We start from the raw sequence: 52,017 nt of genomic DNA on the forward strand, positions 1-52,017 counted from the left end.
AAGGCGACAGTAATGCAATTAACCACACATTGTGGTATGCGAGCATCTCTGCACACACAATGCATCAAACCTCTAAGTGGATAGGCTACAGCAGCACTTAATACAGCAGACTTAATACGTCTAAAAAAGTAATAAATACCTAATAAGGGGCTCACTGAGTGTATATGTGTGTCTGCGCACTTGTGTGTGTATGTGTGTATGTGTGTGTGTTCCTGTGTGTGCCCTGAGTGTGTGTGTGTGTGTGTGTGTGTGTGAAATTATGGGAGAATATCTGCGTACACCAGTGTGAGTCTGAGGCCATTACTCAGGATCGGGGAATGACAGCAGCTGCAGGGAGGGGGAGAGGAGAGAGAATAAGAGCAAGGAGGACAGTTGTGAAAACAGAGAAGCCAAACAAATTATCTTACAAGATCGTAAAAATGGCAGCCGGAGCACCGGCTAAATTGCTTCCCCAAAAAAAGGGTAGGGGTAATCCTAAAGAAAACAACTCTGCAAGACGAGGAAGAAGGGGGGGAGGAATCGGAGGTAAAAAAGCAAACAGACGGATGATTGGCAGGGCCGCGCCTCAGCCCCCGACCCCAGGCCCACTTCTCTGGGGATTAGAGCGGAGGAATTACAGAGGGGTGTGCCGGGGTTAACCCCACACCTCACCCACCGCTGCGCTCCGAGCAGAGAGGGGCTGTCACCGCGCCACCGAGCCTGGGGAAAGGTGAGCAGCCTGGCTCTCAGAGCCCAGCAGCCAGCCAGTGCCCTGAACCTGCAGGGCCTCCCACTCTCAGAGAGTGCCTCAATAAACTGTCTTTCATTGTGTGTGTGTGTGTGTGTGTGTGTAAGAGAGAGAGAGAGTGTGTGTGTGTGTGTGTGTGTGTAAGAGAGAGAGAGAGAGTATGTGTGTGTGTGTGTGTGTGTGAGAGAGAGAGTGAGAGCGAGTGTGTGTGTTTGTGTGTGTACGAGAGAGAGAGTGTGTGTGTGTGTGTCTGTGTGTAAGAGGGAGAGAGTGTGTTTGTATATGTGTGTGTGAGAGAGAGAGAGAGAGAGAGAGAGAGAGAGAGAGAGAGTGTGCGTGTCAGTGTGTAAGAGGGAGAGAGAGAGAGAGTGTGTGTGTCTGTGTGTTTGTGTGTGTCTGTGTGTAAGAGAGAGTGAGTGTGTGTGTGTGGCTGTGTGTGTAAGAGAGAGCGAGTTTGTGTGGGTGTGAGAGCTACTTGCACTATACAGAAATATGTGGCTATTCATATTGAGTAAGCATGTTTAATTTGAGCAAATTACAAACAGGTTGGAGAGAGGTGTAAAATAGGTTTTCTGGGAACTGTAAAAAAAAGTGAATGAATTACATTTTCAACTGACTAAGGGGGTCTTTCAGTGACAAGTGTCTCAGGGAACTCAAGTGTGGCTTGATCTGTGCCAAGTTTAAGTTAATGAATGTGAGTGAGACTTCCTAGACGTTAATGTGCAGACCCATGTGTGAAGGCGACGGCGAGATGGCTGAGGACTGATCAGTGGTGTCACTCTGCCCTCTGCTGAGAAAATGTGGAATTACACATTTACACATATTAGCATTTCATTAACGCTATCGCCACTGCGTAGGACTCTAATTTACATATTTTAAATCCAGGCTTTAAACAACATCATAGCTGACTCATCTTAGAGTTCATTATTTAAATCAAAAGGTTGAAATGATGTATTTATCTGTTTGCAGCTATAAGAGCAGATGGTATTTCTGGGCTAAGAAGCAGACAGCCAACATTTTGAGCCAGTTTCGCAACACAGATTAAGACTAAATGTAATTTTGAATGGAGATTCTGCATACAAAACTTAGTTTAGTTTGTGTCCATGAAACTGGCCCACAGAGCCCTCAGGACAGGAAATGACAAGAATCCTGGACAGAGCAACAGAGAGGTCAAGGTGCAGTCTATGCAAGGAGACTGTGCTGTTTTATGGAGGACAGGACAGGCATTTTTATACAAGACAGGCCCTGGTCCTGGGATGTGTAAGGACCGTGTTAAGAGCTTTGAAAGTTACGGCTTTCTTTCTTCTCGGGATTATAACTCTTCATCCGAAGCAGCTGGGAAAGAGATGGGGTGCTGAAATTTGGGGAAAGGGGTGAGAGGTCAGGGCTAACACCAATCGCGGCGAGCCTTTGATCCTGACACGTTACAGATTGACTGCGCTGCTCCACGCTCGCTGGGGCGGGGAGTGTGTGGCCGAGAGAGGGACGACGTGAAAAGATAAAATCAAAGACAGAGATGTGAGGGAAGAGAAGATAGAGAAGAGAGGGCGAGGGTTTACAGAAGCAGGGCAGCCGAAAGGGCTCTCCGGGGCAGCCGTTTGTACATTTGTGTGATTTACAGGGCCTCCGAGACTATCTTTCCCGAGAAAACTCCACTACACGGTCTGTTTGAAAGGTGAAAGAAGCACTTAGCGTAAATCAAGTCCCCAGCTCCAGCAGCCTCTGAGTCTATCAGCTCTCCCATCTCCCAGTTGTCCCCCTCCCTGGTGGAGAGCGGAGTAGCCCCACGTGGCTGTGCTCCTGCAGTGAGACAGCAGGATCCTGCGGAGTTCGGGATTAACACTCACAGAAGTGGTAAAACAGTTTCTGAGCGAAGATCAACAGAGCCTCAGAAGTTAGACTTGCGTATATATCTGTTTCAGTGTTGGCCAAAAATGTTACATGGTTTCCACGGTCACCCAATTTTTTCAGTTACTTTTCAGACAGGTTTGCTTCAGGCTGTTTTCATAGTTAAGACATACCTGTGTCACTTAGATCATCTTGCTTAGCGTACCTTTTCAAAAGAGCAACTTTTACTTTAACACTCATTTATACTGTAGCACCAACTCACATTTTATGGATGTACCTTCACATGTCTCTGTGGATATTTAGATATGCTAAAAGAGTACTCCCAAAAATCATTGTCAATTAGAATAATCTAAATGGCTATTTCATTTCTACCAAGCACTGAATAAATAATATATGCACATAAGATTGCTATGGTTTAGAACTCTTATTACATAACTGGAGATGTTAATTTGTCAAATTCATATTGAATTGGAAGTGGAAGCTACCATTGTCAGATTTATCAAATAGGCCTTAGTCCTCATCCTTGTTGTTATTTTAGCCCTTGAAACTGTACTTCCCTCTCGGGTCTTTCAGTGCACTTGTTCCTGGTGGTGGGTATGCACTTTGCAGTACGTCGCTCTGGATAAGAGCACCTGCCAAATGTCAATAGTGTAATGTAATGTAGTGGAAGCATGATGTGCCTTTGATCCAAGATTATTTTCTCAGTGAAGAGATTTGATAGATTCTGTAATAGTTGTTTGATGCTGAAACTGGGCTAATTCCCTTAACCTATACCTCAATGGCCAGGCTATGTCTCTCAGCACCTTCATAATGCCCACTCATTTGTAAGACCAATGCTTCTGCTATTCTATTCAACTAATGTATCTGATGACCACACCACTGTAACTGTTGACCCATTCAACTAATGAAGCCAACTATCTTACTACCCCATGGTGACCCTATTCAGCTAATGAAGCTGGCAGCCATACCATTGTAACCACTACCCTATTCAGGTAATTAAGCTGATGACCACTGTGACCACTATGACATTTAGGTAATGAAGCTAATGATCATACCACAGTGACCACCACCCTATTCAACGGATCACATAATTACCCAGTCCCAGTCCCAGCCATGCAAATACTGGAAAGTGGACATAGCAAGCCATGTGGGGCCAAGACAATCACAGTGGGTGTACAGTACTACCACAAAAGGGAACCAGAAAGGGTAAGGAGGATGGGTGCAGTCAGAAGTGATGTTGACTTTCATTTAAGGGAACATACAGTATGCCGGATAAAATTACTCTGATTATGAGCTAGAGGTATGCACTCCACATTAATACCAAAATGAACAATGTAGAGGGCCAATTACGTATAAACCCCAAATGGTGTGTTCATGTTCAAGTTACAGATGTAACGTAAACGGGCGTATGACGGCTATATAGACCACAGGTGACAAGATCCAAACCGAAAAGGACGCACATGCAAATTATTATATAACCTAGACAGCAGGAGGCGCTGTTTCCCTTCTTTGCAAAGAGGATGACAAATTGGTTCAACTTGGTTGTAAGGTTTTGTCGACTCGTCGGGTTGTGCAGATGCGAGACGCTGTAGGCTAATCCTATAGGGAGAGTTAAATGAAGTTAAAATCTGACTAAACAAATGAGCGCAAATACAAGGTCGAGTGTAGCCTGTTATTCAAACGTCAAGCATTAGGCTATACACCGAGAGTCAAACTGTTTTAAGTAGTTGCTACTCTACAGCGCTGCTCTCTTTGCGTTGTTGAATAGGTTATATTTCTTATTCACCGCTATGCGTAATGTTTGATATGAATCTAATGTCACAATTTCCTACATTTTCGACTGCACGTTAAATGTATTTGTTTGGATTTTTTCAAGTGGGGGGAATGGGCTTGTTCAGATTATGTCCTTTCATTTTTCTTTCAATTCACTTTACCTGCATCTCAGCTGTCAAAGCCAAACAGCGCGGTGCACTTCGGGAATAGCAGTCCTGGAGTATTTTCTTACTAAGTTTACGAACAATCGTCAGTGCTAAGGAAACTACAATTTCCAAGATATACTTGATTTATATTTTCCACATAGTTCTTTTTTTACAGGTTATAGGAGCACTAAAGAGAATAGCACAACTGTTCGACGAAGAGGAAGTCTGCCAGAATCTTGGAAGCATGGAATTAATGCCAAACCTGAAAATAAAAGTGCATCGGTAGCTGGAAGTAATTATCTGCATTAGTTTCGCAACCGTGAATGCTTGTCATTGATTCTTCAAAACTTACTTCCCCCTTCACGAAACCTGCACTGTCCTTCCTCATTAGTTTCTCTCTGCGGAACGTGTGAACTTAAGTAGTGACTAGCGCTATTCGGCGGCTGTATGCGACGAACACTCAGATTACACGCGCTGGACCAAGAGAGCGTGTTGGGGGCTTTAGGATTAAATTCTACTTTGGCTCAGTCCGCAAGAATTTTCCCATTGTGTCACTGGAATACAATCACAAGAGGAAAAACGCCAGAAAGATTAATTGCATTTACTTGAGATTTTAATGTTTAGGTTTAAATATCTTAATAAACAGGAGTAGATTAGGCTATGTTCTGTTATCTAAATTTGTGATTATTCATACGATAGGAAGATAATATGAAATTCAACGGGTACCTGAAGCTCAGGATTGGGGAGGCGGTGGACCTTAAGCCAACATCCACTTCTCTCCGACACTCCGTTATGTTTAACAAAACGTCTACATCTCTGGATCCCTACATTTTGGTCAAAGTGGACGGATGCAAAATCGGACAGACGCACACCAAGCAGAAGACAAACACGCCGACTTACAACGAAGAGTTTAGTCTCAACGTCAACGATGGAAGGAAAATTGAACTTGCGGTGTTTCACGATACCCCGATTGGATATGACGATTTCGTTGCCAACTGTAACATTCACTTCGAGGACCTGATCAAAACGTCCAACACAGAGGAAACCTTCGAAGGATGGGTGAGTTTCGGCGTTGAAGTCGTACTTCGAGAAATACCAGTTGGAATGTTACCAAATTCCTAAGGGTCGATTCATCATAAACTATGTTGAGATGTGAGATGTCATTACGACTGATTCGTTTATCAACGGCGCAGTTGTGTAGGCTACACTGTATCCCTTTCACTCTTCAAACCCTAGGTTTTTAATTCGCAACGTTTTTTCAAGGTACGAGTGCTAACGTTAGCTGTCACAAAATCACAAGCAAGCCCTGGTGTAAAATCCAACTCCACAGGGTTTGAAAAGACCAGCTACCAGCTGTTTCAAAATACAGCTTGAGCTGGTCAGACGATGTTGAATATGGACCTGGTGTAAAATGGTCAACACACTGTCGACCAGCTGTTTCAATACCTAGCTTGAGCTCTTTTTTTTTCAGCAGGGAGCCTTTGTCAACTCCAGGCGGGGTTTGCGTGCAGGTGATATAGCGTATGCATTTTGCTTGGTTGCCTAAGGTATTAGGGAAACAATGGGAGAACATTGCTGATTAATCTACAGAAAATAGCCACTCGATAATAGTGGCACTGTGACGGGTGGTGCTCTTGAGTGAGTGTAGGCCTGGATGCCTGGCTTGACCATGAAGAATTTGAACCCTGAACATATTAGTTTAAACATAAAAGTAGTTTCTGAAAAAGCACTGCAACGTGGCCTTGTTCGGCTTCTGTGATGTTGTTTAGCTGTCCTTTCCAGGGCATTATTTATTTGGCCCTTGGTTCCAACAGAAGGTTTTTCATCTCTCTGCTGTGGATGCTCTGTACCTCCTCTTTGGGGCTTTGTGTAGTGTTGATGGTTGGATGGACTTTTCTAGAGTCCCAAATTAGAGAGTGCCATCAGTGCTCATTAACCACAGACTCATTATTCTGGTGTCCCGACCTCCACCTGCAGTATTTGAGTAGCAACACTTTATGTGCTACTAAAAACCACAGGCTGCAAGGACCATGCATCTGCAGGGCATATAGGTTTTATTATTGCATAAGAGACGTGTGCAAGGGCATATACGTTTATTATGCAAATTTAGCAGTCCATTTTCAAGTGATGAGATGGTCATTTAAGAATGTTGGTTGTGATCACATTTTTTTGCTTTCTGAAGGCTGTGGCTAGGCTTTCAGTTTCTGAAATACAAGGAGACAGAAACTCAAAAATACTGCCAGAGGCCTTTCTGATTTTAGGCAGTGTGTTTGCAACATTCTCTGTTGGCGCTCATCAACAGGTATTTTGTCCATTAAATTACTGGAAGGAAGAGTCTCTTGAGACGATCATTGGAGACTGTGTAGACCTGTGGAAGCTGCTACACCTGTCCATCTGCACATGTAGTTATGACAGGAATGATGGGCGTCTACAGCAGAGGACAGGGGCCAGCCCTACAAAAAAAAAAAAAAAAGTCTGTCGTAACAAGTGTTTTCATCTAAGACTTAGGCTTAAAATCTTGAGTGGAAAACATTTGCTTGTCTTAAGATACTGTTTGCTTAACAAGCACATTTTTTACATTTGCTGATTGAAAGGAGTCAGACTTTCCTGCCTCATTGGTAAGATTTATTTCGCAAAAGAGTAAAATAAAACTTACAAATAAATATAAGACTAAAATGCTTACTTCCTGCAGTTATGCACTCATTCCCGTCAGGGAGTCAAGGGGAAGGTTGTGTAATACAATCTGTCCTTTAATATATCATAGTATTAAAATTTTAATTTGCTAGTTTATTCACTCATTCCAAATATCGATAAAGAGAAAATCAGCGGCATGTGGTGCCAAAGTGCATTTGGTTGATACTGTCCCAGTCCTTCAGTGAAGAGAATTGGATCTCTGCATTTGGGAAACTGTCAAACAGTTATTTGTAAAATGCATTTTATTAAAACTCTTTCTGAAGATGTCACTTGTGCTGTTCTGTGCTATGGCGCCATTTTGTGTAAAACGTGTGGTTATTTGTGACATGTTTTGTGTCTCATGGGACTTAACACTCTGTGTCACCCCCGTGGTGTAGTATTTTGCATGTACCCAGAAGAGTACATGAATCTGTTTTTTTTTGGCTTGTGGATAACTGAATAAGGCATAACTTTCCAGCTGAAGTATCTGACTATCTTGCCATAAAGCTTAACATGAAAAGGTAACCTTGTAGCAAAGTAGGCCGTTATGAACGATAAAGGAATTTTGCTTTGAGAAGCTGAGCTCTTTTCAGTTCGGCCATACAGATCACGTGTGGCAAAAGTCTAAACTCTTTTTTTCATTCTCTCTTTAAATTCTTGCTTCCACTATAGCAAGTCCTAGCATGCAATCAAATGTGTTATTGAAGTATTCCCAGTGTAATGCCAGAGGGCTTTCTCTCAGAGTTCCCTCACTTAGGCATAGTTCTCCTGCGCATTCTCCTTGCAGTTCTCTCCTCTTGTGAGTGGGAAATATTATTCCCTCTGTACCCACTGGGGCCCCAGGCTCCACTGATTTGTTAATTCTTCATAATCTGGTAGGATAAATGCAGATTACAGTATTTACTATTTATCTTTCTTCCATGGCAGAGAGAATTTGCAGAATTGAAAAGAAAGATTTTGGTTTAGTGTTTGTTGAATTATTGCAGTGGTCATAAGGGCTGCATCAAAAACTAAAAGTGCTCCAGATGTAACAATAGAATTGTCAGTACATTCTGATTTCTGCTAATATTTGAAGTATTATTTGGATGATAGCATATGGTGAATTAGCATGAGCATTTTAGCATAAGCAGCTGAAGCAAGACTCATTAATATCCAATAGAATTTTGTGGTGGTGGGGGGGAGGGTCCTCTTCCTTTCTAAACCTCCCCCTACTTAACGGTCCCAGCCCTTATGTCCGTCTACTCCTCAGCTAACACATTCAGATCATTACTGTATCTACCGTGTCTCATTACTGTAAAGACCACAGTCCAAATCTTCCCTAAATGTTTGTCTTCCTTTTTCAGAATGCAACTATTTATATCTGAGATGTTGTTCCCAAAAGCAAAAGTTTAACACCCTACTTCAGTGCCCCACCTTGAGGGGACATCTTGGGTTAAAAACTGTAGTTGAATGTCTGCCTTTGGCGAGTACCTGTTTCTCATTTCTGCATTGAGCTCCCGCTCATTGCCGTATTTGCGGAGGTGAGTGAAGTTTTGAGGACAAGAATAGCTCGGACCAGAGGCACTGAGTCATAACAATGCTGTCACATCTCCCTGGGCTTCTGTTCCCCATGTGACGGCTGTAGTGCCTCCTGCCCACTCCTCTGTCTGCAGTGGGCTGAAGTTTCCACCCCACACTTTCCACTCTGAGCCCACTGTGTGAGCGTATGATACTGTGTGCACTGGAGCAGAAGTCACAGTTATAGCTTCAGTGTTTCGCTCAGGTTGGTGGTCCTGGTGCTCTTTGGTGCTCTTTGAAGCCTGTGGACTGTGGGCGTGTTTCCCCACATGTGGCATGGATTGAACGAGGATGTTCTGAAAACATTCCTTAGGGATTTTTGTCCACCCTGACCCGGTAGCATCACACAGTTCAGCTGCACATTCATGCTGAGAACCTCCAGATCCACCTCATTCCAAAGGTCATTGCCATTGTTTGTACATCCACCAGCATTTGGATCTGTGGATTCATGCTGTTTGTGCCAAGTTCTGACCATACCCTCTGTATGTCACAGCAGAAATAAAGATTCGTCAGATCAGGCAATGTTTTTCCGAATCCAGTCATCCAGTTTTGGTGATCACATGCCCCCTGTTGCCTCATCTTCCTGCTCTTAGCTGATGGCAGTTGAAACCGAGGTGGTCTTCTCCTGCTACTTTCAGAGATGCCCTACTGCACGCTATTTTTGTAAAACGCTATTATTTGAGCATTTATGGCCTTTCTGTTAGCTTGAACAAGCCTGCACATTCTCCTCTGACCTCATTAACAAAGTGTTAACAGAACTGCCACTCACGGGGTGTTCGCAACATTCTCCCTTATCTGTAAACTCTGATGTGCATGAAAATCCAGGAGGGAAGCAGTTTCTGTATGTCCACATTTATATATGTGTATATTCTGTATTTTGTATATTACATTACTGTACAAAGCAGATGCTTTTATCCAATGTGATGTAGAATAGATGTGTGCCAGAGGTCAAAGTAAGAACAACAGAACACTGGTCAGATAAGTTACAATTCGCATAAAGGACCAGTTGTCTACAGCCAGCCATGAACATCATATCTACTTCACAAGGTAAACATAGGCTAGCTCATTAGGCATGGTATGTGAGACTAGAAGCAAAGGCATGACACAAGAGATATCATAAAAAAATATATAGATACAAATTTGGCACAACAGTGCCATATGAACATCCAAAGTATAACAAAACAGGTCAGAAAGAGCAATGCACAAGTTGTTTATGAAGTCTAGATTAGGTAGTAGTCTAGGTATGTACACACACACACACACACACGCACACATGTACACACACACACAGAGTGCTGTGTTTAGAGCCTTTCAATGAAACGCACAATCAGGCACGCATAATTCTAATAAATATGGCACCCCATGGCCATGGCTTCCTGAATGCACATTTGTTCTTTTTTGACACTTCTTTTCGGCACGCTTCAGCAATTGGGGCTCCATAGCTTAGAGATGACATCTGGGTGTCACAGACCAGTAGTGCGAACACAATGAGTTTTTATTTTTTTATTTATTTTTTGTTCAAAATTACACTGATGGAGTGAGATAAAAAGGAAGGGGGCAGAGGCATCTGGTGATTTATTCACCTGCCCACAGGTTTCCATTGTGAGCAGAGATGTTCAAAGGTGTGAACGGGCACCTTTTTCTCTCTTTTTTTCTCTCTCAGCTTCTGCTTTCTCTGTGTTTTTTCTCTGGCTTTAAGCTGGTCACAAAGCTAAGACCTTTCTTCCAGAGTAGTCCTAGCCCAGCGGTGGCTGTAATGCTGAAAGCTTGCACAGACATGTTGTAGGTAGTGTAATCAGTTGTTGTTATTTTGCAGTGATCCACAGTTGGCAGTTTTGAATCGTTAATTAAAAGTGTTCAGCTCAATGGCCTTGTGGAGTACTTCCTATGCAAAACTCATGGCATTTATAACAGCTAGCTGAGCCAGACCAACCTGCTCTCCATTCTTCTTCTCTTGACATCACTGACATTCCACATGTATTACTACATTACTGCATGCATTCACACACACACACACACACACACACACACACACACAGACACACACAGACACACACGCACACACACGCACACACACACACACACGCACGCACACAGAGACACACACACACACACACACTCAGAAGTGGCAGGTTGGATGTAACAGACTTAAGCTTGAAATAACTACAGTATACACTCACTGAGCACTTTATTAGGAACATTTTTACTTTATTACACCTACTTATTCATCCGATTATCTAATCAGCCAATTGTGTGGCAGCAGTGCAATGCATACGGTCATGTAGATACAGCTCAGGTGCTTCAGTTAATGTTCACATCAACCATCAGAATGGGGAAAAGATACAATCTAAGTGACTTTGACCGTGGAATGATTGTTGGTGGCAGACAGGGTGGTTTGAGTATCTCAGAAACTGCTGATCGCCTGGGATTTTCATGCACACTAGAATGGTCCAAAAACAAAAGAAATTGCAGTGAGCAGCAGTTCTGCAGACAGAAACGTCTTGTTAATGAGACTTGTCAGAGGAGAATGGCCAGACTGTTCAAAGCTGACAGGAAGGTGACAGTAATACAAAAAACCGCACATAACTACTGTGGTATGCAGAAGAGCATCTCTGAGCACACAACGCATCGTAACTCTAAGTGGACAGGCTACAGCAGTAGAAGTAATAAATACCTAATAAAGTGCCTTGTGAGTGTATAGTGTATGGAGCTTTCCTCACCCCCTCCCCTCTCCTATCCACCCTCAAATTTTCCACAGTCCCTCTGTGAGAAGGAGGCTTAACAAGCATCATATAATAAGGCTTAAGATCTTTTTTTTTCTTTCTATCAAGTAGAAAATATTAGTTTGTTTTAAGTTACTGTTTGCTTCACATGAGAAAAAATGTCTCTGACTCCACTGCTTTAATGTTGTCTGATGAGACACTACCCTGAACGTCACTGTCAGCAGGTGGGCTTTGATAAGAGCCCCACTTCTCTCGCCCCTGGACAGTGAGAGCGACAGGTGATGCAGGTTCACAGACTCCGGGTGCTGTGTCTTCACCCTGCTCTCAGGCAGCCTCAGGGTTAACAGCATGTTTAACCCTTTGAGGAGTTGGCTTTTTGGAATGTTCTAGAACTCCATGGTCTTCAATTACCGGCTGTGATTGTGACATCAGCGTTGGAACATTCTCCTTGCATATTTGAACCGCCTTCTCATCACATAGTTTCCATCTTAAATGGTTAATTCAGTTCAGAAACGCAGCAAACAGCCACTGTACAGTGTAAAAGTATGCATGCCTGTGTGTCTTACATGCATGTGTACGTATGTGCTCCCATTGTTTTTCGAGTAACAAAGGAAAGGTCATTTCTCAGAATGTCACATCGCCTCGTCTCCCTCACGATACAATCTCCTCTCTATTCTGGATGAACTGGTTTAAGTTGCTTTTGGCGCTGTTTTCCTGTCTATCAGTGTGCGATAAGGACTGACCTGTGGTTTGCAGCATCACAGTGTTTACTACAGGGAGCCAAGGCTGGTTAATTGGACTGGTGTGTCTGTCTGAGATAGATACTGGACGGAGACCATTGGCATTTCCATTTAAAATGCCTTCCAGTAACTAGCTCCTGTGCTGTGAAGGCTCTCTTACCTTTTCCTCATACCTGGGTGAGCTTAAAAACCTCCCTTTGAATGCAGGTTTTCCCCTGCCCGTTGTGCGCTAACAGTGCTGTTTCCTGTTTGTTTCCTGTGTTTGTGTGCAGCTGGACTTGGAGCCTGAGGGCAAGGTGTACATTGTGATCTCTCTCACCGGCTCCTTCGTCGACGGTAAGACTCCTCACTCCCCTGCACCATCCTTATCGCCGCCCTCACACCCTGCCGAAGTGACCCCAATCCTGTACTGCATACTGACCTACCACGCTGCAAAACCGTGGTTGTGAGAGTGAGAGTGAGAGTGAGAGTGAGAGTGTGAGTGTGAGTGTGAGTGTGAGTGTGAGTGTGAGTGTGAGTGTGAGTGTGAGTGTGAGTGAGAGTGAGAGTGAGAGTGAGAGTGAGAGTGAGAGTGAGAGTGAGAGTGAGAGTGTGAGTGTGAGTGTGAGTGAGAGTGAGAGTGTGAGTGAGAGTGAGAGTGAGAGTGAGAGTGAGAGTGAGAGTGAGAGTGAGAGTGAGAGTGAGAGTGAGAGTGAGAGTGAGAGTGAGAGTGAGAGTGAGAGTGAGAGTGTCAATCGCCGTTGGTGTGTGAGTGTGTGTATGAATGGGTGAATGAGAAGCATCAATTGTACAGCGCTTTGGATAAAGGCGCTATATAAATGCCAACCATTTACCATTTACCAAAACCTGACTGTAGAAAATAGTAGAAAAAGTAGAAAATACAGATGGGTGCAAAAATTTGGCCACCTCTGGTTTAAGTGTCTGATACAATTAATCTTCAAAAAATGTATTTCTTTATTTTCATTTTTTACTGTTTATAAATTATTTAAAAAAATTAAAAGGGCAAAGGTTTGTAGAGAAGAACACCTTGCCAACTGTTAAGCATGGAGATGGATCCATTTGGAGTTGTGTGAAAGCTGGGGCCACAGGAAATATTGTGTCAGTGGAAGGAAGACTGCATTCCATCAAATATCAAGAAATTCTAGAGGCTAATATTCAAAGATCAGTCCAGTTGATTAGACTAAGCAGGAGACAATCCTCCCCTGGAGCAATGCAGGGTTAAGGGCCAAACGGCTGTGGGGATCTTATTGTGGCTACACCGGGATTAGAACCAGCGACCTTGCATGTCCCAGTCACCTTGACCACTATGCTACAGTCCCCAGACTTTAATATTATTGAAAATCTCTGGAGAGATCTCAAACATGCTGAAGAATATTTTGAAGTTAGAGGTGTTCTGCCTGGAAGAAAGGGGAAAAATTCCAAAGGCGGGAATTGAAAGACTTAGGTGGCTACTGGATACGTTGACAGGCTGTAATAGTTGCCCGAGAAGAATACTAAATGGCTGGGTTCCTAAACATTAGCACATTTTAAAACTGTGAAAAAATTACAATAAAAAGTAATCTTGCTTTAAAATCAGAAGAAATGTGTCATGTTTAACATTGTACTATTTAGAGGTCAGGATGGCTTCTGTTCACTTTGATATTAATTGTCAAGGCTTTTTGGCCAGGGGTGCCCAAATGTGTGCACACCGCTGTATTAGCCTGTTTTTAAGTTAATATTTGACATTGTTATTGGCAAATATTTGCTTATTCCATTGGCAAATCTTGAGATGGGCTTTGCTAGAAAAGTGCCTGACCTCATTGGCACACTTTCTTTTAATAAATAAGATTTTAAATCTCAATATAAGACCAAAATACTTATAATATAAGACTAAAGAACATACATGCTCACTTGTGAAACAGGTTTTGAGCTTTTTTTTTTGGGCCACTATCTCCAACTGCAGACTAGTAGGAAAAAGCCCAGAGCGACGTGCTGTATGAGACAGCACTCCTAAAAATTACAAATTACTCACGATTACATCGTTCGGGAGAACTTGTGCTGTATAAAATGAAAAGTATTTGTGGGCTACTTCACTCCTTGGGGTGCTCTTATCTTGGTAATTTCTAAATCAATCATTTTTCATTTATGTGGACACTTGTCCCCTGTCAGTTGAGTGTGCCGGCATGTCGATACAGTTTATTTAAACTTCATCTTGACTGTACTCGCCGCCCCCTCTCCACGTTTCCCTCGCCTGAAGCTCCCACAGTGCATTGCCAGCTCTCTGTGTCTGTCAGATGTTACTGTGACACTTCATGAGAAATATACACTCAGGCACTACAGATCCCATATGCACTCACTGAGCACTTTATTAGGTAGACCTGTACACCAGCGTGTAAATGCAAGTATTTAATCAGACAGTCATGTGGCAGCAACTAAATGCATAAAAGCATGCAGATGTGTTCAAGAGGTTCAGCTGTTTTTCACACCAAATGCCAGAATGGGGAAGAAATGCGATCTAAGTGAACGTGGAATAAATTGTTGGTGCGGGATAGGTTGGTTTGATCTCCGGGGATTTTCATACACAACAGTCTCTGGAGTTTTCAGCAGTTCTGTGGGCAGAAACACATTGTTAATCAGGTCAGGTGAGAATAAATACCTAATATTGTGCTCCTCGAGTGTATGATTGGAAGTCTAATTGGTTTTCCCTACCATGAAAGACAGCTGATTTTAAAATTATGATGGTGAATGAAGTGCTTTATATACATTCAGTGACCACTTTAATAGGTATTTCTTAGACTTTTAGATGTATTGGTCTTCCGCTGCTGTAGCTCATCCACTTCAAGGTTTGGTATGTTGTGTGTTCAGAGATCCTGCATACCACTGTTGTTTCATCTGCTTATTTGAGTTACTGCCGCCTTCCTGTCAGCCTGCCTGAACCAGTCTGACCGTTCTCCTCTGACCTCTCTCATTAACAAGGAACCTGGTTGTTTTTTTGTTTTTCACACCAGGGAGGCACAGGGGAAAGGCCCCAAAGCCCCCAAAGTGTTTGACTTGTCTTGTTATTTGTCCCACAATCAGTGTCATCCCACTCAAGGGAGGCACAGTGGAAAGGCCCCAAAGTGTTTGTGTTGTCTTGTTATTTTATTATTACATTACATTAATGGCATTTGGCAGACGCTCTTACAACAAAGTGCAAAGTGCATACCCATAACCAGGGATAAGTGCACTGAAAGACCCTAGAGGGAAGTACAATTTGAACTGCTACCTGTACAACAGAAATAAGGACTAGGGCATATTGGATCGGATATATATCTTTTTCTTTCTTTTTTTCTTTAAATAATAATACCGTAACATGCAAATGTATGAACAAACTGCTTGCCTAGCCAAACAAAACTAGCAAAGGTATCATCCTAATGACACAAGTAAATAACACAGGTAAAGACAACAATTAAGGTTTACATGGAGGTAGGGAGGGACAGGGAGAGGTGCAGCTTGAAGAGGTGCGTCTTTAGTCTGCATTTAATGGTGGCAAGAGATTCTGCTCTTCTGACCTCCACGAGGGAGTTCGTTCCACCTCGGTGGAGCCAGAACAGACAGTAATCGGGAGGTGGAGGTGCAGAGAGGGGGAGGCGCCAGGCATGTTTGTTGTATGGATATATTTTTCCACAATCATTTATATAGTTTATATTTCTTTGTAATTGGCTGGATGTGAAACATTTTATGTATGAAATAAAGCTTATTATGTTATTATTATTGTCTGTAACTTGTGACTGAATCCTAAGGGATCAGCAGTTTCTAAGTTACTCAAATCACCCTATCTGGCACCAACTATCATTCATCATTAACAATCATCGTTAAAGTCACTTAGATCACATTTCTTCCCCCGTTCTGGTGTTTGGTCTGACTAACTGAACAACTGAAACTCTTGACCATGTCTGCATGTTGCTGCCACATGATTGACCAATTCATTGCATTAACTAGCTGTTGTACAGGCACCTAATTAGCTGAATTCCTCTTTAGCAACCTGGGCCCCTTGGCTGGTGACTAGGGTTTGAAGCCCAGGAGTGTGAACACCAGGAGGAGAGCCTGCTATAAACACTCTTCAGTGAATTGCCTGGGGGTCCTGCAGGTGCCGCAGACCAACGCTGTCGGCCTTGTCACAAAAACCTGTTGCATCTCACTCAGCCGAGTGGACTTGCCTTTGCGCTTTGTGAGGAAATTTAAACGGCATAACCGATAAGATTTTATACTCGCCCAGCCTGCAGTGCTCCGGCCCACTGCTTCCTCTGCGATAATCATGCGCGGCTGCTTTAATCACTAATCTGACTTCCTGCCATCTCCATTGTCCACCAACCAGCCAACTTCTTCTGTCCAGCCCTCTACACTATGACCCACCTGGTTATATCAGTTGCCATAGTTCCATTATCATCAGCTATTAACTTATGTGAACTCCTGTAACGGAAACTGAACTGTGAGCTAGGTGTGGAAGTAGAACTCTCACAGCACATGACCCTAAGCCACAGCAGACTCTTGTTTCTAAAGGTTTCCATGACCAGAGGTGCTCTTCGGCAATGCTGTTCTTCATGGTCTGTATCGAAATGGTGCTTGATTCAGTCAAGCTTTTTTTTACCCCAAGGTAACTCAACATTTCTGAGGCAACATACTCACAATGAATGTGGTTTAGTACGGTAGAAGCTCTGAGATGCGAACACACCAGAAATGGCGGTCATTCAGAATATTTATAACAAACATGTTGGAATTGATGTCGGTACACCGATTTAACATGATGCATTAATGTGAACTGAACTGGGGCCTCTCCAGGTGATGATGTCACCAGAATCTCTAGCGCTTACAAGGCCTCAATTGCCTTGCAATGTACAAATAGACACACATCTAACCTTTGTGATTGGCTGTTATCGATACCTAGCGACCCCATAGTAATACCCAAGCAACCACATAGCAACACCTTAGGAACACTCAAGCAACTACCTAGCAACACACCAGCACCCCATAAGAAATGTTATCATAAGGAAAGGCCATATGTCATTCTATTAATGACGATGATGTTTCAGGAAGTGGAAATAAAAAGAGTCTTTCTGCAGCTGAGGATGTCTATTTCCATTACTGGACGCAATTTCAGGACCACATTAATGTGACAAGAATATTGCACTTCAAATAGGTTCAGTGTCTTACTTTTTGATTGGAATTAGCTTGCTATGTAATTCACCTTATGCACAAGCTGGTGCTTTTCTGTCATCTGACTAAGCCAGTGTGGTGTGAGCCTCAACGTATGTGTGCTTATTGTGCGTATTTGTGCTTATTGTGCGTATTTGTTTGTTTTCAATGTCCCCACACGTATGAGCACCATAAAAAATGTGCGCTGAGAGCTGTTTACTGACACAAGCTTGGAGCTGTTTACTGACACAAGCTTAGATCTGTGTGTCTATACAGGTGTACTGACACAAGCTTAGAGCTATGTGTCTATGCAGGTGTACTGACACAAGCTTAGATCTGTGTGGCTGTGCAGGTGTACTGACACAGGCTTAGAGTTGTGTGGCTGCTGGTGTACTGACACAGGCTTAGAGTTGTATGGCTATGCAGATGTACTGAGACAGGCTTGGAACTCTCTGGCTATGCAGGTGTACTGACACAGGCTTAGAGATGTGTGGCTATGCAGGTATACTGACACAGGCTTGGAGCTGTGTGACTGTGCAGGTGTACTGACACAGGCTGGACCTTGCAGGGTGCAATGGGATATATTAGTGTGCTATCAGGGGTAAACAGATTCAGTTAAGAGTTTCGTTTCTCTCTGGAGTTCCCCTTTTTCTGTAAAGCCCATATTGACTTGGTTTTATAAAGCTGCTGTAGTTTACTACTGTACTGTTATTCATAACATAGGCTGTCAATATAACGCAACAGTGCATTACTGCTGCATGACTTTTACAGGTTTTTCTTTAAGACTTATTTTTCTTTAAGGTGTTATTTTGAATGGAGATTCTCCGGACAAAGCTGGTTTTAGTCCAGGATGAAGCTTAAGCTGTGTTGGTGAAACCAGCCCTAAACGGTCGCCAACTTTTATGGAAGCCCTTGATTATGAGCTTACATACAGTATGTTGTATATCTTGTGCCTGAGTTTACTGTTAGGTTATAATAATAATCCCAGCGTAGCAGACAGCAGGGCTCCCTGTGATGTCCTCTCTCACATCCCTGCCTTGGCCGGGTGACTGCCTCAGGCCTGCTGCTGGCTCCGGGCTCAGGTTTGGGTCTGCCTGGTGCCACTCCGCCCGTTCCCCAGCCAGGCGTCGGGAAAACTGTGGTCCGGAGGAGCGTCTGTTTGGCTTCAACACACACGTGTCATACGGACTCCGGGGACCCGGCGTTGCGAACATGCAGGCTGGTTTCACATCCCTCCCTCAGTGCACCGTTGACATGCCCGTGGCTGTCAACCCGCACACCGCAGGAGAACATGTGTGTGGTGGGGAGAGGGTAGTGCTGCATAGGGAGACATGTCCAAATACGCATAGGAAGACAACACCGCCAAGGATTAGCCCTCTGTTTTGCATGGAGGCACTTGTCTGATACTGTGTTTGATTTGTTTGTTCAATGTTCATGTATTTCTGGTATTTTAAAGCACGTAGATTTAAAATGCATCTCTGTGATTAGGGTGTTAGTTGTGTTGCAGTTACGACTGATAGTTAAATGCAAAAGTGTTGGTAAAGTGACACAATTTGTGTTGTTTTGGCTCTGTAGTCCAGGATGAAACACTGAATATAAGAAGTGCAGACTGTGAGACTAACAGGAGGGTATTTGCATCCATATTGCTTGATTACAGCCCTTTTAGACCCCCCTATTTGCAATTGTTGTGTTGTGAAATAGTGAACCCTGAAGTGGACTTGTGAGGATTATTACTATGGAAACCATAGAAACATGCCTCAGGCTCTTTCTCCATTGAGCTGTTTACATAGGGTGGTAATTCTAGAGATAAAGACCAGGTTCTTAATCCTAGATACTTAAAAGCACAACAAACATCAGTATTACTTCAGAGGTTTGTGTTCAGAAATCCTTAATGGCAAGGCAAGAACATTTATTTACCAAAGAGCACCTACGAATGTTCAGGTTCATTTCTTTGTGACCACCATACTGTGGTATGACTTTCGTTCTGACATAAACTTCTTTTTTCTGACCCCAAGCCCACAGTTGTGTAGTTCTGTTTTACTTGATGTAACTATATACTGTCCGCAAGCTGATGGATGACACATGGATTCAAAAAAATATTGTTTACAATTTTTCCAATTGCTTACACACTAAAATTGAATGCTTAGACAAAAGCACCAGAACCTTTATGTAACTTTTTGTAATCATGCCTTAAACAAAGGCACCAAAAGTACAAACACATTTTCTGCTTTGCACTATGTTTGCAATTCTGCAACACAATTCTTGCAAAACACTACACACTGTTTCTTACATTAGACACTTCGTTCAAGAATGAAATCTCTTGCAAGCATTGGGAAAACACACCTGAACTTGGCAACACCCTCACACACACACACACACACACACACACACACAAGAAAACACGTATACACTAATTGAACATCAATCGGTCTGAGCCTTGGCACTACAAATAGACCTCAGGTAAAGTAACCTCTTTTGTGAGAATGTTCCAAACATGGAGGCAGTAAGAGCAAGGGGCAGAGACAGAGGAAGAGGAGGAGGTAGAGGTAGAGGAGTAGGGGGAGGACGAAGACAAGAACAGAGAAGGGGACCAGGCAATAGATGGAGACATATTTCTGATGATATTAAGGCCATTGGTGGACCATGTCATAAATCATGATGAGGGAGGCTGGGCAGAGAGTCCAGCCCAACCTGAGTAGCATCCATAATATGGATATTTAGACTGGAGAACAGGTTTGTCTTCAACTTTCTACACAAGACTGTACCTATGTAATTGTTGCACATCGTTCTGCATCACAGTACAATATTATGTAGGCCTACAGTATTAGGTCTGTGCTCCTCTGTGAACAAAAAAATAGGTATAGTACTCTGAAGTACTGGTAATACAGTTTTGATGTTCCCGTGTCACGACCTCCTGAGGGTGGAAGGCAACGTCTGTTCACCCTTGAACAGGAACTGCGAGAGCAGATCACACAACGTTCCATAATGTGAACCGTGTCAGTGTATCTCTGCCGCATATTGCGTCAACACCTTACAAATGAAACGGCTTTACAGGGTTCAATTTGAGAGAAACTGCGTCCCAAGAGTTTCACTATGTGCAAGTAAGTTTCACTGTACTATACTCTAATACAGTAATGGCAGTAGATTGTATCTCTGCGGTGCCAAAAGGACACATTCAGACCAAGCAGTATATGACCTAGTGCCATTTTGGGGGGCCATATTTTCCTCGTTGCCTAGCCAGGGATGACATTGCGTGTGATGTGGCCAGACCCTAACCGAAGGTAAAATGGTAAATGGTTGGCATTTATATAGCACCTTTATCCAAACGCTGTACAATTGATGTTTCTCATTCACACACTCACACACCGACGGCAATTGGCTGCCATGCAAGGCACTGACCAGCTCGTCAGGAGCATTTGGGGGTTAGGTGTCTTGCTCAGGGACACTTTGACACAGCCCGGGCGGGGGATAGAACCGGCAACCCTCCGACTGCCAGACGACTGCTGCCAGAGCCATATCGCCCCATGTCGCCCCAGGTGGGATCCATAAACCATCCTCCCCATCCCTTACAATCCCTTACAATACTATGTCATTAATTTTGGTTCTGTGAGTTTCCAGTAACATTACTGTATTGTAATTCTACTTTTCTTTGTGTTTTTTTCGTTGTTGTAAAAACCTGCAAAAAGAAAATCTTTTTCTCAGAAGCCTTTCTATTTTTGTGCTCATTGAAAAGTGAGTAGATAGATTGTCCCAGTACAGAAATGTTTCACAGAAGCCTGTCTGAGAAAATGTAAAAGGTGTACAAAGTACTAAAGACAGCAGTGTTTTGTGTAAAGTACATCAGTGTGTTGTTGCTGCTTTGAAAGAGTAATTCAAGTGGTGCATGTGTGTATCATTTTGCATGGTTTGGTTTTGTTTGAAAAGTTTAATTTTGCCATAGAAGTGAGATATTCATCTCCAAGTGTTGTGTCTTATTTTGCTTGTGTTTAGAGTCTTGACACAATGAGCCAAATTACGCAACAAGTGTGTAAACAATCGGAAAAAACTGTCATATACCACTCAAATAGAATGCCATGGAAGGCCACAATACAGTCCTATGATTGAGGTGTTTTTTTTAACTTTTGGTGGATTTTATTTGCAATGGTTTTGTGTGAATAATAATGAATGGACAAGCTATTGAGCAATTGTATAAGTTCAGTATGCAGTATATCTGTGTTGTTATTTTTATGATGTGCACGATATCTACAGCATGATAGTGGTTCACATATGGAATGTAGCAGTATCATATTGCTGAATATAAATTAAGCAGTTAGCAGCTCAGCATGGCTTTGTGGTGAAAATGAGTTCACACTCGCCCTTTGGCGGTGTGAGGTCTGTGTGAGTGCTTCCTGTCACAGCTCTGCTTCTCTGAAGAGAGGAGAAGTAACAGAATGTTCAGTCATTAATGACAGCACCCTTTCCTCAGTCTGTGTTTAGGCAGAATCCTGAACACAGGGCAGTTATTACCAGCTGTAACACACTTTACCCTCAGCCTTAACCCTTTACCCTTTACCCTTTACCCTTTACGTTTTACCCTTTAAACTGGTCTTTCAGCACACTGCCTTCTCACTGCACACTGCAGTGCTCTGCTCTTATGTGACCTGTTGGCTATGCATTAGTTGTCAGATATCTCTTCCACCAAACCTGCTTCCTCCAGGCACTGCATTACATTACAGGCTACACTCTTAGAATGATTGCACTACACCAAGTGCGGTCCTAAAGTGCAGAAAATACGAGAGCCAACTTATATTCCAGAAGTGACCACAAAGATGAAAACGTGGGCCCTGTAGAGTAACCTGTTGTGGGGAAAAAACAAAAACAAACAAAAGCCTCAATATAACAGTCCGGGCGGATATGAAGCGAGCAATAATAATAAAACAAGTATAGGTCGGTGCGATAACGTAAGTGCTAGGAACAACTTACAATAGAACTCAACTAATTAGAAATTACAGATGGGTAGGGAGGGGCAGCTTGAGTCGTCAGTCTGTGCCTGAAGGTAGTCAGAGTCTCCTCTGTTCTGATCTCCATGGGAAGGCCATTCTGCCACTGGGGAGCCAGAACCGACCACAGTTGTGATTGGGAAGTGCAGGTACAGGGAGGCGCCAGGTGTCTTGAGGTGGCAGAATGGTGAGGTCTGACAGGCGTGTAGGGTCTGAAGATCTTTAAGCTCTCGGACTTTAGACCTTTTGCCTCATTGCCTCATCTCCCTCCCTCTTTCCAGACGACGCCGTGGGAAATGAGAGGCAGTTCAAGCAGTTCAATCGACAGCGGCAGGGGGCGGTGCGGAGGAAGATCCATCAGGTCAACGGGCACAAGTTCATGTCCACCTTCCTGCGCCAGCCCACCTTCTGCTGCCACTGCAAGGAGTTCATCTGGTGAGAGCCTGGGGCCCTTTCACAGTGACGAGGGGCCGTTTCACAGTGACGAGGGGCCCTTTCACAGTGAGGTGGGGCCCTTTCACAGTGACGAGGGGCCCTTTCACAGTGACGCAGGCCTCTTTCACAGTGATGAGGGGCCGTTTCACAGTGACGAGGGGCCCTTTCACAGTGACGCAGGCCTCTTTCACAGTGATGAGGGGCCGTTTCACAGTGACGAGGGGCCCTTTCACAGTGACGAGGGGCCCTTTCACAGTGACGAGGGGCCCTTTCACAGTGACGAGGGGACCTTTCACAGTGAGGTGGGGCCCTTTCACAGTGACGAGGGGCCCTTTCACAGTGAGGTGGGGCCCTTTCACAGTGACGCGGGCCCCTTTCACAGTGACGCGGGCCCCTTTCACAGTGACGCGGGCCCCTTTCACAGTGACGCGGGCCCCTTTCACAGTGACGAGGGGCCCTTTTACAGTGACGAGGGGCCCTTTCACAGTGACGAGGGGCCCTTTCACAGTGACGATGGGCCCTTTCACAGTGACGAGGGGCCCTTTCACAGTGACGCGGGCCTCTTTCACAGTGACGAGGGGCCGTTTCACAGTGAGGTGGGGCCCTTTCACAGTGAGGTGGGGTCGTTTCACAGTGACGAGGGCCCCTTTCACAGTGACGAGGGGCCCTTTCACAGTGACGCGGGCCTCTTTCACAGTGACGAGGGGCCGTTTGACAGTGACTAGGGGCCCTTTCACAGTGACGAGGGGCCCTTTTACAGTGACGAGGGGCCCTTTCACAGTGACGAGGGGCCCTTTCACAGTGACGCGGGCCTCTTTCACAGTGACGAGGGGCCGTTTGACAGTGACTAGGGGCCCTTTCACAGTGAGGTGGGGCCGTTTCACAGTGACGAGGGCCCCTTTCACAGTGAGGTGGGGCCGTTTCACAGTGAGGTGGGGCCGTTTCACAGTGACTAGGGGCCCTTTCACAGTGAGGTGGGGCCGTTTCACAGTGACGAGGGCTGTGTACAGAGCATCTGAGTATAGACTTATTATGACTGGTCGCCTCTGTCAGTCTTGGAGATCCTCTTTCTGAATGATTGACTTCCTTTAGGGAGAACTGTGTTTTGTTAGCGTATGGTCCATTTCAGTTCCTGCAGTGGCTTGTGACTTGGTGTGTGTGTGTGTGTGTGTTTGTGTGTGTATGTACAGTACGTGTGTGCACAGGTGTGTGCGTGTGTGTGTGGTTGTGTACATGTCTACAGCATAGTGAAGCTATGTTGGTAGCAGCAGTATGTTTACTACACTGCTTGACTTCTGCTAAAGTGTGTGTAACCGCTCTGTCTGCTCTTATTGCAGGGGGGTTTTCGGCAAGCAAGGCTACCAGTGCCAAGGTGAGAGACCGCTTCAGCGAGGAGCGCGTCACCCTGCAGCACTTCATACCCTGTGTCGCCGTCTCATTAGCGTGAACGCTGCTCAGTCTGTCTGGCTGGGGAGGAAGTGCCCCCCCCCTCCCCACCCCTTCCCCCCACGCTGGAGCGTTCACCCCGCTGCCGTGCAGCTGCGACCCTGCAAGCTCGCTCTCCTCTCCGGCGCTGCGGTCACCTGCAGCTCAGCCCCCGCACACACGCTGCGCCCTCCCGCCCACTGCCCTTATCGCACTGCCGCGCTATGTGCGATGCTCCTTAGCTGCTGTTGCGCTGGTGTGCTCCGGTACTCTCGCTAACTCGTGCGACAGACCTGCGAGGTGTAACCTCGTTAGCTGAATAAGTTCACCGAGTGAAACCCAGAACCCTTTCAAAACTAGACACGACTGAAGAAATGGCGGCTGTTCCTGGTTTTACTCTGTGAACGTATGCAGCTAACTCAGTAGTATCGCAATATTACCCCCCTTTTTGGTCCAAATACTTTTCTGCATTTGATTAAGCTTGCTTAGTGTATTGGAAACAAATTAAACGATCCAAAAAGTATAAACCCTGCCCATCTGCTGCTCTATGCAGGCTCAGTAGAGCATGGAAAAGTGCTTGTATCCAAAACAAATTCTATTTGAGCCTGTGTCTGCCATGCGAAAATGTCTTCTTATTGACCGTGTTGTGAACGCGGCCTAATTCCGAGGTGCAGCGTGTGTGTGTGTCTGCGTGTGCGTGTGTGCGTGTGTGTGTGTCATTGCCTCCGTGGAGTGTGTCATAGCCTCTGGTCTCTCCTCCCTGCAGTGTGCACCTGCGTGGTCCACAAGCGATGTCACCAGAAGGTCGTCACAAACTGCCCCCGAATGAAGAAGCCAGCCAAGGAGGAGGTAAGGAGCTAAACGTTGGAGCTCCTCCCAGTGCTCTCTCCTGAAACCTTTTCTCAACAGTGCAATGTGAAAGCCCCATGTTGGTTGATAATGTTATAGAAATGCTGTAAGAGCATTATGTTATTAGCTGGGCCTTGAATCAGTGTACTTTTGTCGTACACTGGCTTTACTGAAACGTTTCGCTAAGTGTCCTGGATTGCATTAGACATTAGTCACTGGAATGGCCATCAGCTAACAGACAGACAGATTGCAGAAAAAATGCACCTTTATTTTCTGTCTGTATGCTCCAGTTATGCGTGTATCTGTAGCATACCCTGCCCTTATGTGGGACCCGTGTGCTTCAGGTTTGACTTTATAACACAACGTCAGCAGTCTGAAGATTCGGTTGTGCTAGTGGCTGTTAGCATAATGCTCTTCAAGGGCGTTGAGAACAAGGCTGCTGGGACAAGCGCTGCTTGACTGCAGTGCAGTCTATTTTTTAAACATGGTGAAAAAACTCTGTGATGACTAATATGTCTCGCATGGTCAAATTTAACCCTGAGGAAAGGGGAAGTGTTTTAGAGCCAGTTATGGCTCATCACTACCACCCCCTGGTCATGTCTGGTACTGCAGCTGTTATCTGTATGGGTTTTCCTGGAGCAGGTGTATTCTCATATCTACCTTATCTACCTTACGGTTCCCTCTCTACGTGTACCTGGCGGTCGAGCTGCACGTTCACGCCTGTTTTCCGTTCTGGTTCCTCAGTGGTGGAATGACTTGCCTACCACTGTCAGAACAGCAGAATCCCTCCCCCTATTTCGACGCAGACTCAAAACCCACCTTTTCAAACTCTACCTTAGTCCTCCCTCCTGATTTCCCCTGCCCCTCCTTTCTGATATCCCTATCCTTGTCTAACCCCCCCCCAAAAAATAAAAAAATTAAAAAAAATTTAAAAAAGCACTTCTGATGACAACTATGTTTAGAACAGCATTTCCTGTGTATTTTGCTAGTTTCTGGATGTGATGCTCTGACTTATGGTAGAACCTATGCACTTGTAAGTCGCTTTGGATTAAAAGCGTCTGCCAAATGACTAAAATGTAAAATGTAAATGTACGGTATGCTGACCAGCTGTGGGTGCAAATGAGGTGAAGGATTACTCCTCTAAATCTCAGACCAGTTGCTGTCATCATATTCTAAAAAAGGGGGAATGTTTTTTTCTGGTGAAAACGTGCTGAAGAGTTATCTCACTATTGTCCTCTTCTGTAGAAATTAACAAGGGTGCAGTGCACACACTTGTCCGAATGTTTAACCGCTCGCACCCAAGCATGTGTGCGTTCACAGAATGGGTGTCTGATTGATCTCTGGCCTGTGGAAATGGTGGTGCGGGAGACCTGGAGGTGTGTTGAAAGGGGGCTGGAATATGAGCTCTAATGCATGGCCTCTCTTCCCAGCCCACTGCCCCAGGCTTCAGCATCAACGTCCCTCACAAGTTCAACGTCCACAACTACAAGGTGCCCACCTTCTGCGACCACTGTGGCTCGCTCCTGTGGGGAATCGTCAAACAGGGCCTGCACTGCAAGAGTGAGAACCTCTCCCTCCATCTCCTTTCCTTTACCCCTCTTTCACTCTTTCCTTCCTTTTTTGTCGAATTGCCAACTGTTTGGTTTTTTCCCCTCTCTGATGGTCATATTGATATTGATCAGTGAAAATCATGGCTTGAATGATGGCCTTGTTTGGCAGGTTCTTTTCCCTGATATAAATTTAGGCTGTCTCATACCGTAATGCATTGGTGTCTGAACTGAGGTGGCTGATGACAAGGACATGATAACCGTTGAAGATTGCTGACAGAAGTGTGTTTGTGTTTGTGTGTGTTTGTATCTTCGTATCTTCAGTCTGTAAGATGAACGTACACATCCGCTGCCAGGGTAATGTAGCGCCTAGCTGCGGTGTCAACAATGTGGAGCTAGCCAAAAAGCTAGCAGAGATGGGACTACAGCCAGGAGGACTCTCAAAAAGAAACTCTGTGGTAAGCCCTCTACACGTACACACACGCACACACGCACACATGCACATATACACGTATACACACAGACACACACACATGCATACACGCACACATGTGTACACTCACACCTGCACACACACACACACACACACACATGCACACACACACACACTTGAAAATTGTGTGCATTGTGCCTTCTAATAAAGTGATGTAGTACATACTCGTCTCCAATAGATGGCACCATTCAGTTTTTTTTTTTTGTCGTTGCGCCACTAAACCATAATAAAACTTTGTTGTATAAAGAACTTGAATGTATTGTGTTGATTTAGCCCCATGCTCAGATGTGAATGTGCTCGGGGTTGTTGGTTTGTGTGAACACACACACAGTCAGCCTGTTAGAGTACTGAAGCCTGCTGGTAACTTCCTCCAGGCGAACAGTGTCAGTGAAAGCCCCTCCAGGAGCAACAGCTCGAGGCCGGAGAGCAGCAGCAGGGACTCGGAGGTGCCGACCCGGCGCTTTGGGATCCTAGACTTCACTTTCCTGCAGGTGCTGGGCAAAGGCAGCTTCGGGAAGGTGAGATGCAGTGCCTCGGTGTCTCTCTGTCTCTGCACTGCAAAAACCAAAAAATAACTCGCCAGCTGTTTAGACTTATATTTGGATGTAAAATCTAATTTTATTGCTAAACAAGACAAACATGTTGCCAATAAGGTGAGACCGTTCAACTCATTTCAAGATTTGCCGATAGGGTAAGAATTTTACTTCAAGCTAACAGCAAAATAAGCTAATAATTATTTATACCTGGGAGGATTTTTTTTTCTTTTAATCTGAATGTAAGACTGACTTATTTCATTCTTAAGTCAATTCATATATGAATTATTATTTGGTGAACAGTGATACTGAAATAACATGCATTCTTAGCATATTACAACAACTCACAATATATGTTGATGCACAAATTATTGGCTGTTTCTGATATCTGTGTTTACAGAATACATTTCTACAGTATGTGTCATGAACATTTTTCAAGAAGTCCAAATATTTCCAGTGTATTGCTGCACGTGGCGGGCGGCACGGATGGTGTAGTGGGTAGCACTGCCGCCTCACAGCAAGGAGGTCCTGGGTTCGCATCCCCGTCGGCCGGGGCCTCTCTGTGCAGAGTTTGCATGTTCTCCCCGTGTCTGCGTGGGTTTCCTCTGGGTACTCCGGTTTCCTCCCACAGTCCAAAGACATGCACGTTAGGTTGATTGGAGAGTCTAAATTGCCCGTAGGTATGAGTGTGTGAGTGAATGGTGTGTGTGCCCTGTGATGGACTGGCGACCTGTCCAGGGTGTATTCCTGCCTTTCGCCCAATGTATGCTGGGATAGGCTCCAGCCCCCCTGCGACCCTGTTCAGGATAAGCGGGTTAAGATAATGGATGGATGGGATGGATGCTGCACGTGGCGTTCCTGTGATGGTGACCTGTGTCTCCCCTGCCCCAGGTGATGCTGGCTCGGCTGAACAGCATGGAGCGCGTGTTTGCGGTGAAGGTGCTGAAGAAGGACATCATCCTGCAGGACGATGACGTGGAGTGCACCATGACGGAGAAGAGGGTTCTGTCGCTAGCATGCTGCCATCCCTACCTCACGCAGCTCTACTGCTGCTTCCAGACCTCCGTAAGGACGGCGCACACGGGCACACGCACAGCAAACCTGGGGGGGTTACAGACCAGCCTTGATACGCTGCTCGATGCTGTTTAGCTTCTAGGAAAACTAAGCAGGAGGTACACTTTCGTGGAAGAAAATGTGGAGCATTGCTGGGCTGAATGACTTGCTCTAGTCATTGTGTTGTGTTATGTTGTACATACATGCACTCACACGCACAACATACACGCATACACATGTACACTCACACACACACACAAAAACACACACACACACTTCCATGCACATGCGCACACATACGCACACATATGCAAACAGGCTGGCAGACACACAGAAACACACACACGTGCACCCACACAAATGCACAGACGCACAGCTACAGACAAACAAAATACACATTACATTACATTATTGGCATTTGGCAGACGCTCTTATCCAGAGCGACGTACAACAAAGTGCATACCCATAACCAGGGATAAGTTTGCTGAAAGACCCTAGAGGGAAGTACAATTTCAACTGCTACCTGCACAACAAAGATAGGGACGAGGGCCAATTTTAATTTTTATTTAATTTTTATTTATTTTTTTAACAAGGAAACACACAAACACATTTACAAACGCACACCCACACACTTGTACTCAGGCTTAAATCTCTTCTACCATCTACAGCTACTGTATGACACTATAATGAGATAAACTAGAGAATATGCTGTCGCTTAGCTTGATCTAAAATCTTGAACATGAAAAGAAAAAGAAAAAAGCATTCTGTGCAGTAAAGCCAGTACTGCTTCTGCAAACTAAAATGGCTGCTGGATAATGTTTTTAAATCCGTAGGTTGCAATGTTCGTTACTTTAAAGAGGGGGCAGCAGTTAACCTCGTACTTACTGCTCGCTGTCTGTGGGTCAGAGTGTGGGAGGGAGGGACTCTAGAGCTTGTTCCACCACATGCCAGAACTAATCTCTCAAGGTCACTTCTAATCTGCCTTAACTGCTGCTTGACAGCCATCTCTCTACTTCGGGAAATATTTAAATAGAGCAGTCGTTGACTGCATGTACCCATAGACTGAAAACTCACCACTACTGTCCCCTCCACGAGCACACATACACACTTATGTTCCTGTACATATACTCACACATGCACACACTCACATATACTCACACATACACACTCATATTCCTGTACATACACTCATTCTAACACTTGCACTCACGAAGGCACACACACACACACACACACACACACACACAGCCGGTTTGTAGGGGGAAATACAGTACACCGTGTGGTCTCAGTTTCTCCAGTGTCAGTGATATGGTCCTTGCTTGGGCACAGGGTGATTTCCTAAACTGGGATCTGGGATCTGGGATCTGAGTTATGGGTGGGAAAAATCTGTGCTATTCGGGTTTGGAAACGATGGTCAGCACATCATGGAGTGTTGACGTTGTAGCACATCATATTTCCTGGGGTTGACAGGGGCGTAAACAAGAGTGAGGCAACTCTGTTTCTCTCTTAACCTTATCTATCTCTCTCTCTCTTTCTCCCTCCCTGCCCCTCCCTCTTTCTCCCTCCCTCCCCCTCCCTTTCTCTATGCCACCCACTCCATCACTATCACTCTCTCCACTCGTCTGTGTGTTATCTTGGCCTTTATCTGAATGTTATTCCCACCCGTAGCAGTGTATCGCAGTCATCTGGTGAGTTCAAAGGCACCCGCTGTCTGGTCTGTCTGTTTATCCTATCGCTGAGCAAATGTGATGTCAGCGGGGAGAGTGCTGATGGGAAGGACAATTGTCTTGTTGTCCAAGTTTCAGTTCTGCCTCATGAGGGTAGTTGCACTCACTTCACCCCCAATGCCCCCTCACTGTCAAACCCTCAGTTCTGGGAAGAGTTCAGCAGTTTATTTCCCCCGAATGGACTGACTGATAAAGCGCCGTGGATCCTGTAGTAATTTACTGTAATGAGGGCATGTCCGTAGGCAAGAACCTCCGCCGTTCTGTTTATATCCCTCTCTCCTGTTTATAACCCTCTCTCCCTTCGCTGGAAGAGAGGTGTGGGGGTCTGGTGATGAGGCTGTTTTTTTAATGCTCTGCAGTTAATATCGTTACTGCTGTAAACTCAGAGATAAACGGCACTGCTTGGGAAAGGCAGAGAAAGCACTCTGGACTGGAGGGGAGCAGATATGAGTGTATGTGTGTGGTTGTGTGTGAGGCTCTCTGCATGGTGCCAGTACTGTCTGGCGCTGAGTTGACTGAGTTCACACAGGACACGTTTGTCTGTTAATAATAGATAAGGTGGTAGAGCAGCCCTGAGAACATAGGCTGCTGCTCCAACCTCCCCTGAGGGACACCTGAGAGCGGAGCTCTGTGGGGTATGTCTGCTCCACGGCCATCTGAGAGGTGCAGCAATTATCAGAGAACTCGTATGGAAACCTGCTGATGAAACAGTGTGTGTGCGCGTGTGTGTGTGTGTGTGTGTGTGTGTGTGTGTGTCTGTGTGTGAGCGCGTGCGCGTGCGTGTGCGAGTGTGTGTGCGCGAGTGTGAGTGAGACCTGAGAGTGAAGCTCTGTGGGGTATGTCTGCTCCACGGCCATCTGAGAGGTGCAGCAATTATCAGAGAACTCGTATGGAAACCTGCTGATGAAACAGTGTGTGTGGGTGTGAGCGTGTGCGTGTGTGTGTGTGTGTGTGCCTGAGTGTGAGTGAGACCTGAGAGTGGTGCTCTGTGGGGTATGCCTGCGCCACAGCCATCAGATATGGAGCCCAATTATCAGATAACTCGTATGGAAACCTGCTGATGAAACAGTGTGTGGTGTACGTGTGCGTGTGCATGTGTATGTGCGTGTGTGTGCGCGCGTGCGTGTGTGTATGCCTGAGTGTGAGTGTGCGTGACACCTGAGAGTAAGGCTCTGTGGGGTGTCTGCTCCCCAGCCATTAGAGAGGTACAGCAGATATTATCATATTATTATCAATTATCAGAGAACTCGTATGGAAACCTGCTGATGAAACAGTGTGCATGTGTGGCCGTGTGTGTGTGTCTGTGTGTGTCCATGTGTCTGTGTGGGTGGGTGGGTGGGTGTGTGTGGTGCGCGCGCGCGTGTGCATATCTGCGCATTAGTGAGTGTCCGTTTCTGTGTGTGTGCGCGCGTGAGTGTGCGCGCGTGAGTGTGCGCGCGTGAGTGTGCGCGCGTGAGTGTGCGCGCGTGAGTGTGCGCGCGTGAGTGTGCGCGCGTGAGTGTGCGCGCGTGAGTGTGCGCGCGTGAGTGTGCGCGCGTGAGTGTGCGCGCGTGCGCGCGTGTGCGTGTGTGTGCGAGCGAGTGAGCGAGTGTGTGTGTGTGTGTGTGCGCGTGCGTGCGTGCGTGCGTGCGTGCGTGCAAGTGAGTGAGTGAGTGAGTGTCCGTTTCCGTGTTTGTGAGTGTGTGTGTGCGCGCTACATGTCCTGTGGCGCTGGGTGATGTCTGTGAGCCATAAAGGGAGATTTATGACAGCAGTATGTGCTCATCCACCAAGGGCATCAGTATTGCAGAGCCCTCCGTTTGCAGCAGATATTGGACATTAATCTTTCATGGGCACTGATGAAAGTGACAGTTTCCCCCCTCAAGACCTCTTTCCAGCAGAATGAGATTCTTTCTCCGTTCACATGCATAAGTGGCAGGGGTTTAGAGACCCTCTTGGTGCTGAAAGTCCCAAGCATTGGGAAAAGCTGAACTCTTATTTTCATTCTTCCCCTTCTTGAGTGTTCCTTGAGTGTTCAGAGCGTGGCTTTGTGTGTCTATGAGTCCCATCTTACTCCAGCAGAAAAAGACGTTCTCAACTCAAAAAACGTATTGTTTGCAGGTACTGTAGCCCTGGGATCATACAATGTAAAAAAACTTATATAGATAGTTTTATATGTTTTTAATACTTAACTTTTAATACTCAATACTTTTTGTGACTGCTACTATTTAAAACATATAAAAGTATCTATATTCTGAGTGCTGGCCTTTATCCTTCTTACTCTCTCAATTATTTCATACTTTTTATGGCATTGTTGTAGGCCACATTTGCAGGGGAAGAATCATCTGTAAAGTGCGAGTGTGTGTGCATAAGCATATTTCTGTTGACCCACCAGCCCGACCTTCTGCGTTTCAGGACCGTCTCTTCTTCGTCATGGAGTTTGTGAACGGGGGCGACCTCATGTTCCACATACAGAAGTCTCGGAAATTTGATGAGGGACGGGCGCGATTCTACACAGCCGAGATCACCTCCGCCCTCATGTTCCTGCATTCTAAGGGCATCATCTACAGGTGGGTGACGGAACGGATCTTGCCGGTTATAAATCACCACAACTGAAATGTAAGCATTATGATCACTGATGACACCTACCAAACTGTTTTCACATGAAATAAATAAATATATATATATATATATATATATATATATATATTTTTTTTTTTTTGTCTCATTATCTTACATTACCTTCCATGTTTTGCCCTTTATTTGAATTCACTCATATGCACATGTAGATATACGATCTACATGTGCATATTCCAGCTGTTGTAAGGCCAAAATGCGTACTTCTCAACACCTGGACAACTGTTTGCAGGGGTGTAGAATTAAATTCTTGGCCCTGAGCAAATGCATTCTCTGTGGGCCCCTTCCATTTTTGAGGTCATTTCAGGGCCCCTCCTCCCGTCCATGCCTGGGCTCGGGGTAGTCGGTTCCACAGTTGCCACTGTGATGCCCCTGACTGTATGTGAATACAAAATAGGTATTCACACAAAGAAACTGAGAGGATGAAGTGTCTACTAAAACTTATTTTATTGAAATTTCCCTTTTGGATAGTCATGGGCTGGTTTCCAGGTTTCATGGTATACCACGGTTTGAAAAAGCTACGGTTCTAAAACCACAAAAATTTCCGGGAGCTGTTAAAATGATTTTAACCAAGTTAAAATGACTTCACAAAGAGATATCTGGAATTTGTAATGTTATATACAGCGGAAGAGGTGTCAGTTTTTCATAGCTTTTACACAGGCTCATGCGGCCAACGAGAGTCCACCACAAACAGGTTAACAGTTAAGATTTAAAGGCATACACACATTTATTATTTTTTTTGGAGTAGGGGTTGTGTATTAAAAAAGACATGGCTTGGGGTGAACTTGCTGCCTGTTGCAGCAGATACTGCACGATGTAGCTCATTTAATTATTTTGGATGCCTTGTATTTTTTTTCAGGGAAGAAATTAGCATGTCTCCAAAAACCTAGCTAGGCTTGTTGAGTGGCAGGTTTATTACCTATCCATGGACAATATTAACTGTATATATATAGCACCTTCTTTGTATCTTCCCTCTGTACTCTTAACCCTTTACCCTTTACTTTGTGTGTGTGTGTGTGTGTGTGTGGGGAAATTTAGCTGAAATTCATCTGTAAAACATCCGTTTCCCTTTCTGAGAATTTCTGCAGTTAATTCACTTTACATTACAAATGTTTCACAACAGATGCGTGAAAGGCAGTGAAATGAGGATGTTCAGAAGTTTTAATAAAACTGCTGATCAGGAAACTGCTAGTTTCTGCCTAGTAAGTGACAAGTACAAAACTGCAACCCATCTGACCCCCTGCCGATATGTTTAAAAATAAGAAATCGAATTTGCCTTTTCCATGGCAGATCGGATTTCAGATGTATTTCCTGTAATTAAGATGAATGGTAATGTCAACAGGAAGTGACTCATTGGGTCAACAGTGGCTGTGCCTGAATAAGCAAAGAAAATAAATCATCATACAAAGTAATCATACAAAGCTCTCATTTTTAGAATTGATGTTTTGGAAGAGTACAGCGTTCTCGGAAAACATGCCAGTGCCTTTGCCGAGCAAAACTTAAGAATCTACCTTACGCTGTGCCATCTTTTGCATCATTGGCATTTACAGTTTGTATACTGGGATACATTTGGCCTGGGCTCCCGAACCCTCTTCCTGGTCAGCCCTGCATTTGGACAAAATACAAATAGAGGCCTGTTTAGATTGTAACACCCCCCTCCCCCCGACTCTGTCGTGTCACAGTTCTGTAGTGGAGTAATTACTGTTTAGGCACTCCAACATAAGGCTGCTGTTAGTCAAAAAAGGCAGTGAAGTTGTTCTCAACAACATCACAGCACCCCAGTAGACATTCTGAAATGAGATTACATCCTGTGTGCACTGAAATATGTACGATTTTAGCTTGCGTAAACTGAAACTGAATATTTAAAGCAGAGCAATGAATTAGGTCAGTCGGAACTAAACCGTTTTGCTCCTCTCTGTAGGTTTGCATAGAGCCACTTGGTGTTTTTAACCTCGGCTCACAGAATAGGGATGGCTAGAGTAGGCTACAGTAGATTAGAGTTTTTGAACTAGTCCGACGCGGGCGGTGTGTTTATTGCTGTGAAGGCACTTACACTCTCCATGTCTCTTCAAGTTCTGCCAAAGCTCAGTCCTGTTCTAGTAGCTTCACCTGCTCTGTCGCACAGTTGTAGCTACACATCCACTCCACTCAGACACACTCTCACACTGAGTGAAGTGCAGGTGCAGCTGTGGATAGGCGAAGGAGGCTTATTTACAGTAACACACAGGTGCTAAGTTTGGGCGGGCCCCCATGTGGACACTGTTTATTTACAGAGTTTATTTATAGCGAACTGAGGTGTGCTAGCAATCCTATAGTCCTTGTATAACTGAAATGTGAACTGTTAAGGTTATAAGCAAGGATTTATGACCACTTTAACATGTGTACGATGTTAACGCAATTGTACAGGTGTATGCCCGTTGTTATTGTGAAGCTGAAGTAACTGAGTATTGCAGGGGATGATTCACAGCTCTTAAGCCGCACCCTAGTACTCTCAAACTTGGATTGTTGCAATTCTATTGTTGATGATTTCCCTGGTGCCCAGCCATGCCCCTCCTTATCTCACTAAATTGACTGCCTGGTGTTTCTCAAGTTGAAATGGGAGATATTGGCTCAGGTGGTAAGAGCAGTTTTCTGGCAGTCAGGGGGTTGGCAGTTCGATCACACGTCAAAGTGTCCCTGAGCAAGACACCTAGCCCTGCATGCTGATTTTTCTCCTATCCACACCCTGAACATAGTCAATTTTGTACTAGTTCAGTTTATGGTATTCTATGTGGGTTTTAATTTGGTTGTCTTATTAGGGCTTGTTATGGATGTAACAAGCCCTAATAATTACATGTACATTACATTATTGGCATTCGCTCTTATCCAGAGTGACATACAGTTGATTAGAGTAAGCAATGCAGGGTTAAGGGCCTTTCTCAAGGGCCCAACGGCTGTGCGGATCTTATTGTGGCTGCACCGGGATTTGAACCACCGACCTTGCGTGTCCCAGTCATTTACCTTGACCACTACGCTACAGGCCGCCCAGAAGCTGTGCAATCGATGCTTCTCATACACACATTCACAGACACATGAACGGCAACTGACTGCCAGGCCAGGCACCAACCAGCTCGTCAGGAGCATTTGGGGATTAGGTGCCTTGCTCAGGGACACTTCGACACACCCAGCATGGGATTAAACCGGAAACCCTCCCTCCGACTGCCAGACGACTGCTCTTACTGACTGAGCCAATGTCTGTAATCACTCACAGCCTGGTGTTTCGGTGTAGTTTTGGCCCAGGCATGCATTTTTTGCTTTGCTTTTGGCAGGTAAAGGATCAGAGCCTGCATTGTGTTCAGTGGAGACTGTAGGAGGAGACAGACCAGTCTGTACAGTTCTGCCATAGCTCAGAGGGCACCTTCTCCAAGTTGTGTGTCAGGCCAATGAGAAAATGGGTCCTAGTTTCATCTGCCATGTACTTCAAGTGCTTAATTTATGTGGCAAGCAAGAAAGGTCTCACCCATCCATCATTCAGTGCCATTATTAGAAACTAATAAAACCACTCAGCTATGAATGCTGGGAGGTGGCTCTCAGAGCAGACTTCACTTGTATGTCTTTCACTGTCACGCAGCAAAAAAAAGTGTTTCACTTTTGTTATCCTTTTTAAAAAAATGTTCTAACCCCATTGGCAAATCTTGAATTGAGTTAATTTGTCTCACTCCATTGACAATATTTTTGTCCGTTTTAGCAAAAACTTAGATATAAGACTAAATATAAGATTAAAAACTCAACTGCTAGAGATATGAGACCGTGTAATACTTTATTGTTGTAATTTTGACGACTGAACTGTGGAAAGTCCCCATTTATTCAGCCAGTAGTGAGCCTTCCAGAAATGTCTACCTGGCCTGTAAAATTACATTACATTACATTAATGACATTTGGCAGACGCTCTTATCCAGAGCGACGTACAACAAAGTGTAAAGTGCATACCCATAACCAGGGATAAGTGCGCTGAAAGACCCTAGAGGGAAGTACAATTTACACTGCTGCCTGCACAACAAAGATAAGGACCAGGGCCTTTTTTTTTTTTACGAACAAATAAACAAACAAACAAAGCAAAAGTGACCAAACTTAACTATCCAAACACTGCTTACCTAGCCAACTAAAAATACTGATACACAAAGTAAATCACAAAGACAACAATTAAGGTTCACAGGGAGGTAGGGAGGGACGGGGAGAGGTGCTGCTTGAAGAGGTGCGTCTTCAGTTTGGGGAGAGATTCTACATGGTGTGCTGTGCGAACCCACACATGAAGGTACAAGCTGATTAGCAAAGTTGTTTATTTATAGTAAACCAGGCAGGACAATACTCACAATTTGAGCATGATAAATAAACAGTGCAGTAAATACTGTGTGACAGCAGTTGGTTGACTCAATACGGAAAACTGCCACTTAAATAGATAAGAAATTGTGGGGTCAGATTTAAATATGTCCACCCCTGTGAGACCTCACTTTTGAAACACCCTGTATCAAATCTATTTGCACAAGGGCTGTTTAGATCCTCTGCACTTTAGATCCTCTGCAAGTATTTGTGTCTTGTGTTAATGCCAAATCTAATTCCTATTACTTTGTTGCTAAAAGAATTGCCAACAGGGTGAGACAGTTTTACTTGTTTCAACATCTGCCAATTGTGTAAGATAATATCACTTGTCAAGCAAACGGTAACTTAAAACTAAAACTTGAGTGACATATTGTTGATACAGGCCTTTTTTACAGTTGGGCTATTGTGCACAACAGCCCAACTTTCCTTTCATTTCATTCACTTTCATTGTGCACAACTTAAAAATCAGCATAATAAATTCTGTGTATTTGAGCTTGGCATTGATGACTTCCTCACTCAGACCTCATGTCAGCCTGATTCCCCTTTTCCATTGGTTCTATTAAAAAGATCCTCACACATTTTCTATGTTTCATCTCAAGGGTTTCCTGTAAAGGGTTTATTCAGGATGAAGGGCTTGGCGCACCTTTTCCGTGCACAATGTGCGCATTGAAGCCGCTCAGTCCAGCGAGTCTCCCAGCAAACAGAGCGCGGTCTGTGAGAGCAGCCGCTAGCAGGAGCCGAGCGGGCCCTCCGCTCTGCCAGGCCGGTCTGTGTGCCAATGTCGTCTCTCTGGCACTGCCCGCTGTCCGTCAGCATGCACCAGCATGTAACAGCCTCTCTGCAATGCTCCATCCCTGTTCAAACACAGGTGCGTGCACGTGTTGGAGGAGCGCAGTGTTTTCCAGCGTTTTGGTTCCAGTGAGAACACATCACGTGTTTTTTTTTTTTTTTTTTCTGCCTCTGAGATCTAAGATATTTCGTCAATCTTGTCAAAATGCCACGAAGGAGACTGCCCCTCCCTCCCGCCTCCACGATTTCCGGTAGCAGCCGCATTGTCTCCCTGGAGGGCCTTCCCTGTATTTGCTCTTACCAGGAAGAGGCAGGATGGCGATGTTTTGTTGATGTTTCATGACCATGGTTGTTTATCTTCCAAACCAGCCTGTGCTCTGGTTTAATGGGGCTGGTGACTGACGTGAACAGCTTCCGATACATGGAGCCTCTGCGTCATCTTAGCCATCTGGGGGAAAACACTATTCATCTTTCCAGCTATTTTTGAAAATGCTGAATGTATCCAGAGCTGTTTCATCGCTCTTTCCGTTAGTTCATTTTCGTCTGCTGTTTGCACATGGCCCTCTTGTGTCATGCCGCTTCTTCCAACATTATTTTGTAACTAATCATTTAAGTTTTGTGTATCGCTTATGTGGATTACATCCTCAGTCAGTCTACAGTGGCGATGAGAATCTGTAGACTGTCCACACACTGTTTACTGAACAAACAGGGGATTGTGGTATACCAAGACAGTTGGGTGTTCACAGTTTCCCATTAAATCCTAGCTGTGTGTGAAAGGCCTATTTTTCTATTGCGGACGGGTAAATATTGACATTGCCTCCTCCTCCAGCACATTAGAATTACTGACACTGAGTGAAGACTCATGTCTACCGTCTGTCATTCGTCATTCTGCTCCTGTCAACAGAAAGAGTGCACTTCAATTTTTCTACTGCGTGACCCGAATGTGGAAAAATAATGTGCTGTCCTCACATGCCCTTTCTACATGACTAATAATCAGCAAATTCATCATTTTAGTATGAATATTAATAACTTTATTTCACACACTGTACACAGAAGGCACAATTGCCATTTAGAGCTGTTTATACATTCCCTCATTTGGGGGCTCTATTTATTATATGGTTTGTGACGTCTATGTTTTCTGGATTGACAGATTACCCGAAGCAAAGCTCCAAATTTATCATTTCCCTGCTTTACGTGCTGTCTGAAGTCAGGCATTCTATTTATACAACAGCCCAAGGAACCGTAGCTGGTTAAGTCATTATAAACATGGTCTTTTTTTTCATGTGGTAATTTTAAGTAAATTTACTGCTTTTGAAATGTAGGAGTTTGACTCAGATTGTAGGTTCTGCAGGCAACAGGACACCCACTAATGTGAGCCCTATGGAGTTAAGTATGGAGGTGGTTTGGATTCCAGACCTAAAAGGCCCAGCTCTGTTCAGTGGACCAGGGCTAAGCCTCATAATGGGGCGGTAACAGGATACGCACTGAGGGACTTGTCTGTGTTCTCCACTGGAGACCTGAGCCATGTGATCTCTGTACTCCCCGTTCCAGAGACCTGAAGCTGGACAACGTGCTCCTGGACAAGGACGGCCATTGCAAGCTGGCCGATTTCGGCATGTGCAAAGAGGGGATGTTCGAAGGCGTGGCTACTGGTACCTTCTGTGGCACCCCGGATTACATCGCCCCGGAGGTAGGGGTCCAAGGCACCCAAGTTACAGTCCCACACTCACCCCCCTGGAGGTTTGACTGGGATGCTATCTGTCAGGGAGAAGGGCTTTTGAGAATGTAATTTACTGGGAAACTGAGACTAAGATGTTAATTTTCAGTTATGACCTTGAGTTTGACTCTCACTCCCTCTCTTTCTATCATACTTCCTTTTCTACGTCTTCCTCCTCATCCCCAAGTTAAAACATACAAAGTCCTAAAATGGTGCCTGTCCACTGTGGTGTGAGTGATTTGGCCAAAAGAGAGCATTCCCAGTCATATGAAGGTCTGCAGGTCAAGCTGGGGTATTGTCCTGTATCCCTTCCCGCACACTCACCTTCCTTTGACTGCGTAGTCCTTGCCCAAGATTTTGTTTGCACACTCAGTGTTGAAACTTGCCGGTGCTGCGTCTTTCCGCTTGCTCGTAACTCTCCTGACTGAATGCAGCTGTGCAAAGACTATCAAGAGTGCAGCTTTAGGGTGGGTGTGTTTGCCTGCACTTTCAAAATCCCACAACATAGCACTCTGGGGAAGGAAGGTTATGGAACCCAGCATGGGGAGAAGGCCTTAGAGCCATTCCATTATCGATCCCGTCACAATAAATTAGACTTTGCCACGGTCTCCAACCAGCCAATGTTAACGACATCCAAAGGGAATGCAATTCCAGGGCACAAAGACACATTTTACATAAGGAACTGAAGGGTCCTTGGGTAGTGCTAAAAGAGTTATGTGTACCACCTAGAGACATAGGGCTACATTTTAGTGAGAAAACATTTTAGTGGAACAGAAGGCAGAAGTCCTATAAGTGAGTGTGACCCAGGAGTAAAAAAATCTTTTTTACGAAAATAAAAGGTATTTCAAAATTTGGCATAATACAAGTGTCTTGGATGACATTATTAAGAGAAATACTGTATAGAGCTCAGGGAAGCCAAAATTCAGTGTCCTCGTTTGAGGATGCAGGCTCTCAGGAGGTTTAGTCATGAAGTATAAAACCGTGCTGAACTGCTCTCTGCCCCCAGATCCTGCAGGAGATGCTGTACGGGCCCTCTGTGGACTGGTGGGCGCTTGGCGTGCTGCTCTACGAGATGCTGTCCGGCCACGCGCCCTTCGAGGCTGAGAACGAGGACGACCTGTTTGAGGCCATCCTCAATGAGGAGATCGTCTACGCTTCCTGGCTGAGCACCGACGCTGTGGCCATCCTTAGGGCTGTGAGTTCCCCTGCCAACATTGCCAACAAACACAGCCACCTGTGTGTAAACTGGTCCAAAATGGCCGCCCCCGTGCAGCTCAGAGAGTTGTAATCATGTTTGGCCAGATTGGGCTCTGTTGGCCCATTTTATCATTGCTGACTATCACGAATATATCCTTATGTATTAAACCAGGGACCTGTACCTTGCCTTGTACTGCTGTAAAATCCAGCTATGACCAGCTTGAAATGACGTAGCTTCAAAACGTAGCTTGAGCTGGTCAAACCATGATGAGTAGGGTGCTGGTCTGGACTGGTCAACCAGCTACCAACTGTTTCAAAACCTAGCTAGAGCTGCAGGGTCTTCCACCTTATTTCAATGATAAGAGAAAGTCCTCTCTCTCTTATATTTTCTTTCCTTGATCTAATGAAACTTTACTTTCATTACTTTGTGCTGTTGCATTTATTCATTTAATTCTGCTGATATTGTGTTCCCCGGAGGCAGGCCGTCCCCCTGTCCTCTCTGTGACCAGCGCTGGTGACAGAGCAGGGGTCGGGCTGGCTGAGCCGGGCGTGGTCCCGGACAGCGAGCGCCAGACGGGTCGAGCGGCTCTCCGCTAATTCCATTATCCAGCTGTTCCCTTGCCGGGCTCAGGCTCTTACATAACTATATTAAGGCAACGTTTGCCGCTATGTCCCGTGGCTATAAATAACAGCCCGGCCCCCCGGTGGGCCGGAGCGAGTGGGATCCGGTTCTCCGGTGTTGATTCGCCCTCGGTGACTTCTTATGTAAAGCCTGGCAAGGCCACACGGAGGGCTGAGCTTTCCTCTCATCTGCCCCCTGGCTTTAAAGAGCCACAGCGGTGCCTCTCACTGTGGCTCTGCCTCCTCTGTGTGCTGTGGTCCTGTGTAGCGGTTTAGCTTGTGTAAGTCGAAAGTAGCTTGTGTTTCACGGTTTAAACGTAAAGGTTTTTTTTCTTTTTTTTCTTTGTGCCTAACCTGACCAGGACTCGGTGGCTGTACTGTATGGTGCAGTGTGGCTGGATCCTGCAAGGATCATGGGATGAACTGTTGACTGCGGGAGCGCTCAGAATTTGTTCAGAGACTAAACACCGAGGGATTCTGGGTAGCTCACTCCGTAGTAGCGCTGCTTGCGACGCATGAGCGAACACTAGAGTCTCAGATTGAATCTGCGGCTGTAGCACATGATTGGCTTCGCATTGCTCAGGGATATAGAAGGTACGCAGTCGTTATGGATAGTTCGCTGGCCGTTCGGGTGCTCTCTGAGCACACGCATGAATGGGTTTCCTTGGCCCTCATTTGGTGCGTGTGAAGCTTACTACTATGGTGTGAAACAGAGTAATTGGTGACAGTCACATGTTTCGGAGGAGGACCACAGACTGTCTTCACTCTCCGACAGTCGGCAGCAGAGCCATCTAAGAGCCTGCTTGTACATAGTTGTGAATTGGATATTCTTAAGCTAAGTTTTGAAACAGCTTGTAGCTGGTTGATGAACTACCAGCTCGGACAAGCTACCAGCCCTAGCTGGTTGACCAGCTCATACCCACCGACACAAGCTTATGACTCAATTTTCAAGCTGGTCAAGCTGGCATAGCTGGATTTTACAGCAGGGAAATTACATTGGCCTGTACTTTTGTAAACCCACCACGACGCCACTCAGTTCTTCTCCTGGGGAGTGGAGGGAGAGGTCCCTCTGCGTACATCGTTCAGCAGGAGCAGGCTATGTGATTAATGGCACAGAGGCACAATGCATAAATGAAGCACCCTGCCTTGGGTCAAAATGGAGTACCATCTGTCTGCTCTCATACGGCACGATACAGAATTCAACAGTTGTGCTCCAGACAGATGTACCATGGAGATATAATCTATCGCCATAGCTGCTTGCACTCCCCTGTATTTGAAAAGCTGTGATTAAACATGCTGAGTCTTCCAGTGAGTGGCTGAGCTCTGTGCCGGCTTCTGAAAGTTCACTGTGTCCACACTATATAAATCATACAGAGAAGTGTTTTACTGAGGGGGCTGCCATATATACCCCGTTACAAGAGCTCTCCTGAATGGGCTCTTTGTAAATGGCAGGGGTTTAGTGGAGTGGAAGGAAATGAATGTTATGCATGTAATTTTGTCACCTCAGTGCAGAGCTTTCACTATGGGTGGGCCTGATTACATTAGTGAGTGATATCAGCTGACACTTTTTTCCAAAGCGACTTACATTGGTTTGTCGAAGCAGGGCTGGAGCAATGTGGGGTTAAGGGCCTTGCTCAAGGGCTCAACAGCTGCACTGATTTTATTGTGGCTACACTGGGGCTTGAACCAACAACCTTCCAGGTCTCAATCAAGCACCATAGCCACTAGGTTTTATGCACCCCCCACCTCACCTGCCCAGTTGAGTTGGTCTGCGACTTCTGCATCAGTGCTGCACAAATACAATATTGGTTTAAATATATTAAATATATTGGGATACTTATTGTACATCTCTTTGGATAAACGTATCTGCTAAAGAAATATTATGTAATGGGATAGGATCTCATGATCAGAGGCATGTGGATCTGTTGCCCATCCCTTTTCCTTTTGAATTTTAGCTGTTAAATTCTCGTAAATACTTTGGCAGTTTGTGTAAATACAGTGACGTTCTGGCAGCCTTTTTGGGTAACACTAACAAGTGCCTGTTGGCTGATGTGTGTGAAATTATCATGCACCATATATGGGTTTGATCAGGTCTGACCAGTTTTGTGGTGGACTGGCTTAGCTTGGTCCTGTTTGTCATGTTCCTGGTTTTATAGCTATTGTGAGTAGTGTCTCAACACCATTACAGAGCCATGGGTCACTGCAGTCGCCAGGATTCTGAGTCACCTTTTCTGTCTATGCACTTATTTATTTCATATTTTCATTTATGTATATTAGTACTTTCGGTTTTTCTGTTCACAGGTTAGAATAAATGCATTAATAGTATTATCCTTCAGCTCGCATTACAGTATTCAGTGATTTAAATATTGAGTGTTTAAGTATTACTGCAGAGACATTTGCATAAACACAGTGAACACATATATTTATCTGTGTTAGTCAGAAGTCGGTCATGTCACGGTGATGGCTAATCCCATTCATTGGCTTAAAATGCTAAACCGTATTGAGTGTTGATACGAAGGTTAAGAGCATTACAGTGCACCCTATTTTGGCTGGGTGATTTTTTAGGATTTCTTTGCGGGGTAAATTGGATTTGATGACTGCGTTGATATATCACAGTTGTCTGGTCACTGAGTGTTGAATCATCTGACTTCAGTTCTCTGTGCTCAGTTAGGCTTCTTTAATGGGCAAATAATGGAAGGGAAACTTTGCGTCTTTAACCTAAATGGATTCCCTGTGGTCAAAGAACAGCTTACTATTTTCCCTCTGCATAGACAACTCCCCATCCCCCGCCTCCCCCCCAGGAGTTTGTGGAGGAGAGCCTGCAGGCTCAAAAACAAACATGAAACCACAATTATGGTGTTCTCCTGCTGAGAAGGGCTCCCACTTCCCCCACTCTACAGTCAGGTCATTTGGGTTTGTGGAGCTATGCTCCACTCCTTAGCTGAGGCAGAGAGTGGGTGCTAGACACAGGCTGTGGGAAGTCAGTTGGGGGAGTGGCAGGGCCTGAGGGCTGGATTGGTGGATTGCACTCCAATTGGCTCACTGGACGTGAAACTCCTGAACTATATCTTCTATAACATTTTTATTTGACCTTTTACAATAAGTGTTTTAGGTCACACATGCTGAAGGCAGTGTGCGCTGCATTGTTGTGAGATGGTAGACTCCAGGTGCAGATGTGCTATGGTGTTGTAACCTGGGTAGCTGTACATGGCCTCAGAGATGTGCGCAGAGAAAGGTTTATTGTAGCATGCTAAGAGAAACGGGAAGAGAGGAAGGCAGCAGAGGAATTCCAGTTTGTAAATGAGCATTCTGGATGAATAGCTCTCTGTAAAGACCGAGGGTAGTCCGTGCCTGGCCTGCTGGCCGCCCAACACTTCCTCTGGAAGGGCAGCGTGCGATGCAGTGGTTTGTTATTCATCCCGGGGTCTACTGCATATCCCGCCTCAGTTCTCCTGAATACTGACTTCACACCCTACACTGGTTGGCTGATTGGTAGTAACTCCTTTTTACTGTTATTTTTATTTTTTATTCAGCAGTGCTGAACATTGCTGTGTTCATATTTTATTGAAACTAGACTTTTCTCTGGTGGATTACAATTGTACATTAATGAAACAAGTCATATTTGCCATTATTCAAATTCAAAAGGTGTGAAGAGGAATGATTAGACCGTTCCAATGAATGCTGTTTAAGCGCCATATGGATGATCTCTCAAAAAGAGACCGTTTGTCAATTTGTAACTATGGCAGTTATCTCATTATAGGTTAAATTGATTTATAAAATGGCATATCTGTGTAAAACCCCACGCTAACCCAACGATGGAATTTAGCAAGAGCTGAAGGTATCAGCATGCTTGTCCTTCTGGTCTTGCTGAAAGAATATTAGTAGGGTTCAATATTAGTGGCCCCTAGGCGGAGAGTCTAGATCAGCCAATAAATAAACCACGATACAAAGACAGTAGTACCACTCTGCCTTCCGCTCTTTACTGGCCTGGGCTGACCAAGAATCTCCACAATAGGGCCAATACATTCACCTTCGTTATATCTGACTCCATTTAGAGTAATAATTTAGATTAGTTATCTACCTTTGGTAGATGTCTTATTTATAATTTTGACTTGATCGCTGCAGGAATCCTGTACTGAGATTTACTCTTCTGAACAGTCCTCTGCTGGTACCGCCGCATGTCACATTGCGCGTTATGTGCATGTCTCACGAGCTGACTAGATATCTGCAGTCATTACAGAGGTTGCAGGAATAGCTACTCTTGGGTATATCTGTTTACAGCCTAGGGACCCAAGAAGACCAACTAGCTACGGCTGTTCTCGACATGAATGAACTACCACGCGTAGGCGAGGGATTTACCATCAGAGGTCTACGGGTGCTATACGCCGTGATACATTAAGCGTAAATTATCATCCTCCCTAGACCAACTCGAGGGGGTAACCAAGCATTCCCTGTGTAACATTGAGTGTCAGTTAGCGAAACCACACAGATCAAGTTTTAACAATTTATTTTACCAGGCAGGTTACATACATAATTACACTCTAGTTCCAAATAAAAATATACATGCAAAGGAAACCAAATTACAGAGTCTTAAAAGTCATACCTGGTAATAAAAGCTACATACGGGAGTCTGGCTACAGATACCCTGTACATAGAAGTTACGTGCACGGTGTGCATGGGAGTCTGATTGCATCCTCCCCGATTGCTTGGTTTGGTCTCCTTAAATCCAAAATTTGATGTTGACTCTAAAAATGGGTCCGCAATGAACCAATGAACCATCTGGCGTTTTATAACCATTTGGAATTTGGAGCCAGGCCTCCCCAAGAAATGAGATCTGATCAAGGGGGGTTGAGGCACATGGCTTTCACTGGGGCAGAGCTCCACAAAGTTTCTCCTTGGTTCTTGGTTGGTTATGATGTCCAAGGTTTGCTGTTGCAGAAACTAGACCATTACACCAGTCGCACTGAACCAATCAGAATAACACCAAACATTACTATATTCTGACTTGGGAAACATCTTCATGCCATCTCCAGTATTCCTGTGCTCAAACCCTGTAAGGAATGTGCGAGAAGGGGGGCTCCCCAGGGGCCTGGGTGCCAACAGGTGGGGGCTAAAGATTTATGCTCCTGGGGTTAAATTACTTTACAGCCACATATTGCCACCGTACCAGAGGAAGCCAGCAAGCTGACCAGCACACTGAGTGACAATGCCAGATTTGAATCATTTCCGCCTTACATCTGTCCATTGAGCACAGGGCTGTCCCTGATGAGAAGTGATGTTTTTCCATCTTGATGTTGTAGTTCTTTGCCATAATTTTAGTAATCATGCCTCACTTTTAGTTCATGACATGCCATAACTTTACTGACTGAGCCTATATTTGCCATGTGAACTAGACTATATGGATAACTGATGCTTTATATGGATTGTAAGGTACATGACTGAGACTCAGAAGGTTGGTGGTTCAAGCCCCGGTGTAGCCACGATAAGATCCGCACAGCTTTTGGGCCCTTGAGCAAGGCCCTTAACCCCACATAACTCCATGGGGGAATTGTCCCCTGCTTAGTCTAATCAACTGTAAGTCACTATAGACAAAAGGGTCAGCTATATAACAACTTTGGTAGCTTCTACCAAATAAATGTAATGTAATGTAATGTGAAGTGGACTGTGACAAGGAGTGTAAGGAGTGTAAGCAGTGTAGTGTCAGACCCGGACTTTCCCGGACAGCGTGTGAGTGAGTAATCTCCTCTCCCCGACAGTTTCTCACCAAGAACCCGCTGCGACGGCTGGGCTGCGTGCCTTCTGACGGTGGGGAGAACGCCATCGTCAGCCACTCCTTCTTCATGGGAATTGACTGGGAGAAGCTGAACCGCCGGGAGCTGGAGCCCCCTTTCAAACCCAGGATCGTGAGTCTCCCTTTATCTGGGCTCCCCCTGCACTGCAAACACCGAAAATAAGTCAGCGTCAACCAGTGTTTTGGTCTTTTATTGAGATTTATTCTCTGTTTTTCTATTATTGTTTTGCAAAAAGACTATTGCCAAAGAGGTGAGACAGTTTTGACACACCTTATTGGCAATAGGTGAGTCATATGGTGAGATTTGCCAGTTGGGTAAGAATTTCATTTGCCAAGCAAACAGTAACATACAATGTTAAGCCCTTGTTAAGACAGACTGATTGAGTGTCCTGGCTACTGGTATCTGTGACTGGTATATCCACCCAAAACCACAGGAGAGGCTCTGTGCTCTGTTACTGCAGAGGGATGGGTTGGGAGGGTTTATTGTTCTGAGCCGTGGTCCTAATCTCTTCTCCTTTTGATTTTCGTCACAGAAAACGGCAGAGGACGTGAATAATTTCGACCCGGACTTCACTCGAGAGGAGCCCACTCTCACGCCCATCGAAGACGCACTCATCCCCTCCGTCAACCAGGAGGAGTTCCAGAACTTCTCTTTCACCTCCTCAGACCTGCTGGATGCCTAGCGCTCCTGTACCCCTGTCCCTCTCTCCATCTCCATCCCTTTCTTCCTCTCCTTCTTTGTCTCTGCTTAAGCACTCTCGCGGCCTCCGTGACCGAGCGCGCTCTACCCACAGACTGACGCGCTGTAAGTTGGGCGAGCAGCCTTGCGCGTGGCCTTGCTCACATCCTCAGGCGTGTGGAGCCGTATGGAGCAGGGGATACTCCCACACCGCGCCCCACCGCGCCCTGCGGGTGGCTCTCCGATATGATCCCATCGTCGCAAGGAGCCCGGAAGTCTGGCTCCCCGGGTGGAAGGTCTGAGAGAGCGGAGATGAAGTGATACTGCACTCCAAACCCTCTCTCTCTCTCTCTCTCTCTCAGAACAACCGTTTCATTCAAGAACCCCATATCTTTCAGGACTCAGAATCTCTTTATCTCCACCGTTTCAATTTTATCTTCTTTTTGTTTTTTTGTTTTTTTAGTTTGAACTTGCCCTGCACGTGTCGGAACGTCGTCAGTGAAATTCGCATTCAGGAACTTTGAAACGATGGGAGGTGTGCGAACGGCAGAGGGGTATTCTGCTACTCATGTGCCTGCCTCACCAAACGGGCAGAGCGCTAAGTTGAAGTGCTCATGTCAAGTGTATCCCTTCACTAATGGCACCGAAAATAAAGTGCACGACTAGGAATTTAGTGCATATCGTAGCCCTGCACGAAAGGAGCTCTCCCGGCCTCAGCTCACCACGCCACAGTGAGTCAGAATAGGCAGACCCCAGGAGACATGGTGGTTGGGCGGTGTCTTACTGCCAATACTTCCTGTTAACGACAGCCCACTTATTAAAATCCCTTGGAAGGCCTTTGTGAAATACTTTTCCAGTGATGTACTTCTCCAGGCTGAATGACTAACTTGAATAGAAAAAGGATATGAGATTCCTTGACCGTTCAGCCTGTAGGTCTCTATGAAGGCAGGATAGGGAGGGAAAGGAGAATTTGTTTTAGACCCCGGCTGTGCAGTCTTGTACATAACAGTAAACTGTATTACTTCAGTGAAGGTAGTTTTCCATTTGTGTCTGTATGCATTTTTGGGGCCTTGGAGTCACGGACTCCCAGTGATCTCTTAGGATCATGCCATGTGGGTCTGTTGAGCTATGCAGGTAGTCTGTAATTTTCCATTCACTTCCAGATGCTTCCGTGAGCAGCTGCTCAAACCCGAGCCATCCAGTAAAATCTTATTCATTGCTGGCCTAAAAGCATTGCTTTCAGTTACTGCAAAAACCCAGAGATTCCACCTTAATGACCGATTCTATCCCTGCGGATGGTATGACTTCTGCACAGAGAAGGACTGAAAGATATCGTGCACTGACTTCGAAGCTGTTGCCTATAGTGATACTGACATGTAAACACAGCCTGCATTTGGTTCATTCAAACTTCAAAAGTAAGAATGGCTGATATGCGATATACAGTACAGTTCGTATGTATTTGGACAGCAGGTACAATTTCTGTTCATTTGGCTCTGTTGTCCAGCACAATGGATTTTAAATTAAACAATAAAAGGTTGAGGTTGAAGTGCAGACTGTCACCTTTAATGTGAGGGTATTCATGTCCATATCAGGTGATATAAAAGTCACATCCTTTTTTTTTTTTTTGTCCCCCCCCCCCCCATTTTAGGGGACCAAAAGTTAAGTGTTCCAAGTGCTTATTTATCTTACTTCTTTGCCTCATAATGGCTTCCTTGACTGTCAGTGGCACAACTCTGGGCCTCATGTTAACAAATGGCAATAACAGACTCCAAAGGCCTAGAATCAAGACTAGATACTGAAAGATTTCTTATACATGCACCGAGGAAGCGATTGAATACACCTGATTATTCAGAAGCAACTGAGAGGCCAACTGTCTAATTACTTTTGATCCCCTAAGGGGGGGGGCTATGTATAAAAAGGCATGTGATTCCTAGATGCATCACCTGATATGGACGTAAATAAATGTCAAAATACATACTAACTGCACTGTAGTGGGAGAGACAAGCAGTTTCACCTTATTTCAAAATGTAAGCACCTTCAGTACTCTGTCAATTGTAACCATGGGTAGGTTAAACTGAGGGGAAGTACTTGATTGTAAAAGAAGTAAAATGGGTACAAAACAAGCAATAACTAATTTATTTATTTGTACACATTGCTCATCTGTAAACAGAATAATGCACTGTCGTTAAAGCCATGTCAATAAATGTGAATGCCATGAATCTGTTTGAACTGTATCAAAGGGGATAGTTTTTCAGGTATTATTGTAATCTAGCCGAGTGTACATTAGCTTTATTACTCTTCATTATTCAAAAGACATGAACGTAAAGTGGAAATAGGTAAGGACATTGAGGCCTATCGTGAATGTACAGTAGTAGTCCTTTTTACCCACTCTGATGGCTGTTGACTTGTAGGTCTGTACATAATTGTGCTTTTACAGTAGTACTGGCGAACTTGAGCACTGAATCAGTTGTCTTGTGAGAGACACTGTTGGCCATGTCCTGTTTGTGTCCTGTGCAGTGAGGCACTGGCTTTGGTTCTGCTGATTGGCCTCTCCTGCTGCAGGCGCATTGGCGAGCTGGGCTGTCTGTATGCACTCCAGGTACTGCTGAAAAAGTATAAAATACACAAAGTAAATAAAGATGTAATTGATGACACTGGTCTCACTGTTCTTTTTTTTTGGCTACTTGCATCTGCTTCTTTAGTTTCACATCTTACATAAATTGAATGTTAGTTCACATCACGGGCATAAAAATAGGTTTTACCCCTTAATGTCATCTTCATGTTTGTTTACCCTTTAGATAGTTGATTGCCAGAGTCTCTATGTACGCTTTGGCAACTCAACTGTCAAAAGAGCAAATGTATGTGCTCCTATCAGCTTTTAAATAATTCACAAATCATCCTCTGTGGCACTGAAACGCCTTGCAGTCACCGACAAATGCTAGGCTCCTGAGCCATGAATATTTCATTCTGACAAAACAATCATATCACTGCTCCCGTCACAGCGGAGTGGAGCCCCGCTCAGTTCCTTGACCCTGCTGAAAACCTTTGAAGTGAACTGAAGTCTTCTTTGGTGTGCTTTCTCACTCCTTTTACCTCTCCATCTCCTCGTGACCATGTATAGGGCTACAGTACCCGGGGAAAGGAGAGGAAAGGAGAAGAGAGGAAAGAAGTTGCCGGTGCACCAGTCTGCTTTCGCCGTGTACTCGGCTAATCTTGGCTCTGCTTGTTGCAGGCTGTGCCGATGCATGCCACTGATGCAGACAGGCCTGCTGATGCAATACAGGCTTTCCTTTTTGCTGGAAGCCAGATGATTCAATCAGCTGACACTTCCTGTGGGTTACACAGGGTTGTGTTCTGTGATGCCTATCGTAGAGGAAGTGATCTTCAGTGTGCCCATAAAGTAGTGTAAAGTAGTGTCAAAGTGACTCCAGAGGTCTCTGTCAGTAGTGCAAATTAACCTGTCTTTGTCACAGCAATAAAGAACTTCACATGCTTTTGGGACTCTGTATCCATGTCTTCAAAAAGGAAGACATTTGGAGAGAAGAAGGGATGGTATCAAACATAAATTCTGTCTTCAGTGTGCCTCTGGCAAAAACATTTTAGTATTTTAGTTTAGTATTTTAGTATTTAGTATTTTAGATTGAGACTTAGTCTTCTTTCTTTAACTTTTTTTTTGCTAAATTATTGACTCATTTCAAGATTCACAAATGGCTAATATAAAGCTAATATTTTCTACTTGAGAGAAAAAACATTTCTTAAGTCTTATCGCAAGAATAAAACACTTGTTAAGACCATCATTTTTGCAGTGTGAACTCTGGAGTCATGCAAACATAAGGTAACGGGCCTCAACTTGCCTCCTGTGTGTC

The 52,017-nt window shown here is 44.9% G+C and overlaps 1 protein-coding gene across 1 annotated transcript; it reads left to right on the forward strand.

Moving 5' to 3' along the window:
* Positions 1-4,681: 4,681 nt before the first annotated feature.
* Positions 4,682-50,805, forward strand: prkcha (protein kinase C, eta, a). The gene is made up of 14 exons (XM_061234630.1): positions 4,682-5,553; positions 12,460-12,523; positions 22,602-22,755; positions 24,093-24,127; positions 24,947-25,029; positions 26,460-26,589; positions 26,901-27,034; positions 27,444-27,587; positions 28,494-28,667; positions 32,777-32,931; positions 39,698-39,836; positions 40,870-41,058; positions 47,438-47,584; positions 48,006-50,805. The coding sequence occupies exons 1-14, from the start codon at positions 5,203-5,205 to the stop codon at positions 48,153-48,155; spliced, it is 2,049 nt and encodes a 682-aa protein (XP_061090614.1). The 5' UTR covers positions 4,682-5,202; the 3' UTR covers positions 48,156-50,805.
* The last annotated feature ends 1,212 nt before the right edge of the window (positions 50,806-52,017 follow it).

Source organism: Conger conger, chromosome 1, assembly GCF_963514075.1.
Source record: "Conger conger chromosome 1, fConCon1.1, whole genome shotgun sequence".
Taxonomy (NCBI): Eukaryota; Metazoa; Chordata; class Actinopteri; order Anguilliformes; family Congridae; genus Conger; species Conger conger.

Bases quoted from the DNA above. Each gene is read 5' to 3' on its own strand.
- prkcha (XM_061234630.1), top strand. From the start codon at position 5,203: ATGAAATTCAACGGGTACCTGAAGCTCAGGATTGGGGAGGCGGTGGAC. The intron at 26,590-26,900 runs GTGAGAACCTCT...TCGTATCTTCAG, and splicing joins ACAGGGCCTGCACTGCAAGA to TCTGTAAGATGAACGTACAC. The intron at 27,588-28,493 runs GTGAGATGCAGT...CCCCTGCCCCAG, and splicing joins GCAAAGGCAGCTTCGGGAAG to GTGATGCTGGCTCGGCTGAA.